At 32.5% G+C, this 60948-nt stretch overlaps 8 protein-coding genes and 1 long non-coding RNA gene across 12 annotated transcripts; 4 read left to right on the top strand and 5 right to left on the bottom strand.

The window, feature by feature from the left end:
• Positions 1 to 931: 931 nt before the first annotated feature.
• LOC122602387 (flowering-promoting factor 1-like protein 3) lies at positions 932 to 1255 on the top strand. Its single transcript, XM_043775076.1, has one exon. The coding sequence runs from the start codon at positions 932 to 934 to the stop codon at positions 1253 to 1255; it is 324 nt and encodes a 107-aa protein (XP_043631011.1).
• A 7970-nt stretch (positions 1256 to 9225) lies between these two features.
• Positions 9226 to 10844, bottom strand: LOC122600118. Of its 2 annotated transcripts, none has more exons than XR_006324009.1 (2): positions 10318 to 10844; positions 9226 to 9465 (listed from the first exon to the last, which is right to left on the bottom strand). It is a non-coding gene; the product is annotated as an uncharacterized LOC122600118 (long non-coding RNA). The 2 variants fall into 2 exon arrangements; XR_006324008.1 differs by having other exon boundaries at positions 9226 to 9996.
• A 56-nt stretch (positions 10845 to 10900) lies between these two features.
• Positions 10901 to 12159, bottom strand: LOC122600116 (protein SRC2). The gene has a single exon (XM_043772780.1). The coding sequence runs from the start codon at positions 12019 to 12021 to the stop codon at positions 11020 to 11022; it is 1002 nt and encodes a 333-aa protein (XP_043628715.1). The 5' UTR covers positions 12022 to 12159; the 3' UTR covers positions 10901 to 11019.
• Positions 12160 to 16561: 4402 nt separating this feature from the next.
• LOC122601679 (protein ALP1-like) lies at positions 16562 to 17881 on the bottom strand. The gene is made up of 2 exons (XM_043774420.1): positions 17698 to 17881; positions 16562 to 17352 (listed from the first exon to the last, which is right to left on the bottom strand). Exons 1-2 carry the CDS (start codon positions 17879 to 17881, stop codon positions 16562 to 16564), a joined length of 975 nt encoding a protein of 324 aa, XP_043630355.1.
• Positions 17882 to 20296: 2415 nt separating this feature from the next.
• On the top strand, positions 20297 to 29254 carry LOC122599364 (mediator of RNA polymerase II transcription subunit 14). Its single transcript, XM_043771869.1, has 8 exons — positions 20297 to 20549; positions 21985 to 23064; positions 23231 to 23316; positions 23788 to 23962; positions 24115 to 24889; positions 25308 to 26281; positions 26363 to 27378; positions 28237 to 29254. The coding sequence occupies exons 1-8, from the start codon at positions 20340 to 20342 to the stop codon at positions 29036 to 29038; spliced, it is 5118 nt and encodes a 1705-aa protein (XP_043627804.1). The 5' UTR covers positions 20297 to 20339; the 3' UTR covers positions 29039 to 29254.
• Positions 29255 to 29973: 719 nt separating this feature from the next.
• Positions 29974 to 31938, top strand: LOC122600599 (heavy metal-associated isoprenylated plant protein 36-like). Its single transcript, XM_043773348.1, has 3 exons — positions 29974 to 30093; positions 30571 to 30646; positions 31108 to 31938. The coding sequence occupies exons 1-3, from the start codon at positions 30037 to 30039 to the stop codon at positions 31818 to 31820; spliced, it is 846 nt and encodes a 281-aa protein (XP_043629283.1). The 5' UTR covers positions 29974 to 30036; the 3' UTR covers positions 31821 to 31938.
• A 4658-nt stretch (positions 31939 to 36596) lies between these two features.
• On the bottom strand, positions 36597 to 42052 carry LOC122600238 (probable protein phosphatase 2C 40). 3 transcript variants are annotated; one of them, XM_043772926.1, is made up of 5 exons: positions 41911 to 42052; positions 40011 to 40112; positions 38307 to 39341; positions 37469 to 37733; positions 36597 to 36852 (listed from the first exon to the last, which is right to left on the bottom strand). In XM_043772926.1, the coding sequence occupies exons 3-5, from the start codon at positions 39333 to 39335 to the stop codon at positions 36725 to 36727; spliced, it is 1422 nt and encodes a 473-aa protein (XP_043628861.1). In that variant the 5' UTR covers positions 39336 to 39341; positions 40011 to 40112; positions 41911 to 42052; the 3' UTR covers positions 36597 to 36724. The 3 variants fall into 3 exon arrangements, with proteins under 3 accessions (XP_043628861.1, XP_043628860.1, XP_043628862.1); XM_043772925.1 differs by having other exon boundaries at positions 40011 to 40124; XM_043772927.1 differs by lacking the exon at positions 40011 to 40112.
• Positions 42053 to 45922: 3870 nt separating this feature from the next.
• LOC122600263 (alanine--tRNA ligase) lies at positions 45923 to 51829 on the bottom strand. Its single transcript, XM_043772959.1, has 8 exons — positions 51585 to 51829; positions 51323 to 51460; positions 50215 to 50315; positions 48560 to 48652; positions 48311 to 48413; positions 48134 to 48208; positions 47010 to 47105; positions 45923 to 46183 (listed from the first exon to the last, which is right to left on the bottom strand). Exons 1-8 carry the CDS (start codon positions 51687 to 51689, stop codon positions 46121 to 46123), a joined length of 774 nt encoding a protein of 257 aa, XP_043628894.1. The 5' UTR covers positions 51690 to 51829; the 3' UTR covers positions 45923 to 46120.
• Positions 51830 to 58257: 6428 nt separating this feature from the next.
• Positions 58258 to 59001, top strand: LOC122600112 (protein RALF-like 33). Its single transcript, XM_043772775.1, has one exon. The coding sequence runs from the start codon at positions 58429 to 58431 to the stop codon at positions 58831 to 58833; it is 405 nt and encodes a 134-aa protein (XP_043628710.1). The 5' UTR covers positions 58258 to 58428; the 3' UTR covers positions 58834 to 59001.
• Positions 59002 to 60948: the final 1947 nt, after the last annotated feature.

Here is a 60948-nt window from a genome sequence, read left to right on the forward strand (position 1 = left end):
TTTGTGTTCTCAACTAATATATTGAAAACTTTTACTCAATATTTTGTTTTTTTTTTTCACAAACTTAAAGTGTTTATTAGATATTGCAAACTTTTTTTTACCATATCGTATCCCGTTTGGAGTTTTTCTTTATGTATTTTTATGGTTTTTTTACTTTTGTGTTATTAAACGTGAGGCTAATGAACAGTGCCACCGCCACGTGACAATATTCTATTGGTCCACCTACACCCCACGTTTCTACTCAAATTTTGTCATATCGGCAACCGTTCGAGTTTTTTTTTTCCTTTCGGTTTTCTTGGTTTCTTACACAATTTTTTTGCTTTTATTTGTGTTCTCTTTTATTGGTTCATCTTATACCCCACAACACTATTCAGATTTTGCCATATCGTATTCCGTTTGGAGTTTTTTTCTTTCGATATCTTTCATAGTTTTTTGCTTTTGTGTTCTCAACTAATATATTGAAAACTTTTACTCAACATTTTGTTTTGTTTTTTTTTAATTATTATTTCACAAACTTAAAGTGTTTATTAGATATTGCAAACTTTTTGATTCGGTTTTTTTAGTTTTTACGCACAAACATTATTTGTTTTCTTCAAGTTTAGTTTTCTTCAAGTTATTTCTTGGTTTTACACACTTTTATCTTTTGAATTATTAGGTTAGTTCAACAAGTAAACTAGCATAACAAAACTGTATCAACATGATAATTGGAGCCCCGCTTAGAACTATTGCCGTAAGGAATACATCTAAGAAATATAAAACCATTTTCCCTTATTTACTATATTACCAGAATATATACCGTTACATTACCAACTTAATTAACACATCCACCCACACCCCCTATTTAAACCTCCACCCTAGTATGAAATCTCACTATGTCCCATATACATATATTCTTCACTTCCACAACACTCACAAAACCATATATACATATATGGCCGGTGTTTGGGTGTTCAAGAATGGTGTGCTTAGGCTCGTGGAGAACCCAGGTGGCGACTCCTCGCAAGGTGCATCTCGTGGTAAGGTGCTGGTGCACCTACCCACGAATGAAGCGATCACTTCGTATGAGACTCTTGAACAATTATTGTCGTCTATCGGCTGGGAAAGGTATTACGACGATCCCAACCTTCTTCAGTTTCATAAACCGTCTACCACTCACCTCATATCTTTGCCTAAAGACTTCAACACGCTTAAGCCAATGCACATGTATGATATTGTGGTTAAGACTCGTAATGTGTTTGAAGTAAGGAATTCATAATTTAGTAATATTTTGTGATTATGATCAGGTGACCTTGATCATGATCATGCATCTATGGTTGGTTGCAAGGTTTTGATCTTACTTTTGATTGTAATACGTGTGTTTTGACCATGAATCATGTTATGTGTTTCTTATGTATAAAGTTTTCATTCTTAGGATTTCAAATATTTGTAAATTTGTATATGATATCATGATATGGTGTTCTTAATTAGAATATATGAAGTTAAATTCTTGTGTGATTAAATCAATTTTATTTCCTTTCTCTATTATCATGAAAACATATGAAATGAATGAAAGCTAGCTTAATATGCATATGAAACATAAGTTGATATATCGAGCAGTGAGTGAGTATGTACATGTACGATAGAAAGAGTTATCCTTAAAATAAAAAAAATAAAAAAATTTGAAAATGAGTAGATTTTGAAGACTAAAGTGACTGACGCCATATGACATTTTCACATTGGCCCCCCATCCCAGCATTCCTTTTTTCCCAGAAATCGTGTCAAGTCAACAAGCAAAAAAACGAGCCAAGAAAGTCGCCGGAGAAGCAAGTCGCCCCTCAGGGGCGGTGTAGAGGGCGAATCAGGGTGAGGTGGCATGAGGTTCGCCCTTTTCTTCTTCCACTCCCTTCAGTGTAAGTTATATGGGAAGAGCGAATCTTTAACTAATCACCCATGTCCCAATTTAGACGTCCAAATTTGACTTTTCTTTCTTTTATTATTTTGAATAAAAATATTTTTATTTGTGTTATACAAAACTTGATATATAATATATGATTGATTTGAATTTTAGATGTATTTTTTATTAATATAACTTTCATAAAGTGTTATACATTACAAGTAAAAATATTTACTGTCAAACTTGTTAAAAGATAACGTATTTTGAAAGACAATATAGGATATTTAAACTGGGATGGAGTGCATATATAATTGTATACAATCTAAATTGGGTAATTTTGTGACCATTTTCGATTAGATTCTTTTTCCATACGGCATTAATGGTTAACAAATCGAATCGTAATGATCAAATCATCGAAGTTACGAGTTACCCGTCATAACAATGTGTGTCGCACAAAGGATTCTGCTAGCCTATTTTATTTATGCTATATAAACACATAATAATAATAATTACGATAATATATATACCAATAAACTAAAACAGGATTAAGATATTCTTGAAACGACATATGACATAATCATTGATCGACACGTGTACTTTTAGTTTATTTATTCTATAAATTAGTTTTTTTAATTGTATATATATTCAATTTGCTTATTAGACTTACAATTAAACTTTAACTCTTAACTTATTAATACAAAATACATTATAACCTTATTTGTTTCTCATTAATATATTGTCTATTTTTCTTTTTTAACTCTTCAACTCCTATTACTTATATCACTTATAATATGAAGAATTGAAAAATTATAGTTTACGATTTGAAATCACAAAACTATTTAATTAATTGTCGTCATCCACAATGCTTAGAAGTTCTGATTTTGATGTGATCCAAAAAATTTAAGGTAAATCCAAAACTTTTACTAAAGATGTATTATATTTATCATTACTATTTTATTATTATTTAGTTTCGATCATCAATTTACTTTAAACATAATTTATTTCATAGTCATGAATCATATGTGAGACATATTCGAATTTCTTTATGATACAATCTGTATAGCTACCGTACATCGTACGGGTATAATTAAGACTAGTATAATAATATACATCATTAAATATCTGGATTGAGACACTAAATTAATTATCCATTATATAAAAACCCCACTACGTACGTTGTCAACTCTGCATGGTAATGAAATGAAGAATCCATAAAAGGGAAAACTTTATATAAGAAACAATATATTTCAGCTTAATTTATTTTTTCGATATATTCCCGCTTAAAATATGAATAACACATTGAAGGTTATTCTATAACTTTTTTAATCAAAACCATATGATGTCATCCATAATTATGCATATACCTTCGAGTTGTCATGATAGTTTAAATGCATGGCTAGCTAATTAACTTAAAGGTTAGCTAGTGCCCTTTTTCAGTAATTGAAGAACTGATCTATGGCAAATGAGCGAGCGATTGTGTTTTATATATATATATATATATATATATATCTGTGAGATATGATGCTTATTCTCTTGGAAATTGACAGCCAATATGTTAGGCATGTAATGTAATGCAAAGAAAACAAACACTAAGTTGCTTTATAATTAGTTTTATAAATAATCTATATCTATATATATAAATATAAATATATATATATTGGCCAGGCTTTATATATGATGCTCATTAATGTGTACGTGTATGTATGCAAGTATGAACAAATTACAAATATACATTTTAAGTGGGATGCATGTTGAGAAATGAAACAGTATATATTATTTGGTGTAGTGATTTCTTTTGCGGTATAGATCAATCTGTAAGACCATCTTTAACCCAAGTGTATTAAGCAGCGTATTGCATTCAAAACGTCGAAGTCTCGGCGTATTGGGTTAATGTGCTCGGCGTTTTCGTCAATGTATTTGGTCAAAGTGGTGACCAATACGCTGGGAGAGATGGCATATTGGATTTTTATTTTGTTTTGTTTTTGGGTTTTTATTTTTGTTTTGTTTTTGGCTGCAATACAAAGAACTTTAAAAGAATGAAGATTATTACAAGTAAATGAGTGTTGCAGGCTTCGGATAAGGAAGACGAAGACCACACAAAGTCAAAGTGTTATTTTTATATAAAACTCAATTTTTCATTTTGACCCATGAAGTTTTAAATAACTATATATAATCTGTTTATAAAGTTTATGAATGTTATTTACAAAGCGTTACAAATCGGTTTAAAAGGTTTTTAGTTTATTAAAATATGTTTTTTATTTGATATAATGTGTTTTAATAATAATAATATAAATTATGACGTGATACCAATAAACTGAGAATTCAGTGTAGAGGTTAATGTTAAAACTGGTTCAGTGTGGTGAGTCAGTGTATTGCTGATGTGGCATCAATAAATTGAGTTTCAGTGTGGTGGGTTAAAGATGGTCTAATTTTAGCTAGTCCATGTCATCGGCGGGGTCCGGGATTTGGGTGTGATCATCATTTCATAATTAATTGGGCCAGGGTGACTGCTCTGGAATCATGTCCTTTGGAGACTAGGAAGTAGGGCTGTAAACGAACTGAATAATTCATGAATCGTTCGGCGAGAAGTTTGTTTATGTTCGTTCGTTTAGTTAAATCAACGAACATGAACACAACAATCTGTTCTTTTAGTTAAATGAACGAACATGAACAAAGTTCCCGTTCGTTCATTTATGTTAATAAACGTTCGATCACCTGTTCATGAACGTTCGTTCGTTTATGTTCGTGAACATTCGTTCAATTATGTTCGTTTACATATATTAATACTTTAAAAAATAGTTTAAGTATAAATATTAATTTTATATCATATAATATACATATATATTTACATAGCTAATTATTTGTATTTGAAAAAAAAAGTTTATATATAAATACTTATAATATAATTTTTTCGTTCGTTCGTTAGTGTTACTTAATTTGTTTGTGTTCGTGAACATTTATTCATGCATGAACACAAACGAACGAACAAGAACAAGCCACTATATATGTTCGTTTATCCATTCATGAACACAACTTTATGTTCGCTTATTTGTCCGTGAACCGTTCGTTAAGTTAAACGAACGAACATGAATAAGGTTCGATACGTATTCGTTCGGTTTGTTTACAACCCTAAGTAGAAAGTGACCATACTACACATATGACTTATCTATGTATATATCTTGCATGTTGTTACTATTATTCGGCCGGCCTATCGTGTGTGTATGTGTGTTATCGTAATCAGCTTAGCGTCGTAACACTATAGAGAGCTCGCATGTTGTGTAGCCTCCTCACTTAATTACGTGATCTTTTGCAAGATGTAATTCGTACATTTATTGTATATATTAGAACAATACCCGCATGATGCGCTATTCAATCAAATCGTTCAATTTTTATCAAATGGACTTCCGTTTATGTCATCATTTAGTTTAATTATTTATTAAAAATCCTAATAGTCTAATTCCCGTATATATTATTATATTAGTATTTATATTAATATTTGTAAAAAAAAGTCCCATTAATTTACATTTTTTTTTTGTTTTCTATCAATAGTATCTGCATTGTGGAATGATTACGTCAAACAATTACATCAATAAGTCTCAAATAATAATGACAGTGACGAACCTTTAATTATTATACTTATACAACTTGCAAAGTATAACACTTAGAACCCTATATATCTTCAAAGTTATAAGTTTTTATGACTTAAATGTATGAAAATTTAATAATAATAATATTATAAATTCTGTATTTAGTGTTGGACACGGGTCTAAAATTTAGTCATTTGCTTTATAATATAGTATATAGATTATAAAACAAACTACTCATTTCCCTTTTGATTCTAAACTTTTTATCTTTAAAAAATTCAATATACTTTTAACTTTAACATATTTTCAAATCACGCGTTGTATCTACCTAAATTATCCATCTAACTATTTAAAGTAACTCACTCTTTTATTCATTTAATTAAATATTTTCATCTAATATATACTTATAACAGTGTTAATAAAATTATTTACAACATACATCTCTCAACTCATAAATAACTATTACGTACATACCTACACTATCTTTTTTCACATCCCTACCACCACCACCACCACCGGCCACCGCTCTTACTAATGCCACCCTTCGCCGTTACCACCGCTCTCGCCACCAACCATCGCCTTTACCGCCGCTGCATTGCGCGGCTAACCTTTTATAGATGAATATATATATTTTATTTTGTAATGCTAGAAAAATGTGATAATAACATTTAACTAATTTGCTAATCGACGAGTAGGGTGAACGAAATAGGTTTTCTTTTTTTTCACTTTTCGTTTCTGAAGTTGGTTAGAATTCGTGCGGAAATTAATTTTGAGAAGTTTGGTGGTGGTTCCGTGGTCTAATTCGAAGAAACGAGTGAGATATCAACATTTTAAGTTTTCCGGCGAATTTTTCGACGAAAGTCAGCCGGAGAAGATGAAGATGATGACAACAGAAAAGTAAATTTCAGTTTTCGTCCCTGAACTTGTCATTTTTTGCAGTTTCAGTTCCTCGCGTGTTTTGCACGTGTCCGACTTAACGGCTGAAACTTAACGACGTTTGACAAGGGACGATGATTGAAAAAATCTGCCAACTCTAAGGTCAAAATTGTAATTTTTTCACTTAAGGGACGAAAAGTGAAAAACATGTCAACTTCAGAAACGAAAAGTGTAATTTACTCTTTTCTTTAATTCGGGTTTATTTAGACGAGTCTTTGGCTCGGATATGATGTACGTATGTGACATAATTTTGATTGTTTCCTAACAATTTTTCTTATCACTCCAAGATTTTTTCTACTTAAAAGGTTGTCTTTTATGTATGGATACCTATATGTTTAGCAAAATCCTTTTATAAAATGTTGGCAGTATGTAATCATATATATTATCGTTTTTTTATTTCCATTTTTCTCTTTATTTGAGGTAGATTACATTTGTTTTGTCTTGAATGAAGGCAATGATCAAAGCTTAATTACTAAACTAGCTACTAGTAAACTAATGGTTTAACATTAACTCAATTTAACGAAAGAGCCACTAGGCGACGGATCAATTGTCATACACTCAACTGCCTTTTGCAATAAAATCTTGAACACGATTTGATTATAACTAATGATGAGAAAATGCATAATAATTGTGTTAAAATATTTCATGCAAGACAAAACCACACATAAGTTATGAAAAGGATTGATTAAGCTCAAGTAATTATAAGTTATTCATCTGAAAAATGAGTAAATTACAATTCATAGAACACGTTCATGAGCTATTTGCATGTGAAATTATATAATGGATTAATGGTAAATTAGTAATCAAAACGTTCAAATTGATTAACATATTTATCCTAAATAAAAGTCGGCCAATTTACTGAAAAATGAGGCGTCAAGTTTCGATTGTGTTGTTAGTGTAAATACAACTTCATCAAGCAAATCAAGCTTTACAAGCTAAAACAATGGTTTTTTAAAAAGAAAAAGTAGAGATAAGATATGGATATTTGTAACTATTGTATTTTTTTTTTTATCTCTGTCTTCAATTCCTCTTATTTTATACCTTCAGCAATTAGGATTATGAAAGTACTGTTGTTAAAATACAATTAACTTAAGTACTCATATACTGCATGTCTAGAATTCACCTTATTACAATGTTTATACTAATCCTAAACTATTGTTATATCATATCTTTATATGTAAAATTTAACAAGACAATACCCTCTTTTTCTCTCCTAAAAGGGGCTTAAAATGAATGTCATATATGCATAGTTGTCGAATCGCATATCGTGTGTCGACTCGTTTTGTGATTTTTTAAATCGTGAATCGTATCATGTTATGTAAAATAAAAAATCTATAGCAAAAATGTATAATGTATGCGTAAAAACATACATATATTGATGATATTATCATATTTATTACATATATTAACTTTTTAAAATGATTTTATTATTATACGTATCGATTAAATACAGAATGAACATTTATTAGTAATAAATTCACTGTATTAAAGAGTATTTATAAGAAAATTAAAAAAAATTTCTTAACAAACCGTATCGTATCGGACCGTATCGTATCGAACCGAGTCAAAACCTAGTCTGAGAGACTAACCGAGACGTTACTTTTTCTTTGAGTTGTGATACAACTCGTACAAGACGTATCGTGTATCGTACGATACTAAACAACTATACATATATGAAACTTAATGGTTAATGTCTTCTTATAAAGATGGAGCCCGAACCAAATGGGCTTGAAAGTGTTACCATTTTTCCTATATAAATGGGCCCTAACAATCTAACATTAGAATCAATACTTTTTATGGTTAATTTGACAAATGGCCCTTGTTAGACTGAACGGAGCAAGGCGTTTCACACGCCTTTAATTTCACTTTTTCTCCCTTGAAACACCCCAAAACGCCCTAGGAACGTCCGGAACAGTGCCCCGAGGGGCGTTCTTGGACAAAAACAAGCAGAGGCGTTAGAAAAGCGACGAGCAAAAAATGGCGTTAATTCTTGTTGGGCCCACTTGGCGTTTAAAGGGGAGCCTTGCTCCTGAAAGCCTTATAGAGCTTAGACTTTTACCTCTCTGTAGGTGTATTTTATGTCACCACTCAACCCTCTTATAGAAATTAGACGTTTATTTTGATCGTTTAATTACCTCATGTGTAATGCACCATGTCTTAATTTTTTTGGAACACTATATTTAAATTGTTTCATATGGATCAAGTGGTTCCTATTAATCGACCGTTTTTTTTATGTTTAAGTTGTTTCATATGTTCACTTAGGTATTATTACATGAGTCCATAATCTAGATTTATTTAGCATAAGATCATCATATATTCCTCTATCTTATACCATAATTAATAATACTGATCATGGTGATCAGCAGAATCAGGTGGTGTTATATTAGTATTTCCTAAAAATTTTAAACTGTGCAGCCTTTTAAATTTGGAATTTAGATTTAAACTTAACAACCATCGTGCATAGCATATATATACTCGTAATTTATAAGTATGGGAAAGATCGATATGCACATTTGGGAACTTCAAACCGGGGGTATTCTAAAATTTTGGGCGTAGAGCATTTGTTTTACTATTATTAAAGCTGTTAGGCCCCTATTGTAGATTAGTAACTAGTCTCATACACAAATTGTAAATATAATAATTGTTTTTAAATAAGCTCCATAACCGTATACATATATATCCAACAAAAGTGGATCGAAGTTAAAGTGCTGCACATGTATTGTTGATTAATTTAATTTATCCGCAACGTTTAATTTTTAGAGTTAATTATCTACGAGAGACTAGGATAGTATTTGCACATCAGTGATAGAACGAAAACTAATCCACATTGTATAGAAAAAATCAAATGAGCATGAGATAAGCTTCAACAAATGCCTACATCTTTTTAAACCCAAATCAAATGATGAAAAATCGAACCCAATGTGCAAGAAAACATTAGCCCATATGTAGGACAATAACAACATAGCAATTACACATATTAACTATCGTTTAAAAGATTAAACCAATATTCAACAGTTAAACACTGTTTTGCTGAATGCTAATTGCTATCCAATACTTTCTTCATGGCAGTTACTGCAATAATATAAACGAAGTAAGATAAGACATGTTCCTATTTATGTTGATTAGTTATTACATCAAGATTGGCAGAGACGCTAAGACTCGCATTAAGGGGATGCCCCTCCTCCACTCTTTACATGACACGTGTCTAACACTAATCATAAGGGGCATTCCCCCATTCCTTAGGAGTAGAACATTTCATTAAGAGACATTCCCTTATTTTTTTTTAATTATTATTTTTATTCTCATACATCTAAAACATTTCAATTCTTGCTTCCCACTCGTCAAAAAGTTAGAGAAAGTCTGAAAAAGAAGAAAGAGGAAAGCCCGTTTAAAATCAGAAGGGAGAGAAAAAAAACTGGACGGGAATGCCCCTTGGGGCCGAAGGGGGTGTTCCCATCATTGCAACTCCCATTTGAGGGGCTATTCTGTTCGGTCTAAACTTGTTTTGACCCGTACTAAAAATTGACTTGTTTCAACCAGAACTCCCCTAGACACATTATCTGATATTGCCTCCTCAAGATTATGAAAATGAATTCACAGAACCTGAAGGGAATCCATAAGAAGTTGACGAACAGATCACGAAAACTACTAAAGAATGAATCACAATTAATGTCCTTTATAAAAAAAATGACATAATTGTAAAATTGCACAATTTTTTTCTCATTTCTTTTCCATTCTTTTCGACTTAAAGAACACTTCTCTCATCATGAGATCACACTTAAATGTTATAATGAAACCTTTCTTCGTGGAAAAAAAAATAAGAAAACCCCGAATTACAAGCAAAAACCAACAGAAATAGAGCATATTAAAATGGAGCGAAAGCACCAAGAAGCTCATAAGCATTCATGGAAAATTCAGCTATACCTTTTCTTGTGTGGAAATCGACTTGATCCCAAAAAATTCAAGTTGAAATAGGACATCACAACTATTCACAAGATACATCTTATCTTCTGAACTTGTGAACCTTACACTTCCATTACCTCCATTTTCTCCTCCTTGGTCCAATACCAGAAGTCTAGAATCATATGCTCTTATATGTCAAAAGTAAACTTCAGACTTCAAATTCCACTAAAACAACTCTTTGCCTTTAGAGAAGCCTTTTACCCCACACTAAAAGCATGTCCACTAAAAACTTCTATCCCTCTTTTGAGATGCATGTAAATCAAAAGGAGAAATACTACTGAGTGCCCAAAATTTATTCATAGAATTTTCTAAGCAACTGCAACTTTTACTTTAAAACATATCTATCAATATTCAATACATATGTACATAAGTAACAGTCAAAATGTAGATTGCTTTTGGCACTCATTGTTCTGTTACATATTATTATGAGCTACCTTAATCTATCGAAACATATATATACATATGTTTATATCTTAATTAAGATATATACATATGTTTATATCTTAATTAAGATATATACATATACAAATACACAAAAACGAAATACACAAGTTCTTTTCCATCTATTATTGATAATAGATATGACAATTATTACAAGGCAATACACATGCCTTTTACTCTTTCATATGAAAACAAACATCCTAAAAATACACACCTTTTATATTAAAAGTCGCCACCGCAACCACCGCTAGCATCTGACACAATATCACCGATCAACAAACCACCCAACGCACCTCCAAGCAACCCTGCTCCCAATCCCATACCAAACTTGCCCTTCTTTTGAGCCTGTTGTGGTTGTTGAACCGGGGGATATCCATACCCCGGTTGTGGGGGCGGGTAGCCACCGTACCCAGGTGGCGGATATGGAGGATATCCGCCATAACCCGGTTGTGGTTGCTGGTATGCATATCCACTTTGTGGTGGTGGTTGTGGATAACCCGCAGGAGGCGGGTAATACACGCCTCCTGTTGCAGGTGGATATGGTCCAGCAACCGAAGCAGCCCCAGTCACAACAGGTGGGGCTGCTGCATAAACTGGTGGATACAAAGATCCTGGGCCGCCAGATCCAGACGGCCCAACAGCTGGATAAGCTGTCACAGGCTCATCAGCCTTTCCATTTGGCTTATCCGGCTGGTCAACCTTTCCGGTTGGAATACTATTATTACCTATTCCAGCTGGATTTCCAGCCGGATAAGCCGTTACAGGTTGATCATCCAATTTACCAACAGGAGCAGGTCGTTCAGCTAACTTATAACTAAAACTCAACTCCCCTTTGGGTTTTCCTGATGGTTTCCTAACTTGATAACTAACAAACTGTAACGGCTTTCCATTATTAGTAACACCATCTAAAAGCTCCTTAACAGGAACATGAACTTCACCAAGATCTTTATCACCAAACATCCCTTCAGTTTTGATCTTGACAACAAGTGTTAGCCTGTTCTGTAACGCAGCAGATTCGTCAAATTTGAAAGACATCGAATAATTCCATGTCGGACTAGAATCGCCGTCTTTGTCGACATGGGTCTTTTGTTTCTGATCTTGGTTTCCTGTTATTGTGTTGTTGATGTAGACAACTGCATATACATCCATTTTGCCAACTAAGTTGACTTTGTTAAGCCCTTTTGCTGAGATTATTGTCACGTCTAGCGATCTTAATGTCGCCATGATTTTGTTAATTGAAATTGGATCCAGAAATAGGAATTATTAATTATTAAATTTGTGAAACTGAAAATAAGGGGAATATATATATATAGGAAGAGAAAACCGAGTGTGCGTGTAGAATTGGAGATGAAGAATAAATGGAGGTAGATGATGATATTTTCAAGGAAGAAAAGGAAAGTAACGTTATGAAATGGTTTGGGCCGTTGGATCGATGTTGAATTTTTGTAAGGGGATAAATACTTTTGATATACGGAGTATGCTTATAATAATTCTTTTTTTTTTTATTTTTATTTTTGGATGATCATAGTATTAGAAAAAGAACGATATTATGGAAAGAAGGACAATATAACTATTTTAAGATATGAAAGATAGATAGTGTAAGATGTAAAAAGGTATTTTGGATATAAGGAAGGGAATACGAGTCTCTTAAGCATTTAAATTGGGTGAAAATTTTTTATATATTTTTTTTAAAACCATAAAAATCATGAGGGTTAAACATTTATTTAAAAAATTAAAATATTGATATGAGATGAGTTTTCACCCAAGTTAAGTGCATAACAGCCTCATACTCACTTTTCTTTTTGGATATTACTAGTACAAAATCTATATTTTGAGACATACTAAAATTAAAAAATCTTAAAATACTTTATTCTATAGTATAGAATAAAAAATTTGTTTACCATTAACAAATCACATTTTTCATATATAAAAACGGTAAGGAATCAAACCAAGATGGAAAGTAACGTTATGAATTAGCTTGGGAGGTTGGAATAATATATTGACGTTTTTTTTTATAAAAAATGTTAAATATAGCCTTTGGGTTGTACTTAACGTGTATAAAATAAAATACACTTTTAATACAGATTTAGCGTTGTATTTAACAATCACTGATAAAACATTTACCAAACAACTTTGATATTAAAACAAATTGGGATTTGTTAAATACACGTTAAATACAGCCCTTAAATACAGCCCTTAAGGCTGTAAATTAGTTGAAAGTATTTGGAGATTTGGATTTTGGTATATGATTTCAAACCGATTAGTTGGTGTAAAGGATGATCTTTACATTGTTAAGGTAATTTAGTAGCTTCTAGTACGTTGTATTTTTATTTTTTAATTTTATAGATATAAAGCGAAAAAAGCTTAAGGTATTCGAGAAAACTGGATGTATTGATTGCTTGTTTTCATTTTCTTTCATTTTGAGAAACTTTAAAAATACCGGAAATGACGTACACACGGAGTATTTTCTTTGTATATCTTTCTTTTCCTTGCAAACATATTATTTCTTAACATGGTTCGTAGGCATATGGTACCAGAGTTTCTTGAAGACAATATTATACTGTAATAAACTTGCCATTCATAAAATAAACATAAGCATTTTAAAAATCTGATAAATTTAAAGATAGTCAATATACTTATTAAAATATCATTAATACTTACCACTCTTAATTAATTATGAAAGTATATTAAACACTAACAACTTATATAATTCTAGTAACATCTAAGTGAAGTGCTAAATGAAAGATTATATATGTGTCTAGAATAGTTGGAGAACAAGATATATGAATTTGTTTTATAAACTTACCTTAACAGCATCTAAGTTTAAATACTACTTGAAACATATATGTTAGAGAAAATTACATTTTTGGTCCTTAAAGTTGTCAAGATTTTCAGTTATTGCTCTTAAATGAGTTAATTACAGAAAAACTCCTAAAGTTGGTCAAATTTTTCACTTTTCACTCTGTAACTAATGATCGTCTATTAGGTCCGTTAAGTGAGGGGCAGATTCGTTATTTCACCATGATTCTTTCTTCCTTTTCTTCCAAACTCAAACACAAACCCAGATTTATCAGGTTTTGAAAGAAAAACGAAATGTCAATTGAAATCACGGCGGCCGAAAATTTGAAAATCACGCCGGAAAAATTAAAATATAGATTTATCTCTTGTTTCTTCGAATCGGAACACGAAACATGTCGGCTCAAAATTCAATCGTGCACGGACCCTAGCCAAAATAATCCGATCTAGACTTCGCGTGGAAAAACTTGACCGCCGAAAAAACTTGTTTGAATTGAAAAGAAAGACAAAACAAAGCAATTGCAATTCGAATCCAACCACTTCTATCCAAAACCGATCCCAATCCAAGCAATTTCGAATACAAAAACCCTTGTTTCCGATCTCAAAGTTGTGTGTTTCGAGTGTGTGTTTGTGTGTCTTTCCGAGTGTGTGTGTGTGCTCGGTGTGTGTTTTCAGTTGACATTTCGTTTTCCAGCCACCGTGATTTTCAAAATCTAGGTTTGTGTTTGAGTTTGGAGGAAGAATAGAAGATATCATGGTGAAATGACAAATTTGCACCTCACTTAACGTACCTAATAGACGACTGTTAGTCACGGAGTGAAAAGTGAAAAATTTGACCAACTTTAGGGTTTTTTCTGTAATTAAATCACTTAAGAGCAACAACTGAAAATCCTGCCAACTAGAGGAACCAAAAATGTAATTTTCTCAAATTAAATACATACATTATTATATTGAGACAAATGGATAATAGAAAAATCACAAAATTTAAAGATATCAGTATTTCACTATTTTGTGACCATATAATAAAACCTAGTATCATTCAAAGTAAGTTTTTGATCTTCATTGTGGTGTTTTGGCACCACAACTTTAGCAAGGACGGGAAATTAGAATTGTAAGAATGGTAAATGACTCAAGCTACTTGTAAATTACTTAATTTCGATTGCGTTGAAAGCTCGAATCGAACCGATCTTAATCGAGCTGGAGCCCTGTTTGAGCGTAATTAGAAAGTCATCAAATAATTGAGCTCGAGCTTTGAGCATTAGACTCGATTAAGCTCGCAAGACTTAAAACAAAGAGACCCAACACAAAAAAACCATTAAAACCGAAAATCATGAAATATGACTAAGGAGTATTATGAAACACTGAAAAGCTATAATAAAAAAAATAAAGCACAAAATATATGATTTAACTTCATATACACCAAAAAACAACATGTAAAATGACAGCCATTTATAGACAATGAACCATTGTAACAAAACGAAGTAGATAAAACCCCACTTAGAACGCATAAGAAATGTATATGTTATAACTCGGTAAACTTGTGGTAAACGAAAAATTATAATGTTATTCTTATATCAAAAGTTGAAGATTTCTCTATAAGAATCCAACTCATACCACACATTTTAATAAACTTACCGCAATATATAAATTCTATAAAACATTATATAATCGTCTACTGTATTGTTATGGTCAATTAATTAAAATATATATTACCTTTATCAATTCCTTTTGGTCATTTACATAACGAACGAGACCCGACGATCAAATACAATGGTAATAGCCATTGAGATAGAAGATTTCATTAAGTCTAGTAAAGATGACAACTACCTCCAAACCCAACAAAATATAATACACATTTAAATTACACATATTATGTTGTTTTAGATATTGACGGAAATGTCTATGTCTATATATATAATACTCGTACAAAACACCAATGTCTCAACTAACCAGACGCTAACCTATGTGATTATGCACACAAAAGTAAATATATATTTTTCATATGTTAAACTTCAACATATGTTTTTTACATATTTCGTACATACACTAGTGAATTAGTGATATTAATTAATTAGTTACCACGTTAAGAATGGCTTGACATGATCTTCAATTGAGTTTAATATTACTGTAATATTTTGTCATTTTGTGAGTATAATCACACACATTACAAGTACCCTTCATCTTAAGGTGATATGTCTATTATATGGGTCGTCTTCTAGAATTAATTCTTTTTATTCTATGAGATTTAATTGTTTATAATCTAATATAGGGATAGTTTTCAGCACTAACTGTACTGAACTGTTAGTACCGATACAAAAAACAACCCAAAGTAAGAAGCAAATACTGTACTAATTACATGGATACGATATCGGTACAGGTTTATTGATTTGCCCCAATAAGTACCAAATTTTCATCAGCATTTTGGGTTTGACATGTGTCTGTTTTAACAGTATGATTATTGGGATTTTTGTTAACATCATCATCCAACATTTCAACCTTTTCTTATATAGACATAGATATTTCAGAATTGTTAAAATAGTGAAATGAGTATTATGACATTCATTTAATTTAAATTAGGGACATTAGATGGTTTAGACGGGAGAAACATGATCTGGCAATAGTTTTAAATGGGTTATTTCAAAGATTATAAAGCCTTTCACTAAGCTAGCACCTCTTTCACACATCTTTCACATTCCCACATTCGGTTTTTTCTCTCTTCATCCACATCTTCCACAATCACTCCCTATAACTCCTCTTCCACACTTTTTATTTATTTTATTTTATATTTACATAAAAAATATATAATTCACCATTTATTTAAAATTAAATATTAAAAAAGCACACTACATTTATAAAAAAAAAACACATTACATTAATAAATAAAAAAAACACAATACATTTATTTAAAAAAAAACAATACATTACATTTATTAATTAAAAAAACACAACTAAAAAAAACAAAATACATTCAACGTTCACGTTGGTTTTCCGGCAAGTTCCAAATGTGCTCGACTAGGGCGCCTCTTAGACGGTTGTGTGTCGATCTATCACGTAACTCCCATGTCATACGTAACTGAATGTCAACACGTTCTTCCCAAGAACGCGTTGGCGGGGTATCAGGAATTAGCTCCAAATCCAAAGGACTGATTGTACGGCCGTTATATTCAACGACCATGTTGTGCAACAACACACAAGAGTACATGATGCGTTTAATTTTGTTAATACTTAATGGACGCGCACCCTGTTGAAGGATTCTCCATCGGCCTTGAAGTACCCCAAAAGCACGCTCCACGTCTTTTCTTGCAGACTCTTGGAAGCGTTTGAATTTAGAGGTCTTAGGGTCCATGGGACACTTGAAAGACTTGACAAGTGTAGCCCATTCTGGATAAATACCATCAGCTAGATAATAACCCTTTGTAAATTGTTGGCCATTAACGGTGAAATTTACCGCAGGAGCTCTATTTTGAAGAAGCTGGTCGAACAATTCAGATTCATTAAGGACGTTGATGTTGTTGTTCGAACCGGCGAGTCCAAAGTAAGCATGCCAAATCCACAAATCATATGAAGCAACTGCTTCAAGCATAGTCGTCGGATGTCCTTTGTCACCACGAGTGTATTGGCCTTGCCATGCCGTTGTGCAGTTTCTCCAAGCCCAATGCATACAATCAACATTTCCAAGCATACCCGGAAAACCGTGCACCGCCTCGTGTTTAGCGGTCACGCGGTTAACATCTTCTTGTGTCGGTTTTCTCAAAAACTCTGCGTGATATAATTGAACAACACATTTGCAGAAGCAGTTCAATGAATCGGCAGACGTTTAAGAACCCATTTCGAGGTATTCATCTAACTGGTCGGCAGTAGAGGCATAAGCCAGCTGGCGTATAGCGGAAGTACATTTTTGAAAAATATTTAACGTCGGGCGACCCACAACGTCGGTTGCAGCGTTGTGGAAGAATGCAAAGTGTTTTGGTAATGTTTGTACGACGTCAAAATGATATATATCATTCACTATACGAAGAAACATTTCTTTCGGCATTCGAAAACGCCTTCTAAAATAATCGGCAGGGTAAACGGGTTGCGGGGCAAATTAATGATTGTATAAACGTGTGAAGGCTTCCACATGGTTTCTGGTTATTGTTCTTCTTGGTATTTTTGGTTTGATTGCCATTCTCGAGCTCTCTGCTTCTGCTTCTTCATCTTCGATTAAATTAACGAAAGTGTTTAACATTTCGGCATCTATTGTATACTTACTCATGTATGAAACTGAATATTCGTCCGAACTCGACATATTTAGTGAAAATGTATAGAGTGTGTGTTGTTATGTATAAAAATATATGAGTGAAAAGAAGTGAATGAGATGAGAATGGTTGAATAGAAGTTGGTTTTTATAGAGAAAGTTTTTTTTTTAATAAATCTAGTCGTTTGTTTTTTTTTTTTTAAAAAAAAAAAACAATTTTACGTTGGATGAGGTCCCACATACACGCTCCTTCTCCTCGTCAATCATCATCGATCGAACGAAACAACTCAAACGAAGCAGCGGTCGACGAACTCCCTCCCTAAGCTGGCCTCGTCGACGAGTGGTCGAAGAAGGTGTCGAAGAGCCCTTAGTGAGCGGCCTAAAGTAACCCGTCTTTAAAATACGGGAAATGATTCATCCTCCTAATTAATATAATAGCCTAAAAAGTATTTTAACTTTTAGATGAGGACTTGTAGAAAAATCAGGGGGTGAGATTAAGAGAGAGAACTAGTGGTATTCACATATCACCGTCTAAAGTTATTAGGAGAATTTTTAGGCTAATTATTTAGGAGGATAAATCATTTTCCTTAAAATATATAGGAAAGGAAAATGATTAATCAACCTAATTGGTATGCCTAAAGATATGCCTAAAACCTTAAGAATTTGATATGTAGATTCCACTAATTCTATTTCTTAATCTTGCCCCCTAATTTTTCCACATGTCATCATTTTACAATTAGACATATTAATTTGGTTGATTTATCATTTTTCTATAGAAAATAATAATGACTTTGAATAAAGTTAAGTCTATGATTGCTCCATTATTATCAATTACATCTTTATAATAATAAAATAAAGAGTATTATCAATCTACCTTCACGACATATAATATAGACTTTTGTTTGTCATGGGCACATGGCAAAAATTAACGGGTTTTGAGGATTGCTATAAAAAAATGTTAGAAAAAAAATATATAGGATTAATGAGTGGGAACCAATAGTATGATTTTGATACTTAAAACGCACATCAAATAAAATTTATGCCCGACAAACATTATCTTTACATATGTAGGCATAAAATATAATTTTTCACTTATTTTTGACAGAGTTTGAATCCATAACCCTATAGTATTTGATCTTATGCATCTATGGGGTCTTGATGACATTACCGATTGATTTATATATAAAAAAAAAGAGTCACTCTAAAAATAATATTTAACCATTTTTTATGTCAGTTGATTGAAATTTAGTTTATCAAGTATCTATTGTTTAGAAAACGTTGACAAGTTTAGAAAGATCGGCAATTTGATCTGCAACACATGAACTTATCATTAAGTATTTAAAAAACTTTATTTTTCAATGCATGATATCAAACACCATTTCTTTCAATTTTCTTTCATGACCATCATTGTCCAACAAGTATCAGTAGTTGGGTCATTTATTTACAAAAATAAAATGCTAACTTCAATTGTACATCATTAGCTTTACTACCATACATAACATGGATATTCTTTACACTGTCTTATTTTTTCTTTTCAAAACTACCAATTTAAATTATTATGACTTATGACTTATTATTTATAATTTGTAATTATAAAAATCATATTTGAAAATTTTATTAATTAAAGGTAAATGAACATCACTAATAAGTTATGGGAAAATGATCCGTACTGTAAATTCACAAGGGTATCCTTTACCCAAAGAAAAAATGATCCGTACTGCAGACTTTACCTAAGCTTAGGTGCTGCCACTTAAAAAAACGTTACAAATTAAATCTTTGAATTTGATAAACATACATACCCCTGAATTTTACATAAACCTACCTGAATTTTACATAATCCCCTCTGATTTATCTAAGATAAGTGCTTTACCTAACTTTTCCCCGTATCTAATGTTGTTGACCACCAAAATGAAAGTCACACATGTTAAAAACTAAAATTTTAGGCTACAACTTGTAGTCTAAGCCCTTACTAGTTACTATTGTAGTTATGTATGTATTGACTACCTCATTTATGGGCTAGACCCAATATTGAGGCCCATAAAGTTAAAGAATATAGCCCAAACTTGTAAGAAATAAATAAATTAATATTAATTAATAATGAGGGTAGCTTTTTGTAATTTTGACCTTGGATCATATTTCTTTTTTTATATATATATAATATACAGACACATACTTTGTTATAAATAATGAAAAAAACAATTTTAGATATAAAAAATCACAAAGCGAACTTGAGAGCTCAAAACCCACACAAGATTCACAGACACAAGGCTACACCGGTGCGGCAGACGGCGGAGCAACCGGTGGCAACCGCGGTGTTCTTTTTCCAATCGGTGCCATATTTTTTGAAATACAAAAAAAAAGATGACACCTTTTGTTAATTTTGTGCCCTAATTGTATTGAAATCGATATGGGAATTCATTTAGTTGTTGTGGGTATTGATAATAACAGAGAAAAGATATAAACTTATATATATATAGATATAGTGATAATTGTATTGAGGTGATAAAAAATGGGGGAATTAGGGCAAGAATCAGTGGAATTTTCAACATTGGTGAATAGAGCTGCAGAGGAATCTTATGTTTCTTTGAAGGAGTTAGTGGAAAAATCGAAATCGAGCGAAATGTCGGATTCCGAAAAGAAGATAAGTATACTTAAGTATCTTGTCAAGACTCAACAAAGAATGCTTAGACTTAATGTTCTTGCTCAGTGGTGCCAACAGGTTTGTTTATCAATTATTTTAGCTTGATTATATGCATATATTTGTATACTAACATTGTACAGGTATATATATATACACACGTATATACTGTAGATTAGGGTTTTTGTTGATGTGCCTAATGTCCTAAGAGTAGAAACTAATGTAGTTATATGTTAACTTTTGGTAGTTTGAACTTTGAACATAAGATGATAAGAATAGTTTTCTTGGCGTTTGGAATATTGAGAAAGGTTTAGTTTTTAGTACTATTGAGAAAATAATGTGATTTTTTGGATGAATATTGAGAATCGATAATCTGGAAATTTGACGGTAAATAGGTTTTTTCGAGGCTGGGAAGATAATGAAAGGTTTAACCTGTGTTATTGAAGCGTGTAATGGGATACTGGAAAGCCATATGGTTATCAACATCAGGAGTTTATAATCCAAACGTGTGGTGGTAAAAGTAGTTTTATTGATGTTGGGAAGAATATAATGAGATTATTTGAAAAAACAACAACCTATGTGGATATTATATCGAGTGGGTACATGCAATATAAAAGCAAAGGGCATGTGTTCTAATCCCATCCGCATGTCCCTTCAACCTTAGTGTTATGTGATCTACTTGTCTCATGTTAGTCGCGGTCAGTGGGGGCTGCCAGAGGGTAGTCTCTATTTATTTTTATTGATTTTAAAAAAGTTGAACATAAGAATAAGACTGAAAAATCCTTCCTTGACACTAAGAGGAATGAAAAAGATGCAATATTTGTTTAGTAATTTTGAGGATTTAATGTAGTTATTTGAAAAATCCGTATGGTTACTTTAGCAAAATTGACATTAAAATTGTTCTCCATCATGACTATTTTTGGAATAGAAAGTTTGGAAGAGTGAGAAAGATGTATTCTTTACTGTTACTGAAGGTTGTAAGTTGTAATGGAATTATGTATAAATAGTTTCTTAATGGTTGAAACTGGACAAGAACAGAGCTAGGTCTTTCTGATGTAAAGTGGTCAAGAACATACTAGTTCTTTATGATGTAAAGTTGAAAGTTGTTGATGTTAGTATTGTTGGCATTATTATTAATCTATTATACATGCATATAAGATTATAAGCACATAATGATAGACACAGAGAACATAGTATCATAGATAGTCATACACACATAATGTCCTTCCTTGTGTAGTTATCATCATGCCTTAACATAAATTGTCAAACTGTATATAGCTTTTGATAAAGTTCATTACTAAATTTTGGAAATGCTTCAAAACTTGATGACTTTAATTTGGGTATACAAGGTTCAACACTTAAGGTCTAAATTTTTACGATTAATAATGGAGAGAGGAGAGACGATAGCTGTTATCATTTACGTCACAATAACTGCATGCTTATTATCATTTACGTCACAATAACTGCATGCTTATTATTAAAAAGATATAAGATGTTACCATCTTCTTATTTGCAGGTACCACTTATACAATACTGTCAGCAACTTGCCTCAACCCTGTCAAGTCATGAAACATGTTTCACTCAAGCTGCAGATTCAATGTTTTTCATGCACGAGGGACTTCAACAAGCTCGTGCTCCAATTTATGATGTTCCATCTGCCATTGAAATTCTTCTTACGGGTACTTACGAACGTTTACCCAAGTGCATAGAAGATGTGGGTATTCAGAGCACATTAACTGATAAACAGCAAAAACCCGTGCTGAAAAAACTTGACACGATAGTCAGGTCAAAGTTACTTGAAACCACACTTCCCAAAGAGTTCTCTGAGGTCAAAATTTTTGATGGTACAGTAAACCTTTGTGTTCAAGGGGAGTTTAAGGTATTGCTAACACTCGGTTATCGTGGACACCTGTCAATGTGGAGAATATTGCATTTGGAGGTACTTGTTGGTGAAAAAAGTGGTCTAGTGAAGCTTGAAGAAACAAGACGGTTTGTTCTTGGAGATGATTTAGAACGCAGAATGGCTGCTTCTGACTCCCCTTTTGCAACTTTGTATTCTATACTACATGAATTTTGTGTGGCTCTTATTATGGACACTGTTATAAGACAAGTTCAAGCACTTAGGGCAGGCAGATGGAAAGATGCAATTCGGTTTGAGCTTATATCTGATGGTAATTCGGGTCAAAGTACTGCTGGTGGTTCTACGCATATTAGTCAAGATGGGGAAACTGATTCTGGAGGGTTACGGACCCCGGGATTAAAAGTTGTTTACTGGTTGGATTGTGATAAAAACAATGGAACATCCGATATAGCAGCATGTCCTTTTATCAAAATTGAACCAGGGCCCGATTTGAGAATAAAGTGTCTCCATAGCTCGTTTGTTATTGATCCTTTAACTAATAAGGAGGCAGAATTATCCATTGACCAGAGCTGTATTGACGTTGAGAAATTGCTGCTAAGGGCTATATGCTGTAATAAGTATACTCGTTTGCTTGAAATTTATAAAGAGTTGGGACAAAATAGTCATCTTCGTCGAGCTGATGGCGACGTTACTCTTCATTGCTCGGTTGATCAACCTGGTGCAGAGCACAACAAGGTCAGTTCTGTACTTCTGCGGCTTGATTATAAAAACTTTGAGGTGGCCTTAGGTGCCCATGAATGCAAATGATCTTTCTATTGTGGCTTGACTGTTCAATACTTATTCAGTTAATTACGCTCAGTTGGTTGATGATTATATTACCTTGTCTGACTTTTATGTGCAGGACAATAATTCAGATTCTGAAGGGCAGGAAGTATTACGAGTGCGTGCCTATGGTTCATCATTTTTTACTCTTGGAATGAATATAAGGTCATACTCCAACCTCTTGATACAAATATGTATGTTTATGGTGTTGTATTGATCTGAGATGTCTGTTGTGAATAATCTGACCGCTTCTTGAATGTCATCGTTGTGACTGATTATTTAAATAGCATTGCTGAGTGCTACTGGTCAGTTTAGTAAATCTACTTGGCTAAATTTGGATAACTTTTGCCTTCAAAAAAATAAATAAAATAAATCTGGATAATTGCTATAGTTAGTAGCATTTGTTTTAGCAATTTGTTTACAATTATAGGACATCATATTTTTCAGTAAGTTCTCTCTATGTTGATAGAATGTGGAGTTTGGTGCTATATTTCAACATTACTCTGAGGTGCTAAAATCTCAACACCATTAATGATGCAGCGAGCTTTTCTTCTTTATACCGTTTCACTCACACACACACACACATAAATGAACCTAAATTAAAATTATATAAATTTTGTTGTATATAACTTGCAGGACTGGGCGCTTTCTCCTCCATTCATCAAAAAGTACAATATCATCATTAGCACTAAGAGAATGTGAGGAAGCACTAAACCAGGGAAGTATGACTGCAGCTGAAGCATTTATAAGCTTGAGAAGCAAGAGTTTGTTGCATTTATTTGCATGTATTGGGAGGTTTTTAGGCCTTCAGGTAAAGACTACTTCTGGATGCGTCTAAAGTTATCTTATCAAGACATACATCTACTACTAATATTAAAATTATGAAAACTCTCATAAATATAGGAGTAGATGATGTTCAAGTGCATTTTTTGTTGAGTTTTATCAAGTCACGTATTTTTACAGGTGTATGAACATGGGTTTTCTCCCGTAAAGGTGCCAAAACATGTCGTAAATGGTTCCAATATGCTTGTCATGGGATTCCCTGACTGTGGGAGTTCTTTTTTTCTGCTGATGCAACTGCAAGATGACTGTAGACCTATTTTTAAATTGCTAGAAACTCAGCCTGATCCATCAGGAAAACCAGGATCATCTGCTGTACCTAACCTTGTTACCCGCGTTAAAAATGTTGATATAGATCAAATGCATTTGCTTGAAGGCGAAACTGATTCAACCCTTCTTGATTATGGTGCCTTAGCATCTTCTACTAATGACACGGGCACTAATCAAATATCCGACAATGGTATTCTTTCTGATTTGACCATTGAAGGTTCTGGGCTTTCTGGTTTTTCTTCAATCGTGGATGAAATTTTTGAGCAAGAAAGACGAAGCTCTGCACCTGCCTTTTCTGTCCAGAGTTACAATAGTTCTCATATGGATAATCCTGGGAATCTTACAAATGTAGGTTCAAATTGGAATGGTTCTTTGTACCCTACCAGTAATTACAAGGGTAGGATGCAATCTGTTTCCAGAAACGTAGCTATGAAGAATCTGTCAGCTTCAAAATCCGATCAAGATTTATCTGCTAGATCATCACTCTCTACTGAAGTGGGTTCTTATATCACTGTGGATGATGATCAGCCACCAGTTGCAGGAAGCCGGTCTGCTCGGATATCATCTCGAGCTTCTGCACCAAGTGCAAGGGGAAATGCATATAGAAATTCAGTAACTGGTACTTCAGGTGGGTCATTCGAAGTTTCTGAATCTATCATATACAATCCTTCCTTATCAATAGATGTTGCATTACAAATCTTATCTCTAACAGGTCAAATGGGAATTAAAATTATAGCTTTAAAGGAAACGTGTCAAACAGGTCTAAAAACACTCCAAGCATGTTTTTGAAGCGTAAAATCTCGTAAATCATTTTATACAGAAAGTTAGATTATTAATTGACATTTCTGGATATATATATATATATATATATATAATGTTTTTTGTCATAAATTTTGAATAACAAAGACACACCATCATACCTTTGATAAATACTTTGTCCCAATTGAGACTTGAACCCTCAACCTCCAAGTGAAATAAAGTGGGCAGTTTTGATCTGTGTAGTTATATTGGGGTAGTTTTTCACTCTAGATGCTCTCTTTTTTCAGCTACAGCACCAGAATCCCCAGGCAGTCAAATTACCAGAGATAACGGATCACGGAAACGCACATTGTGGGATATGTTAGACTTAATCCCATCCCTTAAATCCCTAGAAATCCTTGAACCATCTTCCAAGAGAAAAAAATCTTCAAGAACAACTCAAAATCAGCTAGGTGCTGCCAGCAGTATTGTAAAATACAGATATGTGAATCTTATAGCAGAGGCAAACAAAGGTAATGCACCATCCAGTATATATGTCTCGGCTCTTCTTCATGTAGTCAGACATTGCTCGCTTTGCATCAAACATGCTCGGCTGACCAGTCAGATGGATGCACTTGACATTCCATATGCCGAAGAAGTGGGATTGAGAACAGCTTCTTCAAACATATGGTTCAAACTTCCGTTTGCAACAGGTGACACATGGGAACACATATGTTTACGACTTGGCAAACCTGGAAGCATGTATTGGGATGTTAAAATCGATGACCAACATTTCATGGACTTGTGGGAGCTTCAAAAGGGAAACACTAACACTCTATGGGGTTCAGGCGTTCGGATTGCTAACACGTCTGATATAGATTCACATATTCGCTATGATGTTGATGGTGTTGTTTTGACTTATAATTCTGTTGAAGCCGATAGTATTAAAAAGCTGGTTGCGGATATTCAACGGCTATCAAACGCTCGGACATTTGCTTTAGGAATGAGGAGACTTTTGGTTGTTAGATCTGATGAGAAATCAGAAGAAAGTCGATCTAATGTTGATGCTAAACCAGCTCCAGGAGGAAAAAGTGGTTCTGAAGTGGGAGATAAATACTCGGAACAGATGAGGAAGGCGTTTAAAATTGAGGCAGTTGGGCTAATGAGTTTGTGGTTCAGTTTTGGTTCGGGGGTTCTTGCTCGCTTTGTTGTTGAATGGGAATCTGGTAAAAGTGGCTGTACTATGCATGTATCGCCTGACCAACTTTGGCCCCATACCAAGGTATCTCTAATACTTCAGTGTAATACTACCAAAATTCAAATTTGACAAATAATATATGATTTTTTTCTTCTCTATTTTCAGTATCTGGAAGATTTTATCAATGGGACCGAAGTTTCATCTCTTTTGGACTGCATTCGACTCACAGCAGGACCCTTGCATGCTCTTGCTGCAGCAACACGTCCTGCACGAGCTGTTCCTGTTTCTGGGGTTCCTGGAGCCGCTTCATCTGTCTCTGCTACACCAAAAGCAAATTCATACGGACAAATGCCAAATGGTTCGAGCACGAATGTTGGTCATGGTCCTGGTCCTGTTGGGAACTCTGGTGCCCCTAACATATTGAATGGTTCTAACATGGCTGCTAGAGGTGGCCCTGGAATTGTGCCTAGTTCATTATTGCCCATTGATGTCTCGTTTGTTCTTCGTGGCCCGTATTGGATTCGGATTATATACCGCAAATATTTTGCAGTTGACATGAGGTGTTTTGCTGGAGATCAAGTTTGGTTGCAACCAGCAACACCACCAAAGGGCGGCCCCTCAGTCGGAGGATCATTACCGTGTCCACAATTTCGGCCCTTCATCATGGAGCATGTCGCTCAGGAGTTGAACGGGTTAGACCCTAATTTCACTGGTGGTCAACCATCGGTTGGACCTACTGGTTCCAACAATTCTGTTGCATCTTCCAGTCCACAACTCTCAGCTACCAATGGCAACCGAGGCGGCCTTCCTGGTTCTGCCGGAACGCCTCGACCTGGGAACCAACAGACTGGTTTTAACCGTGCTACAAACGCAATGTCAGCATCATCAAGTCAGTCTTTAGTACGTAGAGCACCTGGTACAGTTGTTCCGGCTCATGTTAGGGGAGAGTTGAACACCGCCATTATTGGGCTCGGGGATGATGGTGGTTATGGTGGTGGATGGGTTCCTCTTGTCGCCCTCAAAAAGGTTCTTCGAGGAATTTTGAAATACCTTGGGGTATTATGGCTATTTGCGCAATTACCAGAACTCTTGAAGGAGATTCTTGGATCAATTCTGAAGGACAATGAAGGTGCACTATTGAATCTGGATCAGGAGCAGCCCGCCTTGCGCTTTTTTGTGGGGTAAGAGAAGTTGAAAACCAACCAGAATCTGTCTTGACCAGTTACCCAACCCGCCTAGTTTTCCTATTTAACATATAAATTTATTAGACTTTTTGCAGCTGAGATATAATACGAGATGGGAAAATGGACAGGTTGGGCAGGGTAACGGGTTAAAACAGGTGGGTCGGAAATTCTATTTGGCTTGTAACTCTCTTTAATGAGTAACGAGAGCATCTCCAATGTTTGCACTAAACGTACCCTTTTACACCGAAATTAGTGTTAATTAATGTCCAAAAAGTCCCCTCCATTGTTAACACTAAAAGACTACTTTAAATCTAATATGGTGAATAGTAAAGCTTATTTTGACACCAAAATTTAGTTTGAGGCTAAATATCTCACTAAAAGCTCAAGATCTTCCATTTTTAACCCCTTCAATTTATGTAGGTTCAGTTTATACCTTTATCATCGTTAAACAATAATGCTACAAATCTAACATAATACTCGTAATTATTTTGGATATAATACATAATTATTGAGTTTTCATTGAAACCTTCTAACAACTAAAACAGTAGTGTTAGTATTAACAAGTTTTCAAATATTATTATATAATCAGAGTAACTTATAATTTCATTAAGAGTTTATTAGTTTAAGCTAACTTATGATTTCAATAAGGGTTTAAACTAATTGTTTTGTTCAAGCTAAATTTAGTATATACATTGGAGTATGATCCAAATTTGTAATATTTCACTAACAATAAGTTGATTTTGGTGGTAATAAAAAAGGCAACCCAACGTGAACCAATCATAAATTTAGCCGAAATTGCCATCCATATATGTAAGTGCTCTAAAGCTTTCATATATTAACAAAGTGCTTTTGCAGGGGATATGTATTCGCAGTTAGTGTTCACAGAGTGCAACTTCTTCTTCAAGTTCTTAGTGTAAAACGGTTTCATCATTCACAGCAACAACAGCAGAACAGTGCAGTTGTTCCTCAAGAAGAATTACTTCCAGCTGAAATAAGTGAAATCTGTGATTACTTCAGCCGTCGCGTTGCATCAGAACCCTATGATGCATCCCGTGTTGCATCGTTCATCACTCTTCTTACATTACCAATCTCAGTCTTAAGAGAATTCTTAAAGTTAATAGCATGGAAAAAAAGTTTGGCACAGGCCCAAGGCGGTGATATTCCACCTGCACAAAGATCACGAATCGAATTATGTCTTGAAAATCATACCGGACTTTATACTGAGGGAAATCCTGAAAACTCTTCAGCTTCCAAAAGTAACATTCACTATGACCGCCCTCATAATGCCGTAGACTTTGGGTTGACTGTGGTTCTTGACCCTGCACACATACCTCAAATAAACGCTGCTGGGGGTGCTGCATGGTTGCCATATTGTGTTTCTGTGAGGTTGAAGTACTCGTTTGGTGAAAACCCAAATGTGTCTTTTATGGGAATGGAAGGCAGCCACGGTGGACGGTCATGCTGGCTAAGGTCGGAAGATTGGGAATATTGTAAACAGAGGGTGATCAGGACAGTGGATATGCACGGGTCAGCTGGCGGAGATGTCAGTCAAGGAAGATTGAGAGTTGTGGCGGATAACGTGCAAAGAGCACTGCACATTTGCCTTCAAGGGTTGCGGACTGGAGGTGGCAACAGTGGTGGAGCCAACGCGACTTGATTAGCGGTTTCTTGTAGCACCTGAATATAGTTGAGTTTGAGAGTTGATGGTTTGTATTTGGTATTGTTTGGGGATCATGTTACATGGATTGTTAGAGTTTGAAAGTAGGCTAAAAGTTTTCACTTTGTACAGAAAGTGTTCTATTTTGCTTTTGTATAAACATTTTGTCCTGTCCACTCCTTATGAACAATAACAAATAGTAGTAGCTTCAGTCAATTCATGTTACGAGTACTTGATAATGAGCTAATGATGAGCTGTGTCAAAGAGTAATTCTTAAGTGACTCGAAACTATTTCATCTAACATTGTCTTTTTTAGATTTAATTCTCCAGTTTATTTCTTTTTAGAAAGAAAGTTGTCTCACGTCCGACCATACGTATTTACAATCATCAGTATTTTGATATTAGAAAACAAAATATATCAAGTATATAACATAGCTATTACTTTAGTTATAAGTGATTTAATTCACCATTGATGTTGATTATAGTGGTGTAGGAATGAGAAAAAGTAGGGCTAGAGATAAAAAGTTGGCCTCGGAGAGAATATTTAATCTTCTTCTATGTGAATTTTAATAAGTTGACTGTTTTTTATTGGATGGTAATAAGTTTAGCAAATGAGTCCAACTAGCCTGTCCAACCAACCAGTTCAATCAAATATCTTGGCAAGACTGGCCTGGTCCAAAAATACCGGTTTTAAAAATCGGGCTCAAATTTTCAATGTTAAAACAAATTCTTAAAACATTGGTTCAAACAAGAAAGAAGATTAAAAAATAATAATAAGAAACCTAAAACCCTGAGAATATAAACTCACATATATAGTACAGGACTTGGCATATAACACAAGATAAAAGGAGCATCTAATGTCACATTCATAATATGGCATCAACTTTTACTTGAGTGGAAATAAACACTAACTAGCTAGTATATCTCTCTATTTTGTTATACAAACAATCCATCCCATTCTATTCCATTCCACACCAAAATCTAATAATTTTTTCCATATGGATACACCTCCTCCACCTGAAGAACAAAACAACACCCCAACTCTTAAATATAAGGTACTAATATCTATTCTTTTACTAATTTATGCTTCAATATATATCACAGTTTTATGCCTTTACGTACTATATATTGTTTTCATGCTTTTTTTTTGTTAAATAAAGGGCTACCCAGATGAATATAATGTAACAACAAATGATAATGTGTAGTACAAGTAGTTTAAGCTGTCACATGATACACTACTTAGCTAGTATAGATATGACAGGCCCATATATATACTCAATCAAGTACATGTAAGCACCCAATGTCATTTTTCACGGGTTTGGGGTCTGAATACCTCGACGGTACTGTATTGAGGAGGTTAAGATGTGGACACTCTTACCTCTACCACAGCAAAGTAAAGACGTTACTTTCAGGTTTTATTTAAGATAGAAAAGGACCCCAACTTTCAATTTTTTTTTATAATATACTGCATGTATATAAAGAAGATAGATACATATTATGTTATCTATGGCTAATCATGCATATTTTTGCAGACATGTGTTCTAAGAGTCTCCATTCATTGTGTTGGTTGCAAGAGAAAAGTCAAGAAAGTCCTTCAAGGCATTGAAGGTACTTAATTTTTCCAATATTACCAAAGAAATGATTTTGTTGTTTGATACATGATTCAATTTTTTTTTCCTTGGAAAATCTGAGATGCAAGTTTCCAAAATTTAAAGTGGTACATTCAAGTGTGAAGAATGATACATCAAAGTTTAAAAAAGAATGCATCTTCAAATTAAAGTAATATATGCGTTTTTTAATTATATATTTTCCATAAGTAAATTTTTTTTTTTTAATATCATGCTATTAGTTATTGTAAGATGTCACGTACGTTATCTACTAAATGCATGAAAAACATGTATCTTACGTTTAATTTGATGCTACTTGGGCCAAAACGTAAGTTTGTCATGTTAAGTGGAAAAATAGTGTAATCTACAAAAAGAAAGTAAAGATTTTGTAACACGTAATATAGTGCAATTGACCATGTTTCTGATTGTTTTTCAACTAAAAAACTACTATGAGTTTTGCAGGTGTATATACAATCGATATAGATGCAAAGCAACACAAAGTTACGGTTTTAGGCAACGTTGAAGCCGATACCCTCGTAAAAAAGCTAGTCAAGACCGGAAAACATGCAGAGAAATGGCCGGAAAACCCCACCAAAAAGGAGAAATCGGCTCCAGGTGGCGAGAAAGAAAAAGGGTCAGAAAGTAGTGGAAATAGTAGTGATGAGGACGAAAATAATAATAATAACAATAATAATCCGCCTCAAGAAAATGTGAACACCAATACTCCAAATAAAACCGGCAATCCAACTGTACGATTTGCCGGTTTACCAGAAAATCATCCGGTTCAACCTAGTGGTGAACCGGGTGCACCAGCTAAGAAAAAGAAAAAGAAGAAAAAGAAAAAGAGTAATGCGGGTGCAAAGCCTTCAGGTGCACCCGCAAACACGGGATTAGTGGCTCCAGATATGGGGAGTAATCAAGTGGTTGATCAAATGCATCAGAGCCCTCCACATGGCTACTCGTATCCAATGCCCGTTGGTGGCCCGGCTTATGCTGTGAGTTACAATGAGACGCACCCCAGCGTAAATGGTGGTCCTGCATACTACATTCCTCCTACACCGTACACTTATGATTATGCTGACGATAATGACGATTTTGTATCGCTATCTCGACCGTCAGATAGTACTTTTGAGATACTTAGTGACGAAAATCCTTATGGATGTTGTGTTATGTAAGGACTAGGTTGTCTTACTATCTTACGATGACTTATGAATGCATTTTGTACTTTTTATGCATGGTTGGTTAACTTAGTTCTTACAAACGAAACTTTAATTCTAACTTCTTTTATTTTCATTCTTGTGACTCGGGATGCTTAATTTCAGCTACAACACTACATTGGTTGACATGCATTATGCCTAATATCCATCTTACCAGTCTAGCTAGAGTCTAATAGCAAAGGTATTTAATGAAAAGTATGCACTATTACGCAAAAGCCAATGTTATTTTTCGTACTTTAAACTTATATTTTGTTATGGATTACCTATCTAGTATTATTTCTGTTGGATTGTAACAAATTTAATACGAGTAGCAATTGTATAAAATAAATAAAAATAACCATCTCGTGTTGAATTGAGAAGTTCAACCGGTCCGATCTTCCGGTTTGTAAAACATTGTATTCTATACATCAGGTATGAGATGATGAGGTTTATGTCGCAAGGAATTCCACTCGACGCCCCTTAACGGGCTCTACTCCCTTTGACTTTATTTTTGAAGTTTTTAATGGAAGGATTCAAGTTTGTAACTGAAATTTTTCAGATACACTTATTATGTGTTATGTAGAGTAGGTCCAACTATTCATAAAATGTATAAAATGACAAGAGTTTTAAAAACTTTAAGCCAAAAGCTTGTTTATGAGTTTTTAGATTGTGAGGTTTTTTTTTTTCCTTCTCATATTAAAACTTTGAACTTCTGTAAACAAATAAGACTTTATTTGTTGTCTAAAAGCTAAAAGCTCCAAAAAACATTAAGAAGCGGCCTTAAATCATATCCGATACTTTCAGATACTGGCATATCTCATAATTAAAATTTCAGATAGTCAACTATTAAGCAAAAACATTATATATGGATAATATTTGCATATCTTTATCTCTATCACATTAAGTATTTGAAACTTTTAATAAATTAATTTACATTGTTTTTTAACTTTTAAAATATTTACATTACCCTTTAATACATCAAGAACCAATCCTACTCGTTGTTCCCACTACCACTAGTCGCCACAGCACCACAAACTGCCATCGCATTACACGGACATCCCTCAGGTGCTGTTTGAAATTGCAACGATTATAATTAACATAATGTTTAAATAAACTTAAAATTTGACAACAAGTTATACTTCTAAATTTATTTGAATGACGTACACTCCAAATTATACGTAGTAAAGGTCTTGCTAGACAACGCTAAGGGTTTATGTTAATGTACATAAAATAGTTGTAATTAGCCATTTTTGGAATTAGGGGGAAAATCTCACGAATTTCGTTAAGAATAGTAACACCCCTGGTCCCCTTATTAACTTTTTGGTAATCATATAGTTGAACTGTTGAACCTTGAGTGCAATCCAAATTGGTTATTTCGATCTTTAAATAGTACTAGTAAGATACTTAAAAGCAAATTTCTCTTGATTATTAATACATGGTATGGTAATAATAATAATAAGTTACAAAATACATAACGAGAATCTTTTTAGCCTAGTAACGAAACATTAGTTTTTATTATATTTTTGTCTAAAAGTAAGTTACTAAATACTAATAAAAACTAACTTAGCTCCTAAACCATAAAAACTCCAAAATGGATTTAAACAATTGAAAGCATAGATGTAGGGGGGCACAAAGCTCCACATGATCACTTTAACGTAATTTCCGTTTGTTAGGTATTAATTAGTAAATCACTAGTGACAAAACTTGTTATTCGCTTAATTAAGTATGTTTGTTAACATTTTATTGAACATTTTGTCCAAATTAACTTTGTTTTATATTTGTGTCTTGTTTGGCTTAATGGATATAAAAATGTAACATACTTTACTTAGAAAGAAATACAATAATTAATATGTGCTAAACTGCTAATGAGGTCATTATAAATATGTCTAATGGTTTATCCTCTTCTTAAAATTGATATGATTTTCATTGTGAAGCTCAAATTAATGATTGATTCATATTTAAAAAAGAAAACGTAAATGTTGTATTTGAAACAAAACTATCTAGTTTATAACAAAAAAAAACTTAAATTTCAATCCCGACTTCCCTACTAGCCTGACAATTTGTTTTGAGAACAAGTAAGCTCCAATGCATTAATCAAACTATCATGAGTTTAATAGGTGTGAAAATAAAGTTTCTACTTAGTAATTCATCAATTTTACCCTTGCATCTAAGACAATCTGACTTAAAAAACAGTATTAATAGTGATTAATCAAGTATATAGCAAGTAAATTGAATAGTAACTAGTATAGTTATAAGAAACTAATAATTATTTTGATACAAACAAGATTATAAAAATACAATTAAAATGAGATGAAAAGGTGTAATTCATTATAAAATATCTTCTTTCGCCAATTATCATAAAGGTCGGGCAACCCAATTAAGTTGACAATTGCCTAAGTGTAGTTCTAATGCTTTCAAATAGCACTGTAAACGGCTCGGTTAGGTTCGGTTAACTAGAAATTTTGAACCGTTTTTCGGGTTTCGGTTCAGTTCGGTTAGTTAGAAATTTTGAACCGTTTAGTTCGGTTACCCGCAAATCGATTAACCGAAAAAGTCGGTTAATTTCGGTTTTATTTTCGGTTAACCATTTAGTAAAGTTATGCTAATATAAAGTTTAAGTTTTTAATTATAATAATCAATTTACATTGCATTAATTAATTTTTCTATGCATAATAGTTAATTACCTACATTAATATTTTGTTTTATAAATAAATATACATTACATCTAATTGTAAATTACCTTTTTCTAACGTTATATTTATGCAATGTAAGTTTCTCTTTAAGTGTATCATAATTTACTATTTAAAATGTCTTTTATATAATAATACTAATATTTTTTTATTGATATCTTAAACAAAGTTAACAACTTTTCTTAAAAAGAATATATATATATATATATATATATATATATATATATTTATTAAAACAATGGGAATCCTAACCTTTTAAACTTTTCCTCAATATAAAGCTATTTTTAAAATTTGCCACATAGGTTTTTATCCTATGTGTCATTATCACATTTTTTTGACAATATTTATCCATTAAATATTAAATAAAAAAAGATATTCATATACAAACTTAAAAAACCAAATCCCTTATATTTAAGAAACAAATCTCATATGCAAGAAAGAAAACTAAAACCGTATAAACTTAAATATGAGTTTAAATTTTCTATATATCTTTCTTTTTCCCTGTAAAGGCAATATTCTTTATTTAACTTTTTTAATCTTGGATTCATTTAATCAAATCGTATATTATCAAAATCGTTTCATTATAGGAATTTAAATATTTCTAACTAGATAATGATATCACAATTTGATTCATTGAAGTTACGGATTATGCGGGTTCATTTCTTTCACGGGTAGCAATTGTTTTAATAAAAACATGGGTTGTAATTACAATTATTCCTGATCAAATACGATATTTAGAGCAAATATGCAGCCACAAGATACTGTCAATCTCATTTAAACTAATTTTCACTATCTAAGTAACACAACACCATTAGGTTTCTAAATATGTTCAACTAAGTTTAACTTTTTTTTGGTATTTAAATGTTGAACATTATATATATTATTGATTTCAATGTCAATATTAAAACTTTTAAAAAATAAATTTTATATCCGCACATCGTGCGGGTAAAAAACCTTGTATATATATATATAAGAAAATTACTTAGAATATCCAAATCTAATCATAGATTGTGAAAGAAAGTTAGTAAAATTGTTAATATTTTAGACCACAATTAAAAAAATTTAGCTAAAGTGATATGTAAATGATGTATTCATGTAACACATATATGTGTAAATATACATATATATGATTATATGTAGGTATATATCAAAATTCGGTTCGGTTAACCGCTAGTAATTAATATTGAAAACCGTAACCGAACCGTTACACTTCGGTTTTTATGTTTTCGTTTTTTTCGGTTTTCGGTTTTTTTAGGTTTCGGTTTTTTTGTTTCGGATCACACAGTTCGGACCAGTTTTAAGGTTTTCCGGTTCATTTCTTACACCCCTACTTTCAAATTCTTAAGTTAATATTCTTAAACCAATTATATGCGCTTATTCAGCCAAGTTAAGTTTAAGAAAACACCAAACTCACTTTTACCTTTTGAAAATATAGTTTTGATTTTTACAAAAATCTTTCATACATTTATTATCTTTACAACTAAAATTAAAAAGATTGGACATAGAACTCTTTGGTGGGAGAAATCCAACCCAGCCCGTTTGACCATTGATACTTACCTTCCCTATACGAGAAAATGACCCAAAACCACAGCCACTCGTTACAAGTTACTACCAAAAATATTACAGCTCTGTTTTGAACCAAGTGACAGGTAACTGGACGTGGCTAATTAGTCGTCGATGCTGAACCACAAAGATTGGGTCCCGTATTTGTCGTATCCGACCACAAAGAATGATTGCTTTTACAAGCAAAGAATATGATCCTTCAGAATTTATGCTCTGATTGCATAGACCAGATCACAAAGCACAAGCAGATCAACATGGAAACATCCAAACTATTCGAGATTTTTATCACAGGCTTTCCACTCATGAGGAATATATTCGTAAAGCACGATCCCCATCAGAGAAAAGAAAGTTCGTTCTTTGTATTGAAAGTTCCTGCTACTTTACAATATTCTTCATCCAAAACCACATCCCTTACAAACTAATTTATTTGATGTTTAGAAGTCAAATGCAAAAACTCTTGGGCTACTGGGTGCATATATGAATGAAAATGACTAAACGAGAGTTCATAACAAAATATATTTACTAATATACTAAGATCCAAAAACAAACAATAGACTAGACGATGCAAAATAATGTTATTGAATGCAAAACTGTACAGGACTAGCTAGTAACTATCTTGATGGAAACAAATTATATGCACGTTGAAGCCTTTGAAGTGCGTTTATTTGTACCTAAAATTATAACAATGACAGTCACATCATCGTGATATTTTCTCCTCCTGCCAGCAGGAACGCTCATCAACTCTTCCGTACTGAAACCTGCAAGGATTTGGTCGTTCATATCAATTTTGTAAAAGTAACATGACCCATATCAGATTTTATATCTCAACAAAAAAGCATATCAACGGTATTCTTTTGGTCAAAAGTATGTATCTTTACAGGGCTTCAAGCATAATATTGAATTCAGTGCTTGAATATCTCTTTCGGGGTCATTCATAAATTGAATGGATTAAATAAACACCACCGAATGTCTATCTCTTCTACATTATAAAGCATTTGTTATTACTGTTATCTCCTCCCTAACAAAGAGAAATAATTGTGATCATATTATTCATCTTTAAATATTCCATTAACTAATAAAAACACAATTTAAATATAACCGTGTATTAAATAACTCATACCCATGTATTAAATGAAGTTTTTGAATTTCATTTTTAAATTTGATTTACACCATAATTCAAATTTTTATAAGATACCATCAACTCAAAGCACTGTGGGGTACTACTGTACTATTCTTGTTAAAATTTATTGGTCAACGATCTGCAGAATCCAAAACTAAATTTGACCATCAATATCAACTATACAAATCTAATTTCATAAAAATGGACCCGAAACTAGATATATAAAAGCGTCAACAAGGAAACCTATGATTTACCTGCAGAACTAGCGGCTTTGAGTACAAGCTGCTCTAATAGATATTTTGCCGGATCCCCAAACGGTTTTCTGGATATGTAGGAATGGACAAGCTTCACAACTTCGTCATTTGTGAAGAAATCAAATAAACCATCACTCGCAAGTATTACAAAGTGATCGGAGCTTGAAACTTCGTGCATACATAGTGATGGTTGTACAGTGACATATGGAGGACTTAGAAGGTTACGAACCCGAAGAATACCCATCAAAGCATCGTTCAAAACTTTCTGCAAGAAATGAAAAAACACAAACAGGTTTAGCCAAAATAATCACTATTTGGATGTGTGCTTTGAAAGTGAGCATTTGATATTAAATAATCATTAATCAGATAGTCAGCTACGATACAGTGACCATAGAATACAGTGTTCAGATGTCCTACTGTTTATGGTTATAGTAATAAGATAATCATATGTTTGGCAAATTCTGATTATCTAAGAAATTGATCGATAAAATGACTGAACAAAGTAGGGACAGCCCATAAAATGGAAATTAAAGGCTCTTAAATGAAGTTACCAATAGGAATAAAAGTGTAACGTTGTTTCAGGCTTAGTTAAGCAGTTTTGTTGCAGTGGCTATTTAACTGTTTATATACCCCTAACATATCATAAAATCAGGATGAAGCATAATATGTTTATATAATGCCGTTCAAATAAATAATAGTATGTCTATCTAAACAATAAAAAACTGATTATTGCGACTTTAAGTCACAATAATTGTATAAGCAATTCCAATACGCAAATCCAAGCAACCCCTAAAATGCTCACTAAAAGCATGTTCAATGAGAATTTACTTTTCATCACCTTTTTCAAATAACCAACTCCAAATGCCCGAGTAACCTTCAATTTTCCTTTTACTTTTCCATGCACAATTGTCTTCGGATCATCAGGATGTTCACTAACAACTTGCTTCCTTTCAGCTTCATTGTCAACTGTATGACTATCTGTTAACTGCACCGCTTTCAAACCCTTAAATTCATCAATCTTTGTTTCGTCATCATCTGTGGCTAAAACTGCTCTACTATCACCTAAATTCATTATGTATAAATCCTTCCCTTGCAAAAGCCCGACCAATACACAAGACCCCACTGACACTATATCTGGCCTATCCTCCATTTCTTGCTCAACCATATATAGAAAATCATTTTCGGCTTGATTAAGAGAACGTTCTAAGCTATCAAGAACTCTATTTTTAGGCCTCCCTATGTGGTCATCTCCACGAAAATAATCAAATTCCATATCCAATGAATTCAAATTACACCTAATTGTTTCATAAAAAGTGCCTGCTAGAAAATCAGCTGCATCTCGCCCATTAAATCCATCATAAATAGCACAAAAAAGCCAACCATTTTCCTCAGAACAAACCGCCTGAACTCTATCTTCTCCAGCAGCACCGCCAGCCACTTGTACTTCAACTGCATTTAGAAAATCTTCGCTTCTTGAAGGTGCACTCAAGGGTTTTGATAATAAAGAATCAAATTCAAGGTTTTCAGGGGTAGACGGGCTGCAACTCAGATAAGACATGCCACTTTGGAAGGAAGATGATAGTAAATCTAGTTTTGTGAATGACGGCGAAGAGGGAATTCTTCTAAATGACTTTGGGGAATCTAGTGATGGAAGAATTTCTGAGCTAATTAACCCATTGCAAATATTTGTGTTGGCTAATGTTGCATTGGCACTTATGGCAGCTCCAGAGAGGCAAGAAAATGAACTATTATTTCTTTCAAGTTTTTTTCCAGAAGGAATATCATATCCATCAGTTGTACTACACTGATAGCCAAAACTTACTTCTATTTCTCCACCAGGGTCAAGAATTGATTTTTCACGCATCATTTCAATCTGAAACATAGAAAACTGAGTGAGATCTAATACAGAACTGAAGTGCAGATGTTAAGAGATATTTAAAATAGAAATCAAATGTTAAATCAAGATTCAAGATTGTGTCACACACATGTCAAGAAGTGAAAAACAAACCAGTAACTTGGCTAATCTTATTTATTTTATCTTTGACCTTTGAAAGTTCATCATCTTTCTCGTTGTCATCTTCACTAGATCTGGGATCATGGTTGATTTGGGTACGTTTTATTTATTATGGGCCAAGGCATAATATTGATGGGACAAAATAAAGTAAAGAAAACGAGTCAAAAGATTGAAAGTTGCGCAATGTGTATTTTAAATCGAGAAGGATTAGAAAAGAACTAGCTTATTGTTAACATAATACTACGTATAACTTTATAATCTTTTTTGACACAAACAATTATTCATCCAAATACTATAATATTTGAAGAAAAAAAATATGTTTCTTTAAACAGGATACATGCCAAAATATTAGCTTGTTTTGAACTTTTGCATGTTACCCAACCCACCTATTTTGCCACCCAAACTAGCCATCTTCAATCTAATCCCCGTCACCTTCATCGTTCAATTTCATGGAATATTAAAAACTATAGCCCCTCACCCTTAAATATAACAGAAAAGTAACAAAAACAAGGATAAGAAAATACAGACTCGGTGAGCTGAGGATAAATTGTAAGGTGAATGTCGTCAAATCCCAAGCTGAGTTAAGTCAGAGAAAATAGACCCTTAGTTCATGATGAGCCCACCAACTTCCTGGCAAAATGCCTACGGTTAAAAACCACCGACATGTCAAGATTTAAATTCAATTAGGTGACGTATGATTCATACATCCATCCACCAAAAGGACGTCCTTCTCTAAAAAAATCCACCTCATACACACAATTGTGACAAAAGTCACTTGTCTGGACAGAGTTCAATTTTTTTATGTTTGAAATATTACCCAAAAGATTAACTGTTTATACTTAACCAAGTTTTCACTATTACTTTTTGGCATACCTAAATTCTTATAAGATAGTCATACCAAGTACCCATATATGTGTGTTTTTCAAAAGGAAGATAAGTGTCAATTTACCACAAGTTTAGGGATGCTTTATGTGATTTACTCCAGTTTGCTTGAGATTACGACATCTAAGAACAAAGGTGATGGGGGTTTGGATTATTCACACTCTATTTGTACCACGAAAATGGCAGAATTTGAGTTCACACTCTTTCCTCATAAATACAAGTACCTAGAAAACCCGTCAATAACAACAACAATATTGGTTACGAGTTAAGGGAAGTTAGGTTGTATTACTAACAATTTAGCTCAAAAACTAGCAACTTAGTTGCATTATCACTAATAGTAAATTCCAAGGTAAAAGAAGTCTAAGAGTTGGAAGCCTAATAGATTTTAAACAAAATTAAAATAATGCTAAAGACCACCAAATTAAGCATATAAACTAATGGCAACGCAGCAATCAGAAAACAAATAATTACCCATTTAAAGAAACAATATGATTACAAAACTTCATTAAAGAATAAAGAAATCATAAACAAAGAATGGTCAAGAGTTTTGAAAGAGATATATGCTTATAGAACCATTAACAAAAAAGAAAATAATAATAAGAACAAGTCAAAAGTAATGACACAATGCACAATCAGAAAACAAATTATTACCAGATTAAAACAATATAATAAGAAGATCCTTAGCTGATCGAACGTAATCATACCCTTAAGGGTTCATATTCAGAAACAAGTAAGTGTCCATTAAAGAAACACTATACAATTACATAACGACTAAGAGTTTAAAGCGCCAAGAACAGTAAAACAAAAAGGATTCACTAATAACTCATCCACATAGCAAGAAGCCGCAAATTAACATATACCGATTAAAGAAACACAAATAAAAGGATTGTAAATTTATAATAGAAAATGAATGAGCTCAGTATCGAAACTGATCGCAATGCAGTCATCAAGCTACACATAAGCATCCATTAAGGGTTTGATTAATAGTCATACAAAACAATTAACTACTAATCAAGTTTTTTTAATCATATAGCCATAATAAAAAACAACATAAAGTTTACACATTTAAGCAAGGAACATTATCTTGAACCTACTTCCATAATAACCAATGAAAACCGATGTTGAATACACTAAAAAGATTGAAACAGAAAACGAATAAGCTCGGTATCAAAATTTACGGTAATGCAGTAATTAACGCACACATAAGCATCGATTAAGGTTTTTAATAACAATCATTCACTAAACAATACACTCCTAATCATAATACAAAATTTAGCAAATACCAATGAAAAGAAACAATATAAAGATTACAAATTTAAGCAAGAAACATAATAACCAACAAAAACTAAAACTAAAACTGTCAAAAGATAGCAAATTTATGCAAAAATATGATAATAGCAGAATTAATGGCAATGCAGTAAAAACTTAAAAGGGTTTAATTAAAACTAATAGCCCGAACCCGAAGAACTAAAGATTAACAAATACCAATTAAACAAAACGCAATAAAGATTAAAACTTTAAGCAAGAAACAGAATCTTGAACTAACCTCCTTGAAGAACAATTCAGAGCCCAGAATAAAGATTGGAACTTTATGCAAAAAGGAGTCAAGATTGCAATAGAAATCAGTGAAAGATTGGAGGGGTTTAAAAGAGAGTTTTAACAGGCGAAGAATCAAATATTGGATGGTGGAGAAAAATATGGGCTTAAATATATATATATAAGTGCGAAAGAAATGGTAATAGTAATAGTAATAGTAGTAGTAAATATGAATAAGAAGAAGTATATGCAAAATTTTATGATGGATGGATGGATGGATGGTTGTACAAAAAAACGGGAAGAGTCAACTATGATTTTGGATTCATGAAAATAGGTGAATTTGTTAAAAACCAACCAAAAATAAAGGTGACTAATGGGTCCCAAATAATAAGTTTCTTTTGGCCACTTGGAGTGTGTGTATGTGCTTTTACTATCTTTTCTGGCTACCAAGAGGCAAACACCTTCTCGAGTATATTTTTTTGGGTTTTTTTTTTGGAATTTTGGAAATAAATATATGGCTTAGATCACATCTATGTGAGGTTGATTTTTGTTGGCTTGTGTTTAGGTAGCAAATCTAATAAAAGATTTGGATTTTAATATGGTGATTTCATAAGTTAGTTTGTTATAAATTAAGGTTTAATAAGCATTATCTATAATTTTATATTCCACGTGTATGAAAAAAATCGATTACTCATAAATAACAATGACATATACAAAATGTCTAAATATATAACAGTTAATAAATTGTTTCAACATATCGGACCAACACATTGAACTCTTAGAGCACTACCATAGTACCATGTAGTAAGAACAATCAATCTGGAAATCTGGAATGTCTTCAACTCAACATATTAACTCAATTTATTCATGTTATATCATGAACCATATAAACTTATAAAAATATTATATTAAACATACGCATATGCTAAAATGTAAAACGAAAATAAAATTAAAAAAAGGTTTCACAAAACTGGTATGTTTTCTGTATACATGGGAGCAAACGGATTAGAACAAATTAGCAGACAAATTGAATATACAATCGAAACAAACTGAACATCAATATGCCCAATCAAGCAAATTGGTGGGTATTTCAACCATTGGAGTTGGCTTAAGTAATTTCATAAAATATATTGTTTATTATATTATTATATTAGATATATATATTTTTTTAAAACAATTATTATCAGATTATAGTAAATTGAAAAAAAACTATCCTATATATATAAAATAACATGTTTTTAACTCAAATTTATGTAGCATAACTAATATATCTAGTAACCACTTTCTTTTTATGGCCACCTTGTAAGTATTTACCAATGAAAGTTGGAATTTAAGTTTTTTTTTAACATATTAAGGAAACTAGATGATACGAGCCAATTAAAGACACAAGCCCAATCGCATTATCAAGAAATATGCACGTTTAATATTATATCTACTTTCAGTTATAACATGTTGAATTAATCTAATTACAAGTTTACATGCATATTTAGGACCAATCATAATTTTGCATTTAAATAGAAGTTAAGTAACTATGCTGTTCCTTAGGTAGTTTCAAGTTATTTCCTTTATAAATTGTAATAGTTGCATCATTGAGAAGTAAAGAAAGAATATTGGTAAAAAGTCTCTGTCTCTCGGTCTCTTTTATTCTTGTAGCCTAACCCCCTCTAAGGGTTATCTATCACTGCACTACTAAATAATCTATACCAAATGTTGATAGTGGGTTCATAGAATCATAGTTAAGGTTTATAGTTAACAAACATCACTGTGTACTTGTACATGCTAATCAAGAATGATAATTTGGTTGATAACATGTAAATGTTGATTTTTATTAAATTATATTTTTAGTGAGTATATACAACCTTTCATAATAGTTAAGTCCAAAGATATTCTAGATCAAGAATCCACATTAAAAAAATGCTACATACAGCTCTAACATATCAATTTCAATTTGTTTAAGATGTTTATGGTACTATTAGTTATATAAATATTTCATTACACATGAGAAATACTTCTAGTGGTTGAATTAGGTTAAAGTCGCACATGAATTGGACATTTGGACCACATAAGTTGAACTTTAGTTTTATGTATATAACCATTCGACACTATTATACTTGACATTCACACCCTCATATAACTTTATAAAAGACAATGAATGAAAATGACATTCTCAACATGGAAAAGCTTGTACTCTTTCGTAATGGTTTTCAAAGTTGGTGTGCTGTGAGTGGTCTTTTCACGAAAAAGGGGTCATATTCTCTCCAGTTTGAAGTCATATATTGTGTGGCCTATTTTGAATAATGACTTCAAGACAATTCTCCAAGGTCGCCAAAATGGGATCTTGAAGTCATATCATTTTCCGTATGGAAATATAATGGTGATTGTATTCTATACATGAAATTACTTTTAAAATGTTGTTCAAAATAAATTATTATAATTTTGAGAATAACTAATGTTTATAGCAATATTTAAGTTGGATGGCTTTTTCCTCATGACCATTAAACGAGGGAAATAATTTATACATCTAATAAATTTCAAAGGATGAAATGAAAAAGAAAAAAAAAAACACTCACGGTTTTACCAAGGTCTTAAGTTTTTAGGGATGTCAAAATCTTAGAGTTTCTTTCTATAAACACTTGTAACTTCTCATGGTCAACATCTCGTTGTCTAGAGTACATGCAAGGCTTTACCATTATACGGTGAGATTTCCCCAATATCATATACCGACTAAATGGGGAAAAAAAAATAATTAAACAATACTTTTAACAACATATCTTTTATTGAAAGTAAAGGTGTTTCCCTTGATAGGTAAGATAAAATTGAAGAAGTTTGATTTAATATCATATTCAAAACGAAACTAACTAATTTTTCTATCAATAACCTAAATCCAGTCCAAACCTAAATATTCGAAACGATCGGCACGATTATTTTAGGTTTTAATTTTCCCCTTGAATTTGGATTTTTTTTGTTACCATGCTTTGTACTCTTATGTAAAATTTTCATCCATAGGCCAAATTTGGTTTGGCCCCGTCTATTTTCTTAAAAAGTTTTTATTATATAATTTTTTTTTTTCCGGAACAGTAAGGGTCAGATTACGGGTATCCAGACTGGATACCGTGGACCTACCTGATCCCCTCCCCCCACCGCCCCACCCGGTAAAAGCTCCACGAAAGCCAAGACAAAATTCTGGCGGGCAATCACAGATCGAGAGTATCGAACCTGTGACCTCTTAGACAAAAGTCCGAGTATCCAACCGCTGAGGTAATCAGTGAAAGACTCTATTATATAATTTTTATGTAAACAAAAAACACTTAAGTTCCATTCCATACCCTTTATGCAAGTTGGTGAAATACAACGTTATTTTAGTTGTTCACATGCTAATGATGTAACACTACAATTGGTCATTGGCAATGATACAAATTATAGATTGTAGATTCGATAAAAAGTAAATCAACTAGACAAACAAATCTCTAGAATGGTTAGAGAGATCTAGAGTAAAAGAGAAAGGATGCTTGAATCACTGTAACTAAGATTGTAATCCTCTCTCTTATGATTATTTTTTTTTAATCTGTTTATGAGGTTGCATGTGTGTGAATCAACACACAACATACGATTCCTTATGAAACACCATAATATGCATATTATTATACCAAGTTGAACCACCAAACATAATATATATTGAAAATGCTAAATACTAATTTGTATTTTTCATATCAAAATTCACTCTACAATTTATGATAAGTGTACAACTATTTTGTAACTATATTATTTTTATTCGTACATAACAAATGTTACGTCAAGATTCTCGTCGATATTTTGTAACTTGAAACACGACGAACTTACCTAGTTTTAGACGCGTAATCTCTTTGGTTTTTAGCGTCGACGAGTTTCCAACTCATTGCCTGAAAATTATAGACCATAAACAAAAAAAAATATACTTGGATAAGGAGGGCACAATCTTATCAGAATGTATGTCACTCTCTTGATAGAGATATAAGTGGAGAGAAAATCAAAGAAAGAAAAAGTTAAGCTTAAAAGTCATTATCATATCATGTTGAAGTTAATGGATTTGTAATGTTCCATGGGTACAATGCATGAGTCCTTGTCATTACTTGATATTCAATAAACACCAAATTTGGTGATATAAATGGTAACCAATGCTTCCTAGTAGAAGGTAAACCATTTATAGCATATCATAAAATCTGTAAAGGTGCAGATATTATTCAGAGTTCAATCAGCTGGTAATATACTTTAGTAATTCCCTTCTTTGTCCTCATTTGAGTAACCTGCACAAACAAAGCAATCCAATTAATACTCCATAAATATGCCAAGAGCATAAATGAAGCTTCGTCTAAAGCGACATAAACAAACAGTTGGCTTTAAACATATGTGCAAATCATTCTATGCGTGTACTCGTGTAGTAAGCTTTTACACATAGCCAAGGGAGAAATGCTTATCGCTTCCCAGATAGAAACTAGCAAGCTATTGGCAAATACGACGACCAAAAGTTGGCCACAAAAGTACGACCCTAGGAATTACTACTGTAAAAATCCAACGATAAAAGTAGAAACCTTTGTTATCCAAACCCAACAAAACACATAACCACTTAAAAGAATCAAATATTAGAAAGCATGGAAACAGGTGTAAAAATGACCATGACCATGACAACTTATGCAAAATCCATCGGAAGACCAAACTAGACAGTTTAGACCATGCAATAGATCTGGTGTATTTAGATATGTATATGTATATTAATGGATAACCATTGTATTACCGGTGACCGCTGGCGGGTCCCACGGCCAACATGAGAGAGATAATCGTGTAACACTGGTTACAGGGATCAGGGATGTATGAGCATGTCTGCGCCACTAGACTACCATCGTGGAGATGTATGTGTATTATTATTATTATTATTCATTTATTCTAACTAACATGTAAATAACTAGTCAAGATTGACATCAGTGATACGAAAATATAATTTATTGTTCTAAACATTTACTTGAGTATATGTTGTTTGATTTTATAGAAATAATGAAATAATAAGCACCAATTTTGCTAGTGATGATGAATAGAACAGGATTTGCACCCATTATTATAAATTATTACAAGTACCTTCATGTGACCGATATCTGAAACGTCAGAAACATGTGTACCGCCACAAGGGCATCCGGGAAAATCACCTAGTTTCACTATACGAGGAGTGCTTCCCTGCATAGTTACAACATCATCTCAGTAAGTAAGTTTTACTTTCAGAGTCAATGAGACTACCCTAAGAAATTAATCATGTCTAATCTATTAAAAAAATGTATTTATCTGAACTTGCTAAAAAGGGAAGATTATGTCGGATGGATTATATCAGTATGAACTTGAAAAGTTGTCAATCTGACCTAAAAAGACAAAAGGTACCTCGTTACCTCAAATCTTTTTTCAGCTTAATGGAGAAATGAGCTAAAAATGATCACTCAAGTATCAAGTTTTATTCTGGCCGACTGGCAATCCTTTTATTTAGGGGTGGCAATACTTGACAAAACCCGAAACCCAACTAACGAACACGGAAATTATGGGGTAAAGTTAGGCCCGCCTGCCCAATCCCTCCATCTCAATCTAAATTGTCCACATATATATTTTGGGTTGTCCCAACTTAAATATCCAAATCCAGATATAACATTATCTTACGATTCTGCCCTTATCAATTTTTCCAAAGTTAATCCTTAGAATTGTAAGCAAAAAGCAAGGGTAAATTTGTTATCTGCCATTCATATGATGTAATCATTGTGTTTTTCTAAAATTGTGTGCTTTCAAAGTGGACATTTAAATTGAGGCAGGGGAGTATTTCACACGTCAGGTTCAGGGTAGCCATTTGAATAACTGGTAGACCCGATAACCCGAAAAGATATAGTTAACCTAACATAAACCTGTTCAGCATAGATCTAACCTGATTGACCCATTTAACATGAGCCCATCTTATTAGGAATTAATCCATTTGACCTGAAACCAAGTCATTTGGCTGCAAACCAACCCACTGCCCTGTTTGAACCGATGTTAGACATGTTATGTCGCTTGCATTCGGATTTAGCTAGTCACCGGTCAGAATTGAAATTTCAGCCCAATTATGTTTTCAGGATGGGTTGGGGTTGGTTAATTTCAACCCACCAACCAAAATCCGACCAGTTTACCAGCCATGCAAACAATTACATTATAAAATTGCATAAAATAAACTTTAAATATTGCATTACCTTAGGAATGTAATCGGGAAGGCCACCACCACACAACTTGGAAGCTTCTTCATAAGAATATATGGCAACCAAAACCTGAAACTCTCAGAGAATGATATTATTAATATATGGATGATATATCTTTGTGCACAGACAAATGGTTTTTTAAATAAATTCATATTAGAATTAGAAGCATACCTTCTCTCCTTTGGATATCAAATTGTTTGCTTCTAACTCTAATGCCTGCTGCTTTCTTTGCAATTCAGCCTGTGGAACTGTACCCTTATATTCAACATATGGGCTGAAAAGATGAACTGTGATCAGAAACAACTCCAGAATAGATATTTATGATAATAAGACATTGTTGACCATATTTAGCGAGAGTTTTACAAATGGGCATAAGAAGAGAAAGATAAAATATGTTTAATCATAGTCATACACTCATACCCATCCGGGAAATGATAGGCTTTGCCTGGCTTTAAATGACTTAATCCAACTTTTGGCAAACATACATCCAATAAATGTCCAGCTGAGTGTAACCTGCAAAATAAGAGTTTTTTTAATAATAGGCAGTCTAGTCAAGTTATATATAAAATAAGAATAAAAATCACAGCCATTTAACTTATAGGAAAACAACTGGAACAAGCTCAGAAAGTCATAATCCACAAACTCGTATGTACTCTATTAACCCAATCAACATTTGTCTATTGCACCCCAAAACATATGATAGTAAATTCATAATATGAAGAAATAGCTGGTTAGAGGTGGCAATTTCAACCCATTGACAAATAAAAAAGAATTTGTGTTGTGTCACAATTCTTTTACAATGAGTCAAAGGGGTAAAATTTTCAATTCAGTAAACTTTTATTCTTAAAGGTAAACATGGCAAATGGGTTGAGCGGTCGAAGGTTCTAACATTCATCAGATGCTAAGCAAAGTGATAGAGTAATTCATAAAAAGGGTTGGGTGATGATCAATCAGATATACAATGAAGTTGATTAATACAAAAGTATTGATTTTGCATAATTGGATAATGTGGACTCAAACAAATGTCCATTGTGATGTTTGCCTTTATATCACTCGTAACAAGTAAACTGGTAAATGTGAATGTCTAGATGATAGTTAGAGACTTAGGGGAGGCAAAACCTCAAGATGGGTTGAGCAATATTAAAAATGGAAAAGCCTTCAAATCCTTTCCAATCTGATTTCTGGAGAAAGATTTAAACAAGGGTCCATTACGAAACTAATGCTTTCAAGTATTCATACAAGAAATCTCTCGGAACATAAATATAAAGCCAGTGATAAAAACTCTAAGCATAAAGAATGATCATATTACTTCCAGCTGTTATTCTCACTCAGACACTTTCACAAAAGGATGCAAACGAAATGAATTATCGTGGAAGAAAAGGAAATGTGTTCGAGGCAATTAAGAGGGAAAAGAAAATCATTAAAAATTAAACATCTGACAAACCAGAGTGTTGTCTTATTTCAAGAATGAATCAAAATGGGTTTTTCTCAGAATAACCTTTGAAGTTTCAGTATTATGTCTATCACATATAGTTTATGTACGTTACTTTACCTCGAGGAAGACGAAATGGGTTGTGGCAACAGTCTCCTGAAGAGTGATAAAGTACAACAAAGATGGACACAAAACTATTAATAGGTCAAACAAACCCGACACAGCCAATTTTACCCATATAGAAAAGTTACAGATTTTGCCCAGTACCCAACCCAAAAAATTTCCCACTTCTAGAGTTGGCAACTTGGCACATAACTAAATGTTCTTATCCTGCTAGAAAAATTTAGCCTAAAGCACCTGCGAATTAATAGAAACGTATAGAGACTACGAGTGGATGGAACCTTTAATATATAATTCCAGAAATCAAGATTATAGGGTGTTTGAAATGCTTAAATAATCTACACATATAATTGCAACACATTTTTAGTTATATAACCAAAAAAATGCAATAACTGCAACACCATCTTAATCCGACTCGTAACTCAACCAAATTCCATCAAAAGTTGGTAATCTTCTACGGTGCCTAAAAGAGTACTAATGATCAGAAAACTTGAAGGTAATTAATTCACAAATATCATTTCACCTGGAATAAAGCTTCCTTTTAGAATTATCGACTGTTAGCAAAACCTGAACACCTTCCTTAATATCATCAGCAGTCTCTTCAAAAACCCCATAATGATAAACCTAAATAATGCAGTTACCCAAAAGTGAAGATTAGATCATTTTTCGACCCAAACTAAATGTCCACTTTTTACTTTATTTTGTCCCAAAATAATTGTCTACTCTCATAAATATGTTCTCATGTTTTAATAAGTTTTCTATATCAGCCCTTCATTCACAAAACCTTCAAGTTATCTTAAACGCATAGAGGTGTTTGGTAGTGCATAGTGTTGGGTTAGCTAATCTACATAGTTTTTTAGCTTATTGTGTTATCTAACTACAATGAGCACTTTTCCTTATGCACATAGCTAATGGCCTTTTAGCATATTAGGGGCAAAAACGGTTTTTTCTAGAAGCCAAGGTTGAGATGCTTAATCAAAAGCAGTTTTCAACATCATAATCTCTTTGCCAAGCACCCCCCATAAGCCAGACATAAGCTGAAAAGCATAAGCTTAATCAAACACCCCCCTAAGCAATAAACACTTAAAATTGGCATTATGCCATTAAAAACTGAATTAATCGTATCATATATCATGCGTTTTGTTCTGTTTACAAAAGGCTGAGATTTCGGCATCCCTAACTAAAGTAAATCAAGCACTTTGAGCTGCCAACTCAGTTAACCAATACCTTTTTTGCTCTTTGACTAAAGTGACCCAAGAACCACCATCAAGGTGGCCTAGCGGTCAAGCGTCCTAATGCCATCACTAGAGGACTCAGATTAGAACTTCACTAGGTAAACGAGGCAGCTAGGGGGAAAGGGTTTGTAAATGGTGTCCCCGGTTAGACCACATGCATCTGTTTCAAAAAATTGCACTCTCCAGTTTACCCGAACAAGAAAATCCTCCTCCATCTTGACTATGTCACTCGGATACTTTACCAATGCCTTTGATAAAACTTTAGGGACAATTATCTTGTGACAAAGACACAAAGTATTTAAGAAAGGAAACATCAAGAGCAAAAAGGACTAAACTTTAATGGATGATGATTATATATATATGAATAAAGGAGCAAATATGTATATATATACATACAATACCATTCTTGGATCGAACATCTTGAACAACAAACTTAAATTGGGCTGTTATGAAACCAGAGTCAGATGGCTGACCTCCACCTTGTGGATGAAAGATAGTTGAGTCCAGTATTAATACATGTCTTCCATCTTCACACTATATAATATTCATTGCCATACACACACACACAAAAACAAAACAATTATATAAGTTTTCTTTTATGGTTTGGGGGTAAGAATGATAAAAGCTGAAATTAAAAGGGGGTGAATTACAAGATTACCAGAAAAGAAGAGATGAGAGTGGCAGTGGATTGAAGCTTGAACATATTGTCATAGTATTCCAAGATTGTCGGAGGATGATTTTGATGATCAGCAGCAGCAGCCATGGTGATGAACAGCTACCTACTCACAGACAATCAGATTTTGATGGTCTCCGACAGAAATTCGGTCTTCGATTCCTAGTTAAGGTTACCATATAAAATACGAAAAACTCTCTTATAAACCCTCATACAATCATTGCACACATTCTTTTTATTAAAATCATCTTGGGTGATGATATTTATATCACTTTTTTAAATATTTATAATCTTATAGGGATTTTTAAAATGACTAGAGAAAAAAAAAAAAATAAGTAACTCTCAATGCCCTTCAGTGAACCTATGACCTCTGCTTTTAAAGGAATAAGCTCCAACCATTGATCCAACTCAGATTATTTGATTTTTAAAATGATTAGCTAATAGGATATATTATTTTCTAAAAATGTTAGTAAGAATATTTGAAGCATACAATGTGTCACGGTCCTTGAAAAGGGTCATGTCCATTCCATATGTGATTAAAAAGGAGTTTTTTTCTAAACTGATCCCCAATCCAAAAAAATAATTTTCTTTCCCATCTCAAGTTTTCTAGCTTTTCAAATTATTTTTCAACAAATGAGGTTTAATTATAAGCTCTTTTATATGTAACTAAACCAGAATTAATCCTAAACATACCTTATATATTTTTTTTCATCCATTTAAATGAACCGGATGTAAGTAAGTTTTAACGTTGTCATGATACAAAGGCTAAGCTAATAAGTTGGTTTCCAATAATAAGTTTAATGCTAAATAGATACATTAATCAAATATTTTTCAATGTAAAATATGGATCATATAGAAAACCTTTGAATATATAAATTTAAATTATAAAATCTCTAGACTCTTGCTATTCTTTTTACATATTAGTAAAAGCTGTAGAGGTAATAAAAAACAATTTTAACATAAGCTCAAAACTTGGGCTGTGCGGGCTCACAACCCGCAAATGGCCCAGCACTGTAGAAGGCCCATTGGTTAGGTCAAATTATGGCTTCCACAATAAAAAAAAGAAATAATTTCTAAATAACTTTTTCTCAACTACCAACACTCAAAACTCTATAATGGGTGATTCAATAGCGAAAGTTCACCACTTGTTTGGCCCAACCAGTGGCGGCTTAAGGTTTTTAGAGGCCTCAAACGAGATTAATTTTGGGGTCTAGTTCATTACTATATAAACTAAAGTTAAAAAAAAAAAAAAGTAGCTCGTCTTTTATTATTGAACTACAAGTAATAAAAAAAAATATGCAGATATTAATGCAAAAATAAAAAAGGCGTTACTGCAATGCAAATTATATAATGATACTTAATCCAAAATTCAAACACTAAGTCTAATATACAAGATTTAGAGGCCTTAGAAATTTGGGGGCCTAAAGCGATCGCCTAGTCTTATAGTACTGTTGAGTCACCTCTGGGCCAACCTAGTCGTATAGAACATAATCAGTTGCAACAATTCTTGGAAAAACCCCACAAAAGCTAAGTCGATGATTGAAAATTTAGCTCGTGGATAAACTTGAATGTCTCGCCATGCATACAATTTATTTTTGGCTTTTGTATATAAATCTAGTAAGCAGTCAAACATGTTAGGGTAGCATATATTATCGTAATATAATGAAATCTCATATATTTAATCTGATAGGACATCCATTTATTACTTTTTAGTCATAAACAAGAAACGGATATATTTTATTACACGATATACAACCGTATAAATACTATATCTATGTCTATGGCTAGAAGGCATCTTGAGAATATCCCTCCACTAGAAAAAAGTTCACTACAAAATTCCGCTTTCACCCCCTTACAAACTTGTTCTAGAATAGCCCTTATGTTGGTTTGATTTTACACATAAGAGGATAAGTAATTGGGGGAAGTGAATGCGTTGGACAACACCATCTAATTTGGGTATGATCTCTTACACATCAAATTTTTTTAATATTTTTTGATACATTTTTGATTTTAGTGTAAAGTTGATTAAAAAATGTTGATGTGAGAGGGGATCACACCCAAATTAGATGGTGTTATCTCACGCATTTACTTTTCCCTAAGTAATAACGCACCAGAGTTAACTGAGAAAGGTAACTTTTCTGATACATAGAATTATAGATGCGAGTACTATATTACTATTTGTTTATAAATGATACAGGGAAAACATTGTTAAAGAAATAAATCATGTGGTCCATGACTATATGAGATGAAAGAACTTCTAGCAAGTTACGTAACATAAATGAAAATTTTAAAGGTCTGATCTACAATTATGATGACATGGGACAATAAGAAATGCTCAATTACCACATTTAGTGAATGTTTCAACAAGGCATTTGCATTCTTTTCCATCTTTCGTAATGTAGTACTAACATTGTGGATCTTTTACAAGTAACCTATAAGAATAATTTTCTCCTCTTCAGATCTGTAGTTGACTACAATATATAAAATCAAGCTCATATCAAGTTCATATATGAATATGAATGTCTATATTTTACCATTCATTTTTCTTAACAGCACAAACACAAACCTAGTTATCGGTATGCGGTATATCATCTTAAATTCGTTAAAATACGGCAAAATGAATACTTACCGTTCCTTTGATCCATCTTTGATTGTCAATATCTCACCATCCCTACTTAAACCTAGTTATCGGTATGCGGTAATCTTATATTATCTCACGGTCTATATTTATTTTTTTTGTTTTATTTGAATACATAATGTAACATCAACTATATGTTATACATTTAGTTTTTATTAAAAAAATGTGTAGCTATTTTAATCATTATTAAACCACCCACAATAATCACCATAAAAATAATCAAATATTGTTATTGAATCAACTTTACTCCCGTTACATAGTGTAGACATTAATCTAGTGAAAGGAATGAATAAATGTAGAATAACTTGTTGATATAGCAAAAATAAACAAAATAAACATGCAAATTCAGGAGACATATGCCTAACTCAAGTTTGTGATAAGGAAAATAAGTTGTTTCTATCATAGTATTAATTATTAAAGTTTAGAAGGTTAATTCTATTGTGGTCCAGTGCCCATGAACTCAAATAATGCTCTTCTTGTTGTTGACAGACAGAACATTAAAGTTTTAGTTACGATTGTCCATTTTTATTTTAAAGCTATTGTGCTAGAACGACAAGTCATACTATTTTTTTTTTATAACATTAAGTCGTATCATTACACTTTAGTTTCATATTTTTTTAACAATTGGAATAGATGACTGATAAATACTGTTCGAAAAATAAGATGACTGATAAATACTTTTCCTAGACAATATACATCAATCATTGCACTATTATACACCATAACAATTACTCGTAAATCATATCGGCTATACTATGTCCGGAGTCTGATTTTCATTTACACGTACTTTTATATTTTTCTTAAGTATTTAATCAAGCTTTCTCATTTATATTACTCGTATTATCTGATTAAATTATCAAGTTAATTAAAAATTTTATCTATAAAAATCAAACAAACTTAAAAAAATTACAATACGTGTAGCATCAGTATAAGTTATGGACGAGGATTCTTTCAAATTTTCCAACTTGTCAAGTTTAGGGGTGTTTGTTATTGAGATTGCAAAACTATTTTTGCGTTTTCAAAATAGATTATGCGTTTTCAAAACTGCGTTTTGAAAAAGCAGGTAGGTACATGCTTCTTTTAAACTGCGTTTTCATAGCAGATAATCACTTTTTTACACAAACACTTTTTCAGATTATTTGCATTTTACGAACATAATAATCAGATAATCAATTCAAAACGTATTCCCAAACACCCTCTTAGAAAATCTTACTCTTAAATAAAAAACAATAATTAAGATTAAAATGATAATCTTTGAATCTTAATATTTGATTTCCATCCAAAGGTTTGAAATGATTAATTGACCCATTAGTTATTTATAACCTAAGTTTATATTTACATAATTAATTTATTAATACAACTTTTTAATTTACCAAAAACAATTTCACTTATAGAAAAACACAAATATCACATTATCCCCTATACTATTAAATCTCCACAAATATCACATTATCCCCTATACTATTAAATCTCCATAAGGTTACATCGTTACAACTTACAACCCCCCCTAAAAATCACTGTACAACAATAATGTGTTCCGCTATATCTTGTGGGTATTATGCTACTAAATTATGAAAACCGTTAACAAATTATTGGTGTTAAACGGCCAAATATAATAGTCTAACTTATATTGGTTTTTTTCTTTTTGTAAACTTTACAATTAATTTAAACCTCTTTTTAATCATGCAAAGCCAATCGGTTGTTTCCGCGTTTGGATTTAAAGGCATTCATAAAGAATACGTGTATTTCTTTTCAAAACTAAAGTAATTAAAATAATAAGATTGGGGCCCATTAAAACACAACTTGAAAACGAAAAAAGAACAACGAATATTAAAATCTTTTCTAAACGTATTTAAGCATCTGATGATTCTCCTGTTGTTAATATTAACAATATTTAAAATGATACATAAGAACTCTGTATTTAAATTAAGGTGATAACTAATACGTTGTTAACAGCATATTATTGGTTGCTGTTGCCCTTACAATCAAGGGGGATGATTATTGATTTAACATGTGAAAAACAAGGGAATGTTTGTGAAAGGAGCAGTAATAATGTTAGTAGCATAATAGATTTCCCTTTAAATTAATGAGATTATATGAGGTTATGTGGTTAATAATCAACTCTCGTTAATAACACTTTGGATATGTCTCGTAGCTTAAACTTTTGTTAGTATAATATGTTTGATAAATAGTTGAACATTATAACTTAAGAATATAATTAAAACGACATAAAATAACAAACATATCAATTTCAAACGATGAACTATAATTACTTAAAATGGTATTTGGATAACTTATCTTTTGATGATTTACCCCAAGTAACTATCTAAAAACTATTTATTGGTTTAAAAGTTATGACAACTATAAACTATTAGAGATTATGGTAGACAAATAAAGCGTTTGAGTACGAGAATTTAAAACTAGCTTATAAGTTTAAGCTCATGTAAACTACTATAAGTGGTTAGCAAATTCCTTAAATAATTTTTGCTTGTTAAAAATAAATTTATTATTAATTTTTTATATATATAAAACAACGAGATTACCATTATTACGGGTAATGAAAAGCTAGAAACACACTACATTTTTATCATTAACCATTAACCGTGATATTAAAAAAAAAAAAATAGACATAATGAAATATTGTTGTTCAAAATAATAATATCATTATAGCTATACTGTTTGAGTGATGGTTTTCTACGATAAGAAGACTATATATTAAATGGGCATTATGTTATATTAAAACTTAATGAATTTTTCAGCTAATTTCAATAATAAAAATAATCTAAAAATATTAAATGGACTGTAATTTTGACGTACACCACTTTGACTTTGAGTATGACTTTCATTAAATATCGGGATGAGACTCAGGGATGTATGTATTTAGTTTGGAATGTTATGGGTAAATGGTGTTTGAAATCGAGTGTATTTAATGGATTTTGTTTATATGCTTGTATATACAGATTTAATATATCCATTGTGTAATCTTAATCATAAAAATAAAAGTGATTCTTTCATTCTCATTCTCCAAAACAAACAAACCCTCACTATTTTTTATTTTTTTTTTAATTAATGTATGAATAATGGTATATATATGATGTACTCCGTATAAAATAAACCTAGAAAACAGAAAAAACCAGCTCAAAGTTAGTGGGCAAGCATCACCCATGTATCATCACACATATGCAAAGGTCAAATTAGTAAACGGCACCTAATTCCCGTGTCATCTTCGTAAATCTAAGCAACTTCGATGGCATATGCGCACACTAGTATTCACATTTCTGACTATTTACGTAATGGACCTTTGACTTTGTTTAATGTTCAAAACTTGGAACATATGTTAACCGGTTAGATAGTGCTTGTATGATATCTTTTTTTACATTGTCATTAAGATATACTTACAAATTTGCAAAGATAGAAGATAATATCACCCTTAATGAAGATTACATTCATTTAGATTTTAAACAAACATATATACATGCTTTTTTATGTTTTCTTTTTCCTGAAAAAAATAATATAAATATTATACATTAAGGTTGAAAGTAAGTCAAATCTTTTTCGAATAAATCGATCTCTAAGTTTAAGCTTGACTTAAATGACTTGTGCTATCATTGAGTTACAAAAGTTGTGTACGTTAAATGTTTGACCATTAATAACATGTTCGGTGACGATAAAAGATTAATCATGACAAACATATCACATCTTTTGAATACACAATACAAACTTAACATGCTTTTTACAAACCTAACACGTATTGCATTGTATTTACAAACTTCACAGAGTCAAGAATGTCTTTGTCTATTTACGTGTTTTAATTGCCAAAAGAAATAAAATTTGTACTACTAGCACCAATCAAAAACCTACCTAAACATTACATAAGTAGCTGAATAATGACATCTAAGAAAAAAAAAATTAAAGAGAATAAATGACAAGTAGACATAAGTATAGGGAGTAGCACATATATTCTGTATGTATCTAACAATATAGCTCACCTTTAAAACCCTCCTTTTTGAGTCCCTCATCTTGTCAAAACTCTTCTCATCTCTCATTTCATTTCCCCCACACAAACACACATTGATCTAGAGAGAGAGAAAAAAAAAACCAAACCAAAACCAAAAACACAAAAAATATAAAAAGAAAAAAACTTTCAAAGAAAAAAAAAACACACACAAAACTTTTTCTTAATATAGGAAAATGTCAAAATCCAGTAATATCCTCGTGATTTGCGCTGTAATCCTGGTCACCCACATGCTCACACTCTCATTTCCAACCGTTGATTCCGCCGCCGCTTCCCATCTCACCTGGATCCCGACAACCACCGTCGCCACCACCTCCGGCTGCCGTGGATCTATGGCTGAATGTCTAGCTGAAGGTGGAGATCTAAACATTGAAGACGACGATGAAGATGAATTCTCATTAGATAGTGAAATCAACAGGCGCATTTTAGCAACAAACCGACGTTATATCAGTTATGGTGCGCTTAGTAAAAATAATGTTCCTTGTTCACGGCGTGGTGCTTCTTATTACAACTGCCGACGTGGCGGTCAAGCTAATCCTTATTCTCGTGGTTGTAGTGCTATCACTCGTTGCCGCCGTTAAAACTACGTCGTCTGGTTTCTTTGTTTGTTTTTATTATGATATGATATATTATATCTATATATCTTTCTATTTTGATTTTGATGTTTATGCTTATTATTTTATTTTATTTGTTAAAAAAACAATACTCCTCTTACAATTTTATTATGTGAACTGATCCTTCTATGGTTATTAATTCTCTTTTTTTTTTTAAGTTTGTTTTAATTACTTTTTTTTGAAATTTATATATACTTGATGATATATGATAATAAATCTTGTGTGAGAAAGAAATAAATGCTTGTTGGTGAGTTGTACATTGTGGTATGAATGTTGTACTTAGCATATAATTGTGTCGAAATTTTGTATTTTTGTAACACATTTATGTATAAAGAACTTTTAATGGTAAAAAGTGTGTAATATACTCGTATATATTATTATTTCCTATTTTATATGGTTTGGAAATTTTATTTATTTATTATTCAATTTTGTTAAATTTTGAAGTTATGGTAATTATCTGCGTATCTATAGTTATATGAGATACAAATGTTACTCACTGAGTCACTGGGTATGATATCAATATACCCAAATCAGGGTGTATTGGAATTTGACAATTGTTTAATTTAGGAGGAAATTTCTTTTTTTACAAAAAAATATTGATAAAAAAATATAATGATTGGAGGTTCAAAGAACTCGTTTTTGTGCCAGGCTGGTTTTCGTTTTGGTTCTTAGTATTTTTTAGGGATAAAGATGTCACTTTTTGTGTTTGGTTTATTTAGAGATGTCACTTTCTTTTAAATATAAACAAATGAAAATTGTTCATGTATAACCTATATATAGGAAAATAATTAATCTTTCTAAAACCTAATTCGTCCTCCTAATAATCCCTTTATTGTTTTAACTCAATGCACATATGCAAGTTGTTGGTAGAGTGATCATGGTGCTTTGAACCCGAATATCACGGGTCAACCCGTTAGGATAAATGTCTTGATCGAGAATGCGATACCGCAATAAGGAGGAGTCTTTTACGAGTATTTCATAAGTGATGTTTTTGAATTGTGGTTGTTTATAGTGAATGTGGTTTGATGCCTTTTGCAAGTTGATTAGATATAATGGGTTAATAGAATATTATGTTTCCAATTAGTCATGATTCCAGGGGTTGGCTAGTTGGTTTTAATGTTTTTTTTTTTTTTTATTCTCATTTGTGTGATTAATTTATGTTTTCAATTATAGCCGTTCGAGATTTAAACTTGGTGATGTAATTGTTCATAGTTTTTTATGTTAAAAACTTAATTAAATTATTCTGGTAAACAAGATTCGTTTCAATACGTAACATACGCTTTAATGAAGCAATTTTAATAGCAAAACAACTTAAACCGATGAGAAACATGAGTGATGCAGAGTTTGTAAGAGCTATAACTCGATAAATGTCTAAAGATTCGTTGATACATGACAAATATCCAAAGTAAACATTAAGAAAGATAGAGTATTAAGTTTAATCATAGGTCAGCGCTCAGCACCGTTATCTTAGGCATAGACGCATAATTTTAGATTTACTAAATTAATGAGTATATATAATTATTAAGAAATTGATATTAGTACCACATTTTTGATAATTTTATCACAACTGTGCATCATTGATTTGTACAGCCAGCAGTAAAATCTGTACATTATGGTATATTTATCAAAAATTGTGGTACGAATATCACTTCCCTTATTATTCTTCAAAACCATTAGCTATTATTTTTTAAGCAGCGAAAGTCTAGGGGTGAGTACGGTTCGGTTTGGTTCGGTTTTTGACTCAAACCGAAACCGAACCGTTATAATTCGGTTTTTGAAAACTAAAACCATTGGGTTTTGGTTTTTTCGGTTTCGGTTTTTTCGGTTTGGGTCTATTTCGGTTCGGTTTTAGTCGGTTTTTAACCACTTGTGGTTTAAGTCAAATTGAGCTTGAAAAGTTTATATGTTTATACCTTATAATTACACCTTAATTAATTTCAATATGTTTCCAAAACAATATTAGTAACAATAACACTACAACAATAACAACAAATCCATAAAATTAAGTTGTACAAACTTCAAACAAATTTTATATATAACTATTTATATCTTTCACGCGTTGTTTAATTATACAATTATTAA

The sequence above is a fragment of the Erigeron canadensis genome, chromosome 5 (assembly GCF_010389155.1).
Source record: "Erigeron canadensis isolate Cc75 chromosome 5, C_canadensis_v1, whole genome shotgun sequence".
Taxonomy (NCBI): domain Eukaryota; kingdom Viridiplantae; phylum Streptophyta; class Magnoliopsida; order Asterales; family Asteraceae; genus Erigeron; species Erigeron canadensis.

What these genes read in the sequence shown, in the direction of transcription:
- LOC122600116 (XM_043772780.1), bottom strand. Translation starts at nt 12,021, where the DNA reads ATGGCGACATTAAGATCGCTAGACGTGACAATAATCTCAGCAAAAGGG.
- LOC122600238 (XM_043772927.1), bottom strand. Translation starts at nt 39,335, where the DNA reads ATGATGCGTGAAAAATCAATTCTTGACCCTGGTGGAGAAATAGAAGTA. An exon ending in GAGTTGGTTATTTGAAAAAG is followed by an intron (nt 37,734 to 38,306) that starts GTGATGAAAAGT and finishes CATTTCTTGCAG; the next exon opens with AAAGTTTTGAACGATGCTTT. An exon ending in CAAAGCCGCTAGTTCTGCAG is followed by an intron (nt 36,853 to 37,468) that starts GTAAATCATAGG and finishes AAATCCTTGCAG; the next exon opens with GTTTCAGTACGGAAGAGTTG.
- LOC122600599 (XM_043773348.1), top strand. Translation starts at nt 30,037, where the DNA reads ATGGATACACCTCCTCCACCTGAAGAACAAAACAACACCCCAACTCTT. An exon ending in CCCCAACTCTTAAATATAAG is followed by an intron (nt 30,094 to 30,570) that starts GTACTAATATCT and finishes ATATTTTTGCAG; the next exon opens with ACATGTGTTCTAAGAGTCTC. An exon ending in AGTCCTTCAAGGCATTGAAG is followed by an intron (nt 30,647 to 31,107) that starts GTACTTAATTTT and finishes TGAGTTTTGCAG; the next exon opens with GTGTATATACAATCGATATA.
- LOC122601679 (XM_043774420.1), bottom strand. Translation starts at nt 17,881, where the DNA reads ATGTCGAGTTCGGACGAATATTCAGTTTCATACATGAGTAAGTATACA. An exon ending in CCATGTGGAAGCCTTCACAC is followed by an intron (nt 17,353 to 17,697) that starts GTTTATACAATC and finishes TATATCACGCAG; the next exon opens with AGTTTTTGAGAAAACCGACA.
- LOC122602387 (XM_043775076.1), top strand. Translation starts at nt 932, where the DNA reads ATGGCCGGTGTTTGGGTGTTCAAGAATGGTGTGCTTAGGCTCGTGGAG.
- LOC122600263 (XM_043772959.1), bottom strand. Translation starts at nt 51,689, where the DNA reads ATGGCTGCTGCTGCTGATCATCAAAATCATCCTCCGACAATCTTGGAA. An exon ending in TTCGATCCAAGAATGGTATT is followed by an intron (nt 50,316 to 51,322) that starts GTATGTATATAT and finishes TGCATTATTTAG; the next exon opens with GTTTATCATTATGGGGTTTT. An exon ending in CAGATATCGGTCACATGAAG is followed by an intron (nt 46,184 to 47,009) that starts GTACTTGTAATA and finishes TTGTTTGTGCAG; the next exon opens with GTTACTCAAATGAGGACAAA.
- LOC122600112 (XM_043772775.1), top strand. Translation starts at nt 58,429, where the DNA reads ATGTCAAAATCCAGTAATATCCTCGTGATTTGCGCTGTAATCCTGGTC.
- LOC122599364 (XM_043771869.1), top strand. Translation starts at nt 20,340, where the DNA reads ATGGGGGAATTAGGGCAAGAATCAGTGGAATTTTCAACATTGGTGAAT. An exon ending in TTGCTCAGTGGTGCCAACAG is followed by an intron (nt 20,550 to 21,984) that starts GTTTGTTTATCA and finishes TCTTATTTGCAG; the next exon opens with GTACCACTTATACAATACTG. An exon ending in TTCAGTAACTGGTACTTCAG is followed by an intron (nt 24,890 to 25,307) that starts GTGGGTCATTCG and finishes CTCTTTTTTCAG; the next exon opens with CTACAGCACCAGAATCCCCA.